The sequence below is a fragment of the Dreissena polymorpha genome, chromosome 1 (genome assembly GCF_020536995.1).
Source record: "Dreissena polymorpha isolate Duluth1 chromosome 1, UMN_Dpol_1.0, whole genome shotgun sequence".
In the NCBI taxonomy this organism is placed as follows: Eukaryota; Metazoa; Mollusca; class Bivalvia; order Myida; family Dreissenidae; genus Dreissena; species Dreissena polymorpha.
This window is the reverse complement of record NC_068355.1, coordinates 54,725,105-54,797,193: the sequence shown is the minus strand read 5'-3', so window position 1 is coordinate 54,797,193 and position 72,089 is coordinate 54,725,105. Positions and strand designations below refer to the sequence as shown.

The 72,089-nt window shown below is 35.8% G+C and overlaps 3 long non-coding RNA genes across 3 annotated transcripts; all 3 read left to right on the top strand.

Moving 5' to 3' along the window:
* Positions 1 to 25,325: 25,325 nt before the first annotated feature.
* LOC127867952 (uncharacterized) lies at positions 25,326 to 27,593 on the top strand. Its single transcript, XR_008043817.1, has 3 exons — positions 25,326 to 25,353; positions 26,124 to 26,191; positions 27,383 to 27,593. It is a non-coding gene; the product is annotated as an uncharacterized LOC127867952 (long non-coding RNA).
* Positions 27,594 to 56,712: 29,119 nt separating this feature from the next.
* LOC127835888 (uncharacterized) lies at positions 56,713 to 58,353 on the top strand. Its single transcript, XR_008028567.1, has 3 exons — positions 56,713 to 57,433; positions 57,903 to 58,015; positions 58,302 to 58,353. It is a non-coding gene; the product is annotated as an uncharacterized LOC127835888 (long non-coding RNA).
* Positions 58,354 to 58,489: 136 nt separating this feature from the next.
* On the top strand, positions 58,490 to 61,454 carry LOC127835816 (uncharacterized). Its single transcript, XR_008028562.1, has 3 exons — positions 58,490 to 59,046; positions 59,466 to 59,575; positions 61,311 to 61,454. It is a non-coding gene; the product is annotated as an uncharacterized LOC127835816 (long non-coding RNA).
* The last annotated feature ends 10,635 nt before the right edge of the window (positions 61,455 to 72,089 follow it).

The following is a 72,089-nucleotide window of genomic DNA, read 5'->3' as shown; positions in this document are numbered from 1 at the left end:
GCATTCTTGAATTACTTTAATTTAAATTTAAAACTTACAGAACTTTTAAAATCAATGTTGTTAAGTTCCTATATGTGTTTAAGTTTCGCTTGATTTGTCATTGTCAGCTCGGGTACTACTTACATGTACTTACGGGTATTCTTAATAATACTTTAATGTACCCCGCGTACCGAAGATATTCTAACACGTATCCGGTCAATTGCGACTGTACCCGAGATGCATTCCCGCCTAAAATCCAATGTTGTCAAAATGCTTTTTGAGCAGGAGTTTCGATAATATAAAGGTCATTTTACAGAATATTGACATAAATATGAATATAATTAATTTGAAAAAAATCTGACAAAGACAGATTTAGCGTTAATTTACGTTTCAGTAAAGTTATCGTACCTGGGGTACATTTAAGTACATGGTATACTAAGGAGTATCCGGGGTAAATTTTAGTAGTACCCGAGCCGAAAATGACCAATGCAGCTTAAGTTTCCCTTCGAATAATTGGTTTGTATATATTAATGCTGTGCACATGCCCATCATGGGTTGGTCTGTAGGTCGGTATGTACACTATTTTTGTTCTGCTTATATCTGGTGAATGCATTGGTGTACAATCTTGCAAATTGTGAAAACCTGAATGCACTTGTTAATGTTAGGTCAACATGTCAAAGGTCAGTGTCACAAGGTTTAGTGATTTATTTGGTGGAAAGTTATAAACATATAAAGTTCAAGGGCAAGGTCACATGATCTGGTATCATAATATTAGTTTGCACACAAAATCTTGAGAACCTGTTAATATTAGAAAATATTGAACAATATTTGTGATGTAATCAGAGAAAGTGTTCATGTTAGAAAATATTGAATAATATTTTTGATGTTGGCCTTCACTAACTACATGCCTTATACATTGTTCTGTCCATTTATCAATATGCATTCAAACTCCCTGCATTTAGTCTGGCCTATCTATCTGTTAAACATGCTCTAATTTTCAATGCGGTATCTTCTTTGCCACAATTGGAAATGTAATATATCCAATACCCACGTGACCCAATAGTCCCTTTACAATTTACATAGTAACACTGTTTACTGCTTACAATTGATTGTCATTTGACAGTTTATTTGGTTTCTGTTCAGTTCAAAATACTTGATGGCTTAACCATTTTAGGTTTAACTGGATTTTTGTTCAGTTCATATTTTGTGATTGCTTGACTTTTAAATAAAAGATTTAAATTCTTTTCTGAACTAGTTATTTGTATTAAGAAGAATTTTCCTGAACGTTTTGTTTGCTTAAAATGTCAATTATCAAAATGGCGGACTTGTCTACGTCTTCTCATGCCAAAGGCTCTGATGAGGTTAAGGATTTTATTTGTTCGTCATGTAAAGAGCAAGCAAATGCAGATTTTTACTGCAAAACATGTTTGAAACTTTATTGTGGGAAATGTATTCAGTTGCATGATAAGTGGTTTAAAAAACATTCAGCGAATGGAAGAAATGACATGAAAGAATGGCCAGTTTCGAAACAGGTGGAGGAATTTCTATTGAAGTGTCAAGCGCACAAGGACGACACAATTGAAATGTTATGTGATGACCACAGTCAGTTGTGCTGCACAAAGTGTGCCTTCAATGATCACAGGTATTTCTGAAATTCTTTGGCACATAAACGTGTTAAGAAATCAATGAACTATATAATGTCACAATGTTAATGAGAATTAAGTATTGTCAAGTTTGCAATTTTGATTTATCGTATTTTAACAAATACATTTTTTCCTGATTTTTTTGTGAAAGTATCAAATACAATGAAATTTTGCAACTACACTTTCTTTCAAATTTTTGGAAATAACTTATGAAATTAATTTGAAATTGTGTCTTTTCTGGACTTGTTATTTGTTTTCATAGAAGTACTGTATAAATAAGAAATTTACTGAACTTCTTATTCATGGGAGTTTAATATTTCCTGTGATGGCATTTATAACCTGTGTCCTTAATAACCATGCATCAGAAAAACAAGAAATTGGAAGGTGGGTTTCAATTCAAACAGTACAGAACTTAATTTAAGTATATATTAAATGCTCAGGTATGGGAGGTCTTTTAGCTTGGAGTTATTATAGAATAGATTTACATTATACACTGGATTCTTTGTCCAAAGTAGAGCTCATGTTTGATTTATGATTGTATTGTTTTAACTTGAAAAGCAAAGTGCATTCAACACAAATTATGAGCTCTATAATCACTGTCAGACCAGTCACACTGCATGAGCAATTCTCACAAGCCTTTTAGACAAGACTACCTTTATGTGTACTAGAATTCTTGTCTAGTGTTTTGTTGCCAATATTGAAAAAATCTCTATTCAGCTGCAATAAGAAATTAAAGCTGTCAAGAAACTACTTATGATTACCTAGATTACTTCGATTACCTAGAAAAAGTGATTGCCTGGTTTAAGAGCTCTATATATTGTTATGCCCCCCTTCGAAGAAGAGGGGGTATATTGTTTTGCACATGTCGGTCCGTATGTCCGTCCTTATGTCGGTCCACCAGATGGTTTTCGGATGATAACTCAAGAACGCTTAGGCCTAGGATCATGAAACTTCATAAGTACATTGATCATGACTGGCCAATGACCCCTATTGATTTTAAGGTCACTAGGTCAAAGGTCAAGGTCATGATGACCCAAAATAGTAAAATGGTTTCCGGATGATAACTCAAGAACGCTTATGCCTAGGATCATGAAACTTCATAGGTACATTGATCATGACTCGCAGATGACCCCTGTTGATTTTCAGGTCACTAGGTCAAATGTCAAGGTCACGGTGACCCGAAATAGTAAAATGGTTTCCGGATGATAACTCATGAACGCTTATGCCTAGGATCATGAAACTTCATAGGTACATTGATCATGACTTGCAGTTGACCCCTATTGATTTTCAGGTCACTAGGTCAAAGGTCAAGGCCATGACCTTGTCATTAGTGCATATGATTTACTGTACACCCAGTGAGCATATATGTCATAGCCTTGTCATAGTAGTGGGTAATATCAAAACATAAATTCATTCAACATCTTTTAAAAACCCAGCTTTTACCTTAAATGACCTTTACATAACGCCAACAAACCCGAATGAATACACTCCATTCATTCCATTGGCTGATTTGAACAGTATCCCCCAGAACATTGGCAACATTACCATGTCTGTAGTATCGGATGAAACACTAATCAGAGTAAGGAAATGCTGACTTCTCTTTTCATATTCATTTTGGCCCACTTACAGTTAGGCATTATAGATAAATTTGGTCTCCAATAAGTTAAGGGTCAATGCTTGGTCAGTAAATTGTCAGGGGAAGATAAACTGTACTATTAATAAATACCTCATGTTGATAATTCAATATTGCTTTTTAAGATATCAAATAACGATCCCATGAATTTTATGGAAATAAATTATTGAAAACCTAAAATATATTGGTAAATGTTGTTTGTCTTGCATTTGTCTTTCAATTACCAAAATAATATAGTTTGCATGCTAGATCTGAAATCATTGAATTGTCTAGCCACACATACCTGACGTACATGTACGCACTCAGTCTGTTTGAAAATCTTTCCTGTAATCCAGAATAGGCAACTGACATTAATTTTGCCATTTTGCTATAAATAACACAGTGTGACTTCAATTTTCTATTAGAAAGTATTGTGGTTTGATGTTCCATTTACAAGATGCAGAGATTTGTAAATAACAGTGTCATGTACAAATGGGTCTTATGCAATATGCTGCCAGTGTAGCTCCAGTCCAGCAGTCTTCAATATGCTGCCAGTGTAGCTCCAGTCCAGCAGTCTTTTCAGGATATGCATTATGTAGAGGATACTCAGGAGATATCGCGAAATCTTGAGCTATGCTGGCCAAATATGCTATAAGACCAATTTTGCATGACAGGGATGTAATAGTGTTATTTGAATGTGTTAAAGAAAAATGTGTCTTAATCAAACATTAAGTTTTGTCACTGCAGTCCATTCCTGATCTCCAATTCAAGACGTTTATAATAAAAGTGGGTGCACTCTTCCCATTCATAGTAAAAACAACTATTTTTCTCTAAACGATTATTCGTGTCCTCTGTTCCATCGCCGTTGTAATATGTATGTCAATGTGTAAAAGCCAGATCAGCAAAATCAGTGGGGATTCGTACATTTTAAATATAAAAAATGGATTGTTTTGCATTTTTTTAGGAAAATATGGTATGATAAACAGAAAAACAGGTTACTGTCCCATCGTTTTGTAATATATTAGACTCGGCACGAATAAAATAACGGCTCAGCAAGTCTGTCCGTTATATAAATCTAAGCATCGCTTGATATATTACAAAACGATGGGACAGTAACCTGTTATTCTCTATTTATCATACCACCGCATTGATATCTGCCTGCATGATATAACGTTGCCTGATATATTTTTGTATTATGCCACTACTGCACATTTACGTTGAAGACGCTGACATGATCTTTTAAAGTGTTATTGATACCCCGTTCAATAACACTTTTAAGCTCTGCCCATTAATATAATTTTTTTAACTCCGCCCACATTTGGGTTCACCATTATTTTGAGCAGCGTTCAATGTTTGCTTAGTCCCGCCCATACTGAGAACTATTTTTTAGGAGGCGTGGAATATTGCTTACGTTGTTAAAATATAAACAAATTGAACCATTCATATTGTATTCAGAAAATCCATAACTAGTTAGTAATAATTAAAACTTTAAGTTTATAAAAAATGGAAAGCATGAAAGAAATGAGCATTCATCTATGGGAAAAATAAAACAAATACAAATTTGGGCTTCACTTAAAAAGAACATAAATTATACAGCATAATAAGAAACATTTAACTTAACAAAAATAATAGGTTTTAATAAAAAAATATAGTGTTTTTCCCAGGCGGGCAAATGGGCATGGCGCATAACTTTCAAAAAGGGCATTTTAGCGCGCAGTTTAGGCAAAAAAGGGCAAAAACGTTCCCTGAATACCTGAATTACGGGGAAACATGTAATCGCATCAGAAGCAGTTGTGGAAAAAATAACATATAAACAAGCACATGTAATGTTCATAGATGTATTTAACTTACAATGATTTATATTAATATATTTACCTTGCAATGTACATTTAAGTTCCATGCTGTTTCAATAAACTGTACAGCACGACAAACATAATAAAGCAATATATGCATATGAATCTGATTATACACAGATCCACTAACATATAAATGAAACCATGTTTGTCTTATCCCATTTTCTAACAATAATCTCGACATATGTTTAAAATAGCATTGCGAGTAAATTGATAGCTAACAATATGCAAACACTCGTTTCGGTGACATACATCCACCGAGTAGTTTACAAATAAATAAATAATGTTTTTATGCATCGTTGATTATCACAGACATTTCATTAATTCCTTCTTCATAATGTATAATCTCCATCGTTAATTCGATCGTTTACGACGCTATTTGCCATTTTTGCAGAGTCACAATTTAATTCTGTATAGTCCGCCATGTTGATAAAATGTCAAATGATGTAAGCGACAGGTGCGCATTGCAACGTTAAATCGTATACGCGATTGGCATTTTGTTAAATTAGTATATGTCTCAGTGATTATTTCAATAATTAGATCTAATTATCTTAAAGACGAAAACGATAAAGAATAAATTTGTTTGTGATTTTAAATGTAATTATGCGGAAAAATATATGTTTTGATATACCTAAATAATGCATGCAATGCACAATTGCCACGAGAATAACATCGAGTTTTTCATCAAAAGTCGCCGAAGTAATACATTGCCGAGCGAAAAGTGCGCTTGGTATAACATAGCCTCCGGCATTATTGATACTGACACGGGGTTATTCACGCATGACTAATTCACAGCTTTGGAGCAGTCAGTAAGACCTACCTATAAATCGAGCACTAATATAGATTAAATCTGCTCAATTAATATAGTCCATTAGACGTTGACGTCTCTCGAGTAAATCAAGCACAGTCGGAGCGTCACACAATCAAGGAAGCTGATTTTGCGGACCAAGTAAGATCGGAAGGCAATAAAGATGTTATCGATAAGGGCGCGTGGCGAAATTTGCCTTTGAAAAAAAGGGCGCGTGGCGAAATTTGCCTTTGAAAAGGGCAGCGTGGCGATCCTGGAGGGCGGCGTGGCTTTTCGCCACGCTAAAATGGCCTGGGAAAAACACTAAAATAAACATGACAGATTTGATCAAAAGAAGAATTCAGGACAACTTATACTTTAAAGATGCAAATGTGTTCCAGACCTTTTTTGTGCCACTCTTGAAATAGCAAGGCAAAACAGTGAATATCATACACAAAAAATTAAAGTCAACAAAGAAAAATTATAAATAACAAAGATGCTTTCTTAGTCAATACCTGCCATTATAATACATAAACAATTCAATTTTTAAGCAAAATTCTAAATAATAAAGGTTCTTTCTTAGTCAATACCTGCCATATGATATCTAATAATACATGAACTATTCAGTTTTTAAGTTTCTGAAATCATAATTTTACTTAAAACTGGTTCTGTCTCCACATCTTTAACAAAACAGAAAATGTTTGTGTACATTGGTAGTCTAGTACTCTAGTTAACCTGGAAATGAAACAAAGAAACCTTTATAAAAACATAATTAAGCATTCATTGCACAACTACTTTAAAAATAAAAATTTAAATCTAAAAATTATAAAATATTATTAGACTATTTATTTGAATTAAGATCTATAACATTCAAAGATAAAACAATAACATAAAAACACTTTCCTCAATAATAAATTTGTTGAAAAAAGTTTCACCTTTCCAAAAAAGTAATTACACTGGTTGATTTGAAGCTGTGCCGGAATGCAGACGGGGGGGGGGGGGGGGGGGGGGGGGGGGGTATATCTTGATTTCTTTGAGTGGCAGAGAAAGAAAGACTGAGACCAGTTAAACTGATAAGGCTAGAACTGTTTTTGCCAAGAACTTGGGAGAATGATCATGACCCATCAAAAGATGTGGTTGCAACTTTCTGCAAATAAAATGTAAAAAAAACTATATTGTATAATTAAATCTAACAAACCCAATATTGAGACAAAATGTCAAAATAGAGATTATTAAAATAACATTTTTATAGCACAACTTGAACAAATTACAATTTAGACAGGCACACAATATCATTATAAAAAAAATGATAATATAGGCATATGAAATGGCAGATAAAAAATAATTAAGAATTTCTTTAAACTGAAAACCTTTTTATAATAGACTAGGGGCTTTTTCTTCATTAGCAAATGGCTTTTTTTGCACAAATTGGATGAATTTGCGATGCAAATGTTCAATATTTAAAAAGTAAGCGACTATTTTTTTTCACATTTTTTACAGTTTATAGCAACTAATTTTTTTTCACAATTTTGAACAGTTTGAGACACATATTTTTACAAATTTGAACAATGTGCAACTTATTTTTTTCTCAATTTTGAACAGTAACAACTAATTTGTTCACAATTTTGAACAGTGTGCAGCTTATTTTTCCACAACTTTCAAGATTGCACGACTCATTTTTCACAATACTCAACATTGCGCGACTCATTTTTTCACAATTTTCAATAGTTTGCGACTGATATTTTATGACTTTTAAACAATGCGCGACTCATGTTTTCACAATGTTGAATAGTCACCACCCATTTTTCACAACTGTGAACAGTGCGCGACTCATTTTTTCACAATATGATCTGTGTGCGACAATTTTTTTCACAAAATGAGGGGGCAAAGGTAGCTGCTCAAAGATGAGAAAAGCCCACTGCCAGAAATTTTATCCAAAAAATAGCCCCATTGCTTTTCGGAGCTAAACAACCCATTCTTTTTTCAACAAGCACACAGACCAATGACAGTAGGACTACTGGCACTGACTGTTGGTTCATCAGAATGAAAATGGGTGTCAAAAATAGCAAAAATAATGAAACATGTGTAATGTGTATGTATAGCGATGAAACTTATCAACCACTTGACCAGGAAACATATGGTTGCAAAGACTATGTGGGATTCAGGATGCTCTCCCACTGATATCATGCATATCAAGGTCACAATAACATACACATCATTAATTTCAGCAATATATATCTCCAACTACAAACACACAGCTTGCAAAATTGCTGAATATTGCACAAAAGCAGCTTCCTTAGAAAGTTCAAAATCCACAAGCTGAAGTCGCGTTCCCCACCCACTTTGACTTCGCAGCGAAACCGTTAACATCGCACTACTAAACGTATACTACGAAGATGGACAAGTTGAAAATAAATCACTCTTATCACTTCCAATTTGCGCACTACGTTAAAATCCCGTTCCATTTAGTTATTGTCTTTATTGTTTGAGATTTTCACTCTACACATTCGCTTTGAAAATAGTGGTTGGTGTGTACTGGGAAGTACATGTACATGTCGAATGTGTTATTATAAAGAATATTGGTAATGCGTTTTTAGTGTTGAAATTGTAATAATTGTAAGAATTGATTTTTCGCTTCAATTTTTTTATTTAGTTAAATTATGAGCGTTTAAATTTTATTGTTTGTTGCTAACTTGCGAACTTTTTCGCATAGACTCTAGCGGATGTAAATATTTGTTAATTTTGGTCATATTTTCTTATTTACTTAAATGTGGCATAATAAATAGAATATATGGTTGGTGACTTTTGATATCATCTGATATCAAAAGTAACCAACCATATATAATTTCTCTATTTATATCATGGTCAACATGAAGTTCTTATATCAGTCATGTGTGGAGGATGGTCATATTACTCGGAATCAGCTATAAAGTAATCATTTTTAGTAAAATGGAACCAGTTTCAACAAAACAAACAATTCAATACCAAGATGTCATATATTTTAAACATAAAGTGCAACACAAACAGTAAAAAAACACATTTTTTACAAAAATTAAGTGTGGGCGTGCTCATGACGTCTTTATTAACACGTCAAACTACAATAGTCATCTTCATTCCCGCTTAAACTGCAGCTTTTTAGCGATTTTGTCATTATTTCTTTAAAATCGGGGACGTAGAGGTATGATAAACAGAAAAACAGGTTTAATTCTTTATATCTACTAACACTATTATGTGATTTAAAATACATAAACTTTTTACAAACATTTCATGCGGTGGATATTATGTGACTTTTAAGGGAAAAAAAAACACAACAATACTTAAACCTTTGTTGTTATTGAATAATTTAGAAAAGTAAATGTGTGTATATTTGTTGAAAATGTGCAGTCCACTGTGTTCAATATTAAGTACACTTTTAATACTGTAAAAAAAATGTGTGTAATATAATCATAAACATGTTTTGTATCTTGGATTTCATTAACATTAGGAAATTAACATTTTGAATGTGAAAATAGCTGATGAACAGCGATTGGCTCTTGCTTTGCTGCCATTTAACCATTTTTTTGCAAATAATGCGAATACAATTAAAGTATATTTTCCACAAATTTTTAAAAAGTTGTAATTTTTGTTATGTTGTGTAGTATAAAGTAAATTGCAAAATTATTATTCATATTTCCCAATTAAAAAAAAAAATAATTGCCACTTGGCTTGCTACTGTATGGTATTTCAATATCACATAAACAAACAATAGACCAATCTCTCAGATCCTCCTTTAAAACAATTTACAATGGCGTCTTTTCCTTTCCGCAAATAGATCATGTGACAACAACAAAAGCAAAGTAATCACAAGAGGTAAAATAACAACACAACATATTGGGACATAGTAGACCATGAGGTTGCATGTCATAAGCCACTCATCACAGGCTAGATTGTTCATGCTGAGACTTTATTTAGAAATAGAGGACCCTCTTTTAACCCTTTACCACTTAGATACATATTTTGATGCATCTGTAGTCTCTTAGAACGTTAAGTTTAAATACAGACTTATCTTACTACATTCAAGTTTTAAACGCTTCAATTCCAACCCTTGGATACTGATTAGCAGCAAACAGCATAAAGCCTGAACAGCCTGCGAGTTACTTTCACGCTGTTCTGGTTTTATGCTGTTTGCACATAGCCATTTTCACTTTGCTTTGAGTGGGAAAGGGTTAAGAAGCAGGGTTATTTTGTTTTGCATCTGTCCTTTGTGTCCGTTTGTTGGTTGGTCTGTTGACAAATTGTTTCCACATGATATCTAGGGAATACTTTGACTTACAGCCATGCAACATATTTTATGTTTACATGGAGGAAGATTAAGAGGTAAATCCATGTTTAGGTCAATAGGTTAAGGATCACAAAAGCTTATAACATGATATTACATGTATAAAGGTGTCATAGTCAGTTTTAGTACCTGTTATACCAATCATAAAAATATTTTAAACAGATTTTCAATTATGATAAAACACTGTTCATGTAGGACAATTGGACATTCTTCATATATATTACAGTACTGTCCTTATTAAATCCTTTCATTCATTGACTTTTAATCCACTTAAGACAGGTGGTTGTGAACAATATATTGACTTTCATCGATGGCTTATTTAAAAATGTTTGGGAATATACATAAATTATAAGTCGACCATGCCTCTTTTATTGCATTTGTTATTATTGATAATGTGGTCTAGGTAAACAATATTAAAATTGAAAACAGTATAAACAACTAGAAAATTGTTCTGAGTACATGGATACCTCTACAATCCAATTTGTCCCACAACTGCACAAATGTCTTAAAATTATGAACAAACATGGAGTTGCACAAGTTAACCTGACAATTAATATGTTACTGTAGAAGTATCCCTCTATTTGATTAACAATTCTCACAATTCAAACAATTTATCGTTTGGTTAAAGGGACTGTCACACTTTTCTTATGTAAAAAAACTGAAAAAAAATCTATCAAGGTGCATAATTTCATATGGTGGGTAATACTTTAAGAATAGTTAATTCCTTTATCAGCTGTACTCTTTGAGTTACTCACAACACAATTTATAAAGTGATTTATTTGCTAAACAGGGGCCATAACTCTGGGTATGTTGAAAAAAGACATACCAATCTATGCATGTGGGTAAAATTACACAATGATAAATATTTATGTAAAGTGTTAGTCCTCTAGTAGCAATACTATTATGCCCCCCTTCAAAGAAGAGGGGGTATATTGTTTTGCACATGTCGGTCCGTCCGTCTGTCCACCAGATGGTTTCCGGATGATAACTCAAGAACGCTTATGCCTAGGATCATGAAACTTCATAGGTACATTGATCATGACTCGCAGATGACCCCTATTGATTTTCAGGTCACTAGGTCAAAGGTCAAGGTCACAGTGACCCGAAATCGTAAAATGGTTTCCGGATGATAACTCAAGAACGCTTTTGCCTAGGATCATGCAACTTCATAGGTACATTGATCATGACTCGCAGATGACCCCTATAGATTTTCAGGTCACTAGGTCAAAGGTCAAGGTCATGGTGACCCGAAATAGTAAAATGATTTCTGGATGATAACTCAAGAACGCTTATGCCTAAGATCATGAAACTTCATAGGTTCATTGATCATGACTCGCAGATGATCCCTATTGATTTTCAGGTCACTAGGTTAAAGGTCAAGGTCATGGTGACTCAACTTAGAAAATGGTTTCCGGTTGATAACTCAAGAACACTTATGCCTAGGATCATGAAACTTCATAGGTACATTGATCATGACTCGCAGATGACCCATATTGATTTTTAGGTCACTAGGTCAAAGGTCAAGGTCACGGTGACAAAAAACGTATTCACTCAATGTCTGCCACTACAACTGACAGCCCATATGGGGGGCATGCATGTTTTACAAACAGCTCTTGTTTACCTGTTGAGTTTTAATATGACAAAAAAAGTCACGCAGATGGATGGAACTGTGCAAATCTATATACCCCCATATTAAGCCCAAGAAGCGTTTATTTATTGTCCATGTATGTTTTTATTTAACACTTTATACTTGTTTGAAGCATTACATAATATCACTGACTATTCCTTAGTACGTACATTTATTAATTGTTTATTTCAGCCAGTGCAGTAAAGTGACCCAGATTTCGGAGCTGACCAACTCGCAGCCCACTGGCCTGTCAGTGGAGCTGGAAACTGTCCTGGGGGAAATTAAAACCCTGCAAATCAGTCAGGAGGCCAGCATTCAGTCATTGCAGAGAACATACAATGAACATAGTGCAGTTATGATAGAGCAAATGCGTGGCAATTTAAATACTTATATAGATGAATGTGATAATAATTCTGTGGGTACATCAGGCGGAAATGAGCAATATTTAAAAGAAGAGATGTGTAGGAGTGTTCTCTCTATCATGAATGAATTCGATAATATTACTGCGAACGAACTTAATGAGATGAAAGATGAAGTTATAAGCTTAAAACGGTCAGTTAAAAGTTTGATTCATAAATGCACCAGTCTTCACAATGACTTGTCACAATTCCTTGAAATTGTTCAGAAAATTGGAGATAATAAGGAGCTCTGCCTTATAGCCAGCATAAAATGTAAGCATACAATACAGCAGGCATTGACTCTGCTGGGAAAGTCAGGCAAGGTGTTTAATGCCCAGAGTAAAACTGAGCACACTGTGAGAATACCGAGTGATATACATTTATGTTATATCACAGGCATATGTGTTCTGACTGATGGGCAGGTACTGGTCGCAGACTTGCACAATCAGAATGTCAAGCTGCTGAACCAGCAGTACCAGGTGGTGAGTCACTGTGGTGTGACTCGTCCATGGCACATGTGTCAGATCACACCAAGTGAGGTTGCAGTGGCTGTGAATATTGACAATATTAGCGAGCTAAATTGGGTCCAGTTTATTACAGTCACCCAGCGCCAGCTCACTCCAGGCAGGAAGCTTAAGTTTCGACATGAATGTACAGGTATTGCACACCACCAGGGTGAACTGTTTATCTGCTCTCGTACTAAACTGTACAAATACACACTGAATGGCAAACAGGTGTGCATCATCTATGAAGATAGATCATCTGCTTATACAGGTAAGAATTATGGTGGATTCATCCTCATAACATTAGTATTATGTATGCCATTTTGGGATAATGATGTCTGATCATATTGGAATTTTTTAAATCAATAAAATTGCAAATTTTTTATCGAATAAATTGACCGAATACATGACCGAATACATTTATCAAAACATATTGACACATCAGGACTTTACCGTGCCATTTTGGAAACAAAATCATATCAATTATTGTTATACACTTTGTTAAATAATTATTAAATATTTAGGATATAATAATCATTAGACGCTTCTTTCTTAAAATACAAAACAATTTATTTTGTCTTCAAATTGGGATTTTGTTATACAATATTGGTTTTGGATCAGGTCCGTTTTAAGGCCATTTTTACATAGCAGTAAACCTCCGTGATGTATTATAAAGTAACTGTTCAATAATGTACATGTGCCCTTTGATTGCTACAGTGGCCAAAATAAGACTCAGAAATATTGATTTATAAACATGAGTAATGAAGTACTTTGACTGTCACTACATGGCATGTCTATAAATAGAAACTGAGTTCCTGGGAGAGAGACACTTTCTGACCTGGTCTTTATTTTTGTGGCTGTCAACTTACTGTACATGTACAATATGTTTTATTAATTGAAAAATTGCATCATATCTTATAAAAAATGTACTAATTAAATTGTTGTTTGATTTTAAGAAGTGTTCAAAGGTATGTAGTTATCATAATAAGTCATTTAAACATTTTGCTGTTGGAAGTGGTATGGTAAGAAACTAGATAGAAAAGCATCACTATTCGTTGTTTGAAATAAACACAAATAAAGTCAATACACTGCACATGTATGAAATATGTTTGCTTGTGTCTATTACACTCATGTCAGTACATTGCTATCACATTTGTACATGTATGGAAAGCTATAATTGTTTTATATAGTAGCATACCTAATATACACGTGTTGATTGAACTGTGTAATTGTTTCTGTATGTGTTATTGTTTCCATCTGTGTTATTGTTACACTTCATTTCTAACTCACCAGTCGCATTTCAACTTGTCAATCTTATACACAATAACACTGCTACTGAAGTTTAATGTCACACTTAACTTTTAATTATTAAAATGTATGCATATATTTTAGATGTGTAAAGGCCTATTTATAGCAACATATGCGTAATACAATATCACTGCAGTATGTTTAATAAGATTATTTAACATTGCCAGTAATTCAATTTCTTGATGTTACTCTGTTTTGCAGTAGACAAGTGTGCTGTGAGTCCCACAGGAGACAAGCTGTACATAACCAGCCACTTGCAGCACAAGCTTCTCACCCTGGCCAGGGATGGAACACTCCTGGCTACATTGACAGACCCAGCACTAGAGCGCCCATCTGATCTACATGTGACCCCTGCAGGCCAGGTGCTGGTCTGTGGATTGCTGTCCTACACTGTACTACAGGTGGGCTGGGAGGGAGAGAGTAAGCTGGCTACTCTGGCTACACAGGAGAGGGATGGAGTGTGGTGGCCATGGTCAGTCTGCTACAGCAGCACCACATCATCCATCATTGTGGGACAGGGGAGGGACAACATCCTGGTGTTCAGAGTGGAATAGTGTGTACATGTATGTATTAGTTGTTGTTATTAGTGAGTAGTATTTAAATGACAATGTGTTGTTTAGCATACCAACATTGTAGTGTAAGTGTGTAGTTAAAGATACAAATAATTTATGTACACATATTGTTATCTGATTACACAATGTGAGGGTTTTTGTTTGAACATTAGATCTAATGCATATTATGTTATGTTGTCATAACGTTTGTGTCATTATGGTCCTAAAATATAGTTCTTGTAAACTAAAGTTCTTGCATTGAAAAACAAAGCATTTGAGCTGAACATGTAATATTTGTACATAGATGCACATGTACATAGCAACTGAGGCTTTTTTTAGACTTTCATTTCTATAAACACCATGATGCAATGTAAGAAATGTATATGGATGAATACTTTTTTTATAAAATATGAAATTGTTTAAGTAATCTTTGGAGGAGTATATATTGATATTGTACGCAATGTTTACAGAAAGGTAACACTTGATGTAATATTAATTAATTTGCCATCTTTTATGCTGTTGAACATTTGTTATTGATTTTCATTACATTTATATAAACTTGTGTGTGTTAATTACATTTTTTATAAATTTGTTTGAGTCCTAAATATACATACATGAAATACATTAAGCTATTCTGCTGCTACAGTCGCTGCTGAGTCAGGACAACGATGCTGAGGATGTGGTGGACAAGGATGATGTGACTACGCAGAAGGTAACATAGATCCTTTGTCAGACCTTTTCCTTGTCATTTTGGGAAAAAATGCCTTTGTGGGTTTGGAATATTTTCCTGTGAAAAGTCAATTGATTTGGGAAAAACTAATTTTATATCATTCTTTCTAATATATCAAATTATATGAATAAAATCATTTTATGATAGTTATATACTTTTATAGATCTAAGTGAAATTTGATTGAGATATAATAATTATAATGCATAAAAACAGGAACATCATGTCAGGCAATTTACGCGTGTTGAATAGTGGAAAAAAACGCCCCGATTGGACGTTTTTTATCACATCTTTACACAGTAACATATATGCCAAAATTTGACAACAAATGGTGAATGTTTGTGTTTATTGGAAATTTTGAGCACTTTTATCGTAAATATTTATCAGAATGTCCTTTTAATAATGGAATATACAGGGTATCGGGTAATGAGTAGCAACGGTAAAAGTAGTAAGTTTGCAGTAATAGATAAACAGTATGGTTTCATACGGATGTATTAAAATCGATCGAGACACGATTATGGGTATCTATGCGGAAAAGGGTTAAAACAATTTGTGTTAAATCTCGTTATGAATGACTTTATTGCTGTTTTTTCTTGAAGAGTCATAACGCACCGTCATAACGTCATTTCACTCTGAAAAAAACTAACCCAAATATGTAGGGTGCAGCCGTCCACCCCCCCCCCCCCCACCATGGCCCCGGGGCATCAGTTAGCCTGTGTGGACTGCACAGGCTAATGTGGTACCATACATATTTAGCCCAGTTGTCCGGAATATGGCTCAAGTTTAGTCTGCTTCCAGTCTGTTGGCATTTATAAATTCTGATTAGAACAAATATGGTATAAAAACCACTATGATTAAAAACTGGTCATTGAGACATCGGTGTACATATAAATGCAAATTTAACATACATATTGAGCAATTCTAATAGTAGCTCACAATTTCCCAATTTAACATAGTTTGCCATTTTTAAAGAGTTGGCTACTCATTTTTTCACAAAATTGAAAATTTCGAGCCGTATTTTGTTCACAAAATATCATATCAAACACGGTTAATGTTTAAAATAACTTGGACAAAATATTGTTTTGTTATTGGTGACTGTGAAAATATAGATTTATGAACGTCATCAAAGTACAGGCAAACTAGTATTGTAATATAATAGTTATTAAGGGCAAATGGCCTGTAACATAATTTTCACTCCAAGGTGTATGTGAAAAAAAGTATTTTCTTTCCATCTTTATAAAGTACACGTAATAGGCACTTCCTTATATGCAAGTGGACTAATAAAATGAGCACTGAAACTGAACATTTCAACAAAAACGCATGTCAAAGAATATATTTTGATTGGATTTGTGCAATTATGTTCCATGCAATTAAAAAGACCTATAATTTCCAAATTAAAAGATAGAATTTTCCCGATGTTTGATATTATTACGCTAATTTTCCTCATTGGTGTGGTACAGATACTTTTTTCAATTTGGCAAAAAAATTGCTGGTGTATTACTAATTTACTAGTTCAAAAGACTTTATATTGGTTTTCTCAATGTTACAGCAACTGCTAAGCACAGAAGACAAAGGAGTAGTGAAAGGCTCAGCCAAATCAAAGTCCAGCGATGTGAGGGTGACAAAGCCTTTACATGTCCTCGTATTGCAACATGAAGGACATTTTAGCTGAAACTAACAAGGGAGAAAACTGTAGATCTGCACCAGCAGTGAGTTGTTGCCTTAAGTTGTTTAATGTTTTATTTATTTTTATTATGTCTTACAATTTACATGTTGATTGACTTTAAAACTGTTTTCTAGTGTGAATTTAAACAGATTTTAACCATCAAAGATCTGTAAAGGCATGCTAAAATAATATGTGTGTGTGTTTTTTTGCAACATTGGTGAGACATTAATATTATTATTAAATATTAATATTGTTGCCTTCCATTTATTGAAACATATATTAACAATAAAACATATCTAATGGCATTTTAAAAGTAATGTGATTAATAGAATAAGTACAATTAAAAAATATTAAATTTTTAACCAGATGGTTTTCCTTCTTTTTGTTATGCAGCAAAAAATTGGCTAATAGATAAATAAGATATGATGTGGAAAATTGGGACCTAGTGCATGTCATTAAATTGTTGTCACAGATAAGCCTGTGCAGTCCACACAGGCTAATCAAGGACAACACTTTCCTCTTAAAGGTATTTTTTGTTGAACAAATAATCCTCTTTATGAAAATCCAGTCTAGTCAGAAAGTACCCTCCCTTATTAGCTTATGTGAATTTCACATGCTAATCTGGGACGACACTTTCTAACATTAGTGATCAGCATATTGGCTTATGAAAATACATCTCTGAAAATGGAGTAAAGATAATAGATATAAATGTATAGATAAGTATAGCATTAGCCAACACTTTTCTTGTTTTAATACAAAATGACTTAATTGTATTTATTTTCATGCTATTAAGGACAAGGAAGCAATAAAATGCCAGATTAGAAATTCATGTTGTTGAAAGCCTTCACAACCTGTCAAGAGGCATAGTTTGTTATAGATTATAAAATAATTTGTTACAAGTTCCTATCACCCACTGTGTTGTTGTTGTTTTCAGCGGAGCACCAGCATTGATCTCGAGTTGGCCCAGCAACCGCACAAGTCCTGCCTGCAGGAGCCTCAGTCCAGAACGACCCTTCCCATCCCCGAACTTCTAACTCCTCCCCCTTTACCTCCTGACTCAAAATGTCAGCATCGTTGAAAAACTCCGTTCTGCAGAAAATTCTGAGCATGATTCTGTTCTGAACAAATGCAATGCCCACATCAAGTTGTCCACACATAAGCCTGGGTAGTTTTGTTAAGCTAGAGTTCCGCGTTGGCCTGAGATGGACGAGTTTTTCAGACACGAAAAGTTATAGCAGTAGTTATGGTAACGCTAACAGTCAGTTGTTGCTGTTGGACATCACACTAAATATCATGAAGAATAAAAAGTTCAATAACTTGTTCCAATCTTTATGGGACAAACAGAAATTGAACGGCGGAAAATCAAGGAACAATAAAAGCGTTAGCTTTCCTAGTGGGATACTTCTGCTGTTGATAGTTAGGATGACAGTAGGGTTACGGACTGCCCCAGATTGTCCTCTCAGCAGCCAAAATATCATTATAGAACAGACTTTTGGCAATGTTACTGACAAAGAAAGGCAATGATGACTTGGTTGTGAATACCCAGAGCACGATACATCCATGCTGACAAAGAAAGGCAGTTATGACTTGGTTGTGAACACCCAGAGCACACTACATCCATGCTGACACAGAAAGGCAGTAATGACTTGGTTGTTAACACCCAGAGCACAATACATCCATGCTGACACAGAAAGGCAGTAATGACTTGGTTGTGAACACCCAGAGCGCGATACATCCATGCTGACACAGAAAAGCAGTAATGACTTGGTTGTGAACACCCAGAGCACACTACATCCATGCTGACACAGAAAGGAAGTGATGACTTGGTTGTTAACACCCAGAGCATGATACATCCATGCTGACACAGAAAGGCGGTAATGACTTGGTTGTGAATACCCAGAGCACAATACATCCATGCTGACACAGAAAGGAAGTGATGACTTGGTTGTTAACACCCAGAGCATGATACATCCATGCTGACACAGAAAGGCAGTAATGACTTGGTTGTAAATACCCAGAGCACAATACATCCATGCTGAAAAAGAAAGGAAGTAATGACTTGGTTGTGAACACAGAGCACGATACATCCATGCTGACACAGAAAGGAAGTAATGACTTGGTTGTGAACACCCAGAGCAAGATATATCCATGCTAACACAGAAAGAAAGTAATGACTTGGTTGTGAAAACAGAACATGATACACCCATGCTGACACAGAAAGGCAGTAATAACTATTCTGTGAACACCAAGAGCATAATACATCCATGCTGACACAGAAAGGCAGTAATGACTTGGTTGTGAACACCCAGAGCCCGATACATCCATGCTGACACAGAAAGGAAGTAATTACTTGGTTGTGGACACCCAGAGCACAATACATCCATGCTGACACAGAAAGGCAGTAATAACGATGCTGTGAATACCTAGAGCAAGAAATATCCATGCTGACACAGAAAGGCAGTAATGACTATGCAGTGAACACCCAGAGAAAGATATATCCATGCTGACACAGAAAGGCAGTAATGACTATGATGTGAACACCCACAGCACAATATATCCATGCTAACACAGAAAGGCAGTAATGACTATGCTGTTAACACAGAGCACCATACATACATGCTGACACAGAAAGGCAGTAATGACTTGGCTGTGAACACAGAACACAATACACCCATGCTGACACAGAAAGGCAGTAATGACTTGGCTGTGAACACAGAACACAATACACCCATGCTGACACAGAAAGGCAGTAATGACTTGGCTGTGAACACAGAGCTTAATACATCCATGCTGACACAGAAAGGCAGTAATGACTTGGTTGTGAACACATAGCACAATACATCCATGCTGACACAGAAAGGCAGTTATGACTTGGTTGTGAACACAGAGAACAATACATCCTTGTTGACACAGAAAGGCAGTAATGGCTTTGCTGTGAACTCAGAGCATGATACATCCATGCTGAAACAGAAAGGCAGTAATGACTTTGCTGTGAACTCAGAGCACGATACATCCATGTTGACACAGAAAGGCAGTATTGACTTGGATGTAAACACAGAGCAGGATACATCCATGCTGACACAGAAAGGCAGTAATGACTTTGCTGTGAACTCAGAGCACGATACATCCTTGTTGACACAGAAAGGCAGTAATGACTTTGCTGTGAACTCTAAGCACGATACATCCATGCTGACACAGAAAGGCAGTAATGACTTGGATGTAAACACCCAGAGCACAATACATCCATGCTGACACAGAAAGGCAGTTATGACTTGGTTGTGAACACAGAGCACAATACATCCATGCTGACACAGAAAGGCAGTAATGACTTTGTTGTTAACACCCAGAGCACAATACATCCATGCTGACACACCCAAAGGCAGTAAAGACTTGGTTGTAAACACCCAGAGCACAATACATCCATGCTGACACAGAAAGGCAGTAAAGACTTGGTTGTAAACACCCAGAGCACAATACATCCATGCTGACACAGAAAGGCAGTAAAGACTTGGTTGTAAACACACAGAGCACAATACGTCCATGCTGACACAGAAAGGCAGTAAAGACTTTGTTGTAAACACTAAAAGATCCATACATCCATGGGGTGTGCCACAGACGCAAATTACGATCACTATTGTGAACAAGGTTCTTAAAGTGAACACGTCTGGTTTTGTTATGAGCCCTTAGCACTCTGAGCTCAAAAGGCCTCGCATTGAATTGATGCAAGAGAAGGCTTTGAAAAATAACAGCAGTTTTGTTGTGTGGTCCAGTACGCCCTTCGACTCTCAACCTGAAGAAAGCAGAACTCAAACTCGGCTCTTAGCAATATCAGCAAGGCCAGCATGTCATCTCAGCTTCTTGAGCTTCAGGTGAGACCTTACAGTGTTAATTATTTTGTTGAAATTGAAGCCGAAATTCAGCCCCATTCTTATCTAATAAAGTCTCTATCCATGATTACTGGCTTAAGTTCTCAATTCATGGTTTCCCGTAAGAAAAAGAATGTTTTGATAGGTTGCAACATTGAGTTAATCAGAACTCAAATTCAGCCTTTGGCAATATCAGCGATGCCAGCATATCAGCTCAGCTTCTTGAGCTTTTGGTGAGATCTTACAGTGTTATTCATTTTGTCGAAATTGGGGCCAAAATTGAGTCCCATTCCTAATCTTAAATAGATTATTTTTTTCCATAATTACTGGCTAAAGTTCTCAATTCAAGGTTTGACCCCAAACAATGTTTTAATAGGTTACAAATTGAGTTTGTTTCCTTATGCGGCTCTATAAGTTGAACCTTAGTGCAATTTATCTTGATAGCACTTATTCTTAATTTTTAAATTATGTTTAGCAAAATCTACAACCATTTTCCCAATTAAATTCAAAACACTGTGATTCTTTACGAATTGTCCCAATCCGAAAAATGGTTAAAATAAACTCTGCACAGAGCTAGCCACTTGTTATAGCACATTTAAAAGTTTTTTATCAGATTAACTGGCTTAATTATACCCCCACAAACGAAGTTTAGGGGGGTATATAGGAGTGAACTTATCTGTGGGTCAGTCGGTTTGTCGGTCCGTATTTAGTGTCCGCTCTCTAATTCAAGTAGTTTTCATCCGATCTTCACCAAACTTGGTAAGAAGTTGTATCTACATTATGTCTAGGCCAGGTTGAATATGGGCCATGCCGGGTCAACAACTAGGTCACGGGATCACTTAGTGTGTTTTAAACATTCAGCATGTTGTCCGCTCTCTAATTCAAGTAGTTTTCATCCGATCTTCACCAAACTTGGTCAGAAGTTGTATCTAGATGATCTTAAGGCCAAGTTTGAACATGGGCCTTGCAGGGTCAAAAACTAGGTAACGGGGTCACTTTGTGCGTTTTTTAACATTCCGCATGGTGTCCTCTCTCTTATTCAAGTAGTTTTCATCCTATCTTCAACAAACTTGGTCAGAAGTTTTATCTAGATGATACGAAGGCCAAGTTCGAACATGGGTCATGCCAGATCAAAAACTAGGTCACAGGGTCACTTAGTACGTTTTACACATTGAGCATTTTGTCCGCTCTCTATTTCAAGTAGTTTAAATCCATTCTTCACCACACTTGGTCAGAAGTTGTAACTAGATGATGTGTAGGTCAAGTTCAAACATGAGCCATGCCGGGTCAAAAACTAGGTTACCGGGTCACTTAGTGTGTTTTAAACCTCACCATGTTGTTTGCTCTCTAATTCAAGTAGTTTTTATCCAATCTTCACCAAAATTGGTCAGAATTTGTATCTTGATAATGTCTAGGTCAAGTTTGAATATGGGTCATGCCGGGTCAAAAACAAGGTCACGGGGTCACTTACATGTAGTGCGTTTTAAATATCACAATGTTGTCTGCTCTCTAATTCAAGTAGTTTTAATCCAATCTTCACCAAACTTGGTCAGAAGTTGTATCTAGATGATGTCTATAGGCCAAGTTTGAATATGGATCATGCCGGGTCAAAAACTAGGTCACGGGGTATCTTAGTGCGTTTTAAACCTCACCATGTTGTCCACTCTCTAATTCAAGTAGTTTTTTTCTCCAATCCTCACCAAACTTGGTCACTAGTTTTATCTTAATGATCTCTAGGACAAGTTTGAACATGGGCCATTCAGGGCCTAAAACTAGGTCACCAGGTCACTTTGTGCATTTTTTAACATTCAGCATGGTGTCCGCTCTCTAATTCAAGTAGTTTACATCCAATCTTCACCAAACTTGGTCAGAAGTTTTATGGAGATGATCTTAAGGCCAAGTTAGAACATGGGCCTTTCTGGGTCAAAAACTAGGTCAAGGGGTCACTTAGTGCGTTTTGAAAAATTGAACATGGTGTCTACTGTATTTTTGTGAAGACGACATGCAAAATATTATGTGTCAATGCGGCATGGGGGGTATTCGTTATATCTGTGACAAAGCTCTAGTTAGCTTATTTCACTACGTTTAATTACTATTTTGAACTCACATCTATTGTTTCTTATTAAATGCCATACAGTTGTATTGTCTCACATTTAAAGTTGTTAAGTCTCAGGTATAAGTCATAAACTGTCACATTAAAAGGTGTGCAGACTCACACTTAAATATGTAGATTGTAACATTTAAAGCTGTGTTGATTCACATTTTAAGTTGCTTAGTATCACATTTAAAATGATGTTGTCACACATTTAAAGTTCTTTAGTCACACAATTAAAGGTGTACAGTCTCACATTCTAAATTGCTGAAGTAATGCCTGTTTTTGATTTACAAAAAATAAATGTTACACCTTGCTACAAACCCAAAAATTCCAATTTCGAGTTGGTGCGCGTAAAACATTGATACTACGTTATTCTGAGTTCTAATTGGTGAAAAATTAATTGCAATATTCTAAATATCAATTATAGGCACAATGTTTGGCATTTAAAAATCAGGTCTGTAAAGTAAGGTGTTGCAAGGCTTATTCATGTGTCACTAAACAATCCGGTTTTAGTTTACTTTCCATTTCCTTTTCAGTGAACTTAACTAGCAAACATGACAAACGTCATTGAAGTGAAAGTCGATGACAACCCCCTTCTTGCACAAATACTACAACTCGCTTAAGAAATTCAGCACGAAAACGTCTTGCGTCAGACTACCAAGCCTCCTATCAATATATCCTCCCATGTTGGCTACATCAACACTTCCAACAGCAGAGCCTTGGTGAGTTCGACTTCCGTCTTAGCATCGATGTCACTTAGCAACAGTTGGATGATGGGCGTCGACAAATTATGCCGGACAAGTCGCTCGAACTGATACGATCTGATCCAACAGGTAGAGCAGGCGTTCTGTGACACGTCCATTAATGTGACTACTCGATATGTTGTTCTCGAATAATGTGAACCTTAGGCCTTGACAGCAGTATGCGATTGACGCCATTCAACACCAGTTGTCGGAAATTCTTGGGTTTGAGGTGGCGACTTCGGCGTCGGGACTCGCTCCAACTCTGTCTATGGCACAGTCGCAGCAGCAGCAGCAGCAACAAGAACAATAAGTAGTATCTTAGTGGTGTTCTGGGATATGCGGCTTCATGTATGTGCTTAAATTGTCATTCAAGATTAGCCTGTGCAGACTGCACCTACATTAAGTCCTATTAAATTGTCATCCCAGATTAGCTTATGCAGACTGCACATACATTAAGTCCTATTAAATTATCATCCCAGATTAGCCTGTGCAGACTGCACATACATTAAGTCCTAATAAATTGTCATCTCAGATTAGCCTGTGCAGACTGCACATACATTAAGTTCTATTAAATTGTCATCCCAGATTAGCCTGTGCAGACTGCACATACATTAAGTCCTATTAAAGTGTCATCTCAGATTAGCCTATGTAAACTTCACATACATTAAGTCATATTAAAGCGTCATCTCAGATTAGCCTGTGTAAACTGCACATACATAAAGTCCTATTAAAGTGTCATCCATGATTAGCCTGTGCAGACTGCACATACATAAATTCCTATTAAAGTGTCATCCCAGATTAGCCTGTGCAGACTGCACATACATTAAGTCCTATTAAAGTGTCATCCCAGATTAGCCTGTGCAGACTGCACATACATTAAGTCCTATTAAAGTGTCATCTCAGATTAGCCTGTGCAAACTGCACATACATTAAGCCCTATTAAAGTGTCATCCCAGATTAGCCTGTGCAGACTGCACATACATTAAGTCCTATTAAAGTGTCATCCCAGATTAGCCTGTGCAAACTGCACATACATTAAGTCCTATTAAAGTGTCATCCCAGATTAGCCTGTGCAGACTGCACATACATTAAGTCCTATTAAAGTGTCATCCCAGATTAGGCTTCTTCACTTAACATCAGTATTTTATGTGCCTGAAAAGTTCCTAGCATCGAATGGGAATTATGTGCTTTTAAATTGATCACACTTAGTTAATAAAATGCAAATATCACTTTATCTGATATCAATTTTAATCATAGAAGGTCAGGGAATTAAGTTTTGTATATTTTCGACCGAAATTCAGCCCCTGAACCAAAAGTTTATCCTTGCATAAAAATCTGCTTTAATAGAATTGTTAAATTATATTAAATTTTAGTAAAATAATTATGTAAAAGCCTTCAGCTCATTTTAAAATTATTTTCTTCATGTATTTTCAATATTTATTTAAATTCTTGGATTTTGTTTTAAGAGCCTGTTCCCACAGGAACCCATGCAATCATAGATCGGTACCTAGCTGAACAACAGGCTGTCTGGTCAGCTGGGCCCAGACGCCCAAAGACACTTCCTGGCCCAGGACCTTGGGGCAAATGCTCAACTAGTCCTACCTGCAGGGTGGAGCCACACTGAACTTGGGGATTCATACTTTTTTGGCCAGGGGCCAAGATTACCTTGTCAATAAGGTAGGTTGGTAATGTAATTAATCATTTATAATGTGCAGTGTTTCACTCCAAATTTTAATTTAAACAGTTTGTGTTAAATATTGATAAAACTCTGTCCTGGTTGCAAACTTAAACAAATCATTTATGTAAGTGTTAAATATTTATAATAGCCGCCATTTGTATTCCCTTGAAAGGGCTCAGTGGGGGGGGGGGGGGCGTACACATGTGTCCTTGTCTGTAATTCTCCTTGTCCTTACTTTCCTTCTTATGTCCGTCCCACCTTTTTAGTTTTAAATGTTTGTATCAAGTGTACAATATATAGAAGGCTATGTTTGTATCAAGTGTTTAGTTTATATCCCATTTGTATCAAGATCCTTCAAACATAATTTATTTCTTAAATATTGTTTTCACTCAAACAACATTGATTTACTTCTTAAATTATGAATATTGCTGGGCCAAGTGTGAGGTTGAGCGCTCTATAACCAGGTTTAAACCCCCAATGCTTTGCATTGACCGTTCCAAGGCGGTGACCCCAGCTTTATTCATATTTTGTGTTTATGTTGGTTTGTATTGTGCTGTATTGTGCTGTTTTGTACTGTTTGGGCAATCGGTCACTTGCCTTAAATAAAGGACCAACTAATTGTTTTTAATGAAAATTCAATACTGCTCCAGCAGCTGGAGTTTCACTTCTTTATATTATATAACTGATGCCATTTCAGAATGCAATTAAATTATTTTGTTTACAAGGACACATTTCTGGGATGCGCTTTGATCTTTTTTTCTTTTCACAGAGGCCTTATACTCACAAGTTCAAGCCCAGTGAGTGATGTTCACCAAATCAAACTCTACATCTCAATAGGTAAGTCACCTTGTCATTGCAAAAGGGGCCACTGTGCAAAGCATTCAGGAAACCCAGTCTTAATAGCCTTAACCTTTTGATGCAATAAAGCTTTCACAAATACCCAAAAGGTAAAACCCACTACAAATTGGGGTTTCTGCTCTTCAATAAATTGACCAGTTTATCTAATCTAAGTGTAAGGGTTCAGCCACAAACTACTTTATCATATAAAGAAATGTGCAGAAAATGCAAAAGTTTAAAGCTAAATCCTCAAATTTGCATTTTAAATTTAACATCTAGAGTTATAACAAACTCAAAACCACAACAACAACAACAGCAAACAATTTCTCAGCAGGTACCAACATATCTGACTTTTTCACTCTTCACAAAATCAGGTTCCATATCAACTGTAAATATGGTTCTTAAACTAACATTGAATTACAAAGAGGGATCAGTGATGTTCGTACCTTTTAGTTTAGGGGGGCTATACAGGAGTGAACTTGTCGGTCTGTTTGTTGGTCGGTCCGTATTAAGTGTCCGCTAATACAAGTTGTTGTCATCCAATCTTCACCAAACTTGGCCAGAAGTTGTTTCTAGATGATCTCTAGGCCAAGTGTGAACATGGGCCATGCGGGCCAAAAACAAGGTCACAGTGTCACTTAGTGCGTTTTACATAATCAGTTGGTGCCCGCTCTCTATTTCAAGTACTTATCATCCGCTCTTCACCAACCTTGGTCAGAAGTTTTTTATAGATGATCTCTAGGCCATTATCAAACATGGGTCATGCCGGGCAAAAAACTAGGTCATGGGGTCATTAAATGCGTTTTACACATTCAGTTTGGTCTCCGCTCTCCATTTCAAGCACTTATCATCCGCTCTTCAAAAAACTTGGGCAGAAGTTTTATTCAGATGATCTCTAGGCCATGTTCGAACATGGGCCATGCCGTGCGAAAAACTAGGTCACGGAGTCATGGGTGCGTTTTCACATTCAGCATGTTGTTCCCTATTTCAAGTTATTTTCATCCGCTCTTCAGGTGGGGGTGTTCGTCACGTCTGTGGCAAAGCTCTAGTTTTTTAAAGTTAATATCTTTTTGAGAGAGTATTGTGTTGCCAGGGTTGAACCCGCATTTTGATACTTGATAATGTTTATGAAATGCTAGTAAATTCTTAAAAATAGTTGTTTTAATTGACACATGACATACTTAATTGCAGAATCCCGGATATCAAAGCGTTGAGCTTGTTCTTGAAGCATTTGCACCAGCAACAGTCATCATCTCGACAGATACTTGCATCTTTATGGTGTGCAACCCTCCGTCTATGAACATCATAACAGCACATGAACCAGTGGCAGTCATCATCTCAAGATTCTGGTATATCCATGGTGCAGGACCCTCGGACTGTAAAGATCATGCAGAGCGAACCTCAGGTGAGTGTTCAAGTCGTGTGCATGTTTTTAGCATGCCCCCCAAGTTCACAGATGTATAGGTGCATGTAGATTTACCTTTGTCCGTCCATACGTGCATCCAGTTGTTGAATTTGTATGTCAAATCTAAACTCGAAAAGAATTGCTTCTAGTGTGATTAAAACAAAGATATTTGCCAAACAGTGAACTTGCCTACTTTTGTATTTTGGTTCGTTTTCTTTTACATAAGTGGAATTTTGAGACTAAAGTAAAATGTGGGTGCATGGTGGCAAAGCCTTTTTACTACTTCTCAAAAGATTTTTGAGTCCAATGGCAAAATGTATCTTCATCAAATCCTAATCCAAATTGTTTGGTAATAAAATGGTCATACTTCAATATAAATATGTATTATCAATTATTATTTTATAAATAGTCTCAGGACCTTCATTTCCTCTATGGATTCAAATCACATTAGTTGTAAAACCTTGAAATACCAAGTCATAAGCTTGTTCTTGTTTTTTTCATCGGTATCAAAAATAAAATGAAATACTGGCATTTACAGTAACAAGTATTTCTTTTTTTAGATGCCATTTGACGAAATCAAACCATCCAATAAGAAACACAGCCTGTGCAGCAGTTGTTACCATATTGACCCCAGTCAAACCTAAGAAGTCCATAGATACATACTTTTTAGATGTGCTAGTCTCTACGTACCTCCTGGATTGTTCAGCACTTACTCTGACTCTTTGAATTTTATGACGTGTGAAAATGAATGACCTTGTTCAGTTCGAAATGGCAAAATGACACATCACAACAATTCAAGTGGAAAGCCAGAAAGTTATGTCAACAGCCACATTTTGTACGTGTAACAGCCAAGTTGTTTTCAAGAAAAACAATAGTTAACGTTTTATTTTTTATGTGACCAACCAAGAAAAACAATAAAATTAATGTTTCATGGGAATTATGATGCTGTCAGTCTCTTTATGTTGAAAGTTTTGGTTAAACATAGCATGTTAAGTTTTTTTAAAGCACACATATTGCATTTATATCCAATGTCTTTGTCTGTATAATGAATTTTTCACTCTAAGATTGTCAAGTCTGTTTAAATGATGCTGGTAACTTTGACAAAATTGAAAAAAGAGAGTATGTTCATGTTATAAGATATGGTTTAGTTTTCTGTTTTTACCCGTAATATAGATAAGCTAATTTAATGAATTGTTCACAAAAGTTTATAACTTTTACGCTTCAGCTTTTTCTGTCAATTAATCCTTCCGAAAACAATACTAGTCAATTTGCTCATTCGGGTCGGTATTCGATCATGAATCTTGTTTAGTAGTATACTATTTCATTGGAATAATAATACATTCTGGGAAGAATTATTTAATCTACCTAAAATTATTGATTCTTAAAATACCACTTTGTTGATTTCAATGGATATTGTTTGTAAAATTAATATAGTATGACTATTGCGTGTTTTGGAAAGCTTTTAATGAAACTGAGAATTAAAAAAATAAAAAACAAATAAGAGTATTATGAAAATCGGCAAAATTATTATTGTTAATTTATGTTGTTAGATCATAGACGTGTATGCTCACAATTGTTAAACTTTGTTTTTGGACACAATAGTTTATTATGCTTTATGTTTGTTTATGCACATGAAGACGACCAGAGTGTATCCTCTTTAATAAGTGAGTAATTTAATCAAGATTTATTGATCACTGTATATATTGTGCCGATATATTTTGCCATTTATACATAAAGCAACTGTAGAACAATTGTATTTTACATGTAAATTTTGCTTGTATTGTTGCCATTTGTATAAGATAAACTAACTGTTTACCTTAGTTTGTAAAAATCTTTGTAAAAAAACATTTCCTGTGTGAATGCTCATATATATATTAAACTGTTAAAATAATGCACAGTACCAGAACAAATAGTCAATTACACAGTAAGGGAAAGTGTTGTCATATGCTAACAATTGTAAAAAAATGCAATTGTCTCTAATTGTAATAATAGAGAGCAACATTATTTGCTTAAAAAATAAAAACAAAGATGTCTGCTTTGTAAATTAATAATTGTGTTTACATCTCAACATAACACGTACATACATTAAAGTCTGAAGAGATTTTTTGGAATAAACACTTAAATAAATATATGTGCGTATATATGCTGATAATAAAATTTTACATTACATTTAGTTTTGTAACAGTGGGCTTGACCTTTCACGTTGACCATCCCACACTTGCTGTCAGTGCAGTGCCTTCATTAGGGTCATTTTTATGCCCCCGGTAGGGTGGCATAAAGCAGTTGAACTGTCCGTCAGTATGTCAGTCTGTCCGTTTGTCCGAAAAAGAACTTTAACATTGGCCATAACTTTTTCAATATTGAAGATAGCAACTTGATATTTGGCATGCATGTGCATCTCATAGAACTGCACTTTTTGAGTGATGAAAGGTGAAGGTCAAGGTCATCCTTGAAGGTCAAATGTCAAATATATGGCGTCTGTCCGTCCGTCTGAAAACTTTAACATTGGCCATAACTTTTTCAATATTGAAGATAGCAACTTGATATTTGGCATCCATCTGTATCTCATGGAGCTGAATATCTTGAGTGGTAAAAAGTGAAGGTCAAGGTCATCCTTCAAGGTCAAAGGTAATTTTTTTTTATAAAAAATCAAAGCGTCGTTCCCATGAAGCTGCACATTGTGAGTGGTAGAAGTTCAAGGTCATCGGTCAAGGTCATTCTTCAAGGTCAAAGGTAAAAAAAAATCAAAGCGGCATTCTCATGAAGCTGCACATTGTGAGTGGTGGAAGGTCAAGGTCATCCATCAAGGTCAAGGTCATCCTTCAAGGTCAAAAAAATAATAAATTCAAAGTGGCGTTCCCATGAAGCTGCACATTTTGAGTGGTGGAAGTTCAAGGTCAAGGTCATCCTTCAATGTCAAAGGTCATAACAAAAATTCAAAGCGGCACAATAGGGGCATACTGTGTTTCTGACGAACACATCTTTTGTTTGTAAATATCCCACTGTTTAAGTTCAGCAAATGTTTTAAGACCAGATTTCCTTAAACTTGGGGTTGTTATTATTTTACTTTTATTGAATGCATGAAACATGTGTGTTATGTTGTTGAATAGCTAAACATAGCTTGATGTTTGTAAATTGTGTGACAAATGTTGATCAAATTGATACATAGAAAAAAACTCAATCTTAGTTAACTTGTATGTGTTAATTACCAAACACAAATATAAGTATTTGGTAACAATATAACTATTGTGCTTAATTCGAAATACAGTATGAAATGCAATTTTAAAATCATGCCTTTTTATGTTCATCTTTTCCAAATAAGCATTTTTGAATAAGCAAATATAATATCTCTATGGGAAGTATCCGTAGGCCCCATGCAATCGCTTGTATAAGATCGTCGTGGCGTAGTGGATATGGTGTCCGCCTAGCGATCGGGAGGTCACGGGTTCGATCCCCACTGTGGGAGCGTTCTTTAGATCTCCCCCATAGACACCAAGGAAAACGGACTCGAGAACGTTTCATATAAGCTTAGGCTTGTTACGCAATCGAGCTTAAATAAATAGGTTTAAAAAAAATCGCTTGTGTACCTCATATTGATCAGGGTCTTTCTAAATTATTTCATGATTGTTTATCCCTGTCAGAATTGTGTTAATAGCTTCAAAATCGTGAGATAACTGTTAAGAGGATTTCAATATTAAAAGTTAAAATAGTATCTTAACTGTAACCGTACATCTGATGCATTTATTTAACATGTTTGTATGTTCTGGCTCACTGAGTTTTATATTGTCTATAATCTTGCGTACTTAAATTGTGTTTTTTAAGACAAACATCATTATACTGATTATGCTGTTTTTGTCCAACATTTCTATATATACAAGTTGTATGTAAATAATTAAATATGTTTATGTTGATGATATGTATTTCCCGATATAAGTTTGATGTTGAACTCTCAATAAACGACATGTTTTGCCAATTGAATTCCGAATGATCGTCTTGTCACTTATATATAACTTTCCTGTATTGAACCTGGGGAGCTCATTTTGTTTTATTTCCGTTAGTCCTCCAGCACACTTGTATCTCATGCATAATTTACCATATTAATCATTGACAACAATACAAAATATAAAATCTCCATAGGAATAATGAAACTCCGGAGGCGGTATCCGAAAAAAAACAGTACTTTCATTCGCTTATCTATTACCTAAGACAAGCGACTATTGCCTACACAAAACAGGGCAATACCAACGACATACCATGAACCATTAACATAATTAAAACTAAAACACGGTCTTGGAAATGTCTATATCAATCATGTGGGATTTCCATAGTTTTTAAATTTATTAATGTAACTACATGTAAAATATAACAGTAAACAAATGGAGAATGTATGGGAAAACACTGTCATGCCAAGATGTAAGCTTTCAGTATATAAATACCTTAATGCTGCTTAATTTATGCTTTTTATTGTACTATTGGTGAAATAACTCGCTTAATAATGGTTAATAAACGAATATGTTAAATCAGTAGGAACGTACTTAAAACTATACTCATACAATTCTATTAAAATTTGTTTTAATACTGTCTATAGTGCACTTGCTATGCAGGTAAAACTAAATAAGTTAACTACGTTGAAAATAAAGAGGGCATCTACCACAACTTATGAATATTTAAAAAAAAATCTAATTACAAGGATTATTATTGTTCAACAAATAGGTCTATTTAGGCTGTATTATACATTTTCTAACACGTTTTTATGCTATTTGTATATGACCCGGAACCTACCCGCAAATACATAACATCAATGTAAACTGCCTTATTCATTTTCAAGTGTAAGCACACACACTAAATATATTCTAAATTTAATACATTTTGATAAGCCACTTAAAATGAACATGGCCTGTGTTTCAGACTGCACCAATTTGTATTTTTCATTGACAAAACACACATGCACAATCTTCTAATCTCACTTAGAGCCGTCAGATATAACTTTGAGGAGACTTAAGATAGCAAAACATTGACACCAGAAAAATAAGCATAATATGTCGAACTGACTTCTTACAACACAGCATCTGTATTGACTTTGGCAGTTTGTATAGGACCATATGATCACTTCCAAGTGAAATAATGGGCTTAATAATGTTGAATACTAAGGCTCATCGAACTTCATGTATAGCGATTTTGTATTTAAAGGGACTTTTACAACTTCGTGGTATATGTTGAAACATATTTAAAAGAACACTGTAAATCAGATAGCGAAATAAAACAATAGACACATGATCATAATGAACAAACATATGCGTGTATGATAAATATTAATAATACAATGTTTGATTTTTTTGTAAAAAATCGGATGAACAAGCTCTTACAGTGACAGTCTGTTTTAATCCAAAGGTAAGGGGTTCAAGCCCAGGTAGGGATAACGACTGTGTCTGTGTTTTTTTTTAATTTTAAATTTGTTGTTTTTTAAGCTCAACTGGCAAAAGCCCAGAGGGGCTTTTGTCATGGTCCTGTGTCCGTCATGCGTGCATCCGTGCGTTAACTTTTCCTTTAAACATCTTCTCCAAAACTACTGGTCCAATTCTGATGAAATTTCTCAGGAATGTTCCTGGGGTGAACCTCTTTCAAATTTGTTCAAATAATGCCCCTGAGGTGAAATTTGACCCTGTCCTGGGGGCCACAAAATTGATAATTTGCTTATATAAGGCCTATTTTGTGAAAACTTTCAAATCTTTCGTCCATAACCATTGGGCTTAGGGCTCTCAAATTTGGTATGTAGAGAGATCTAATAGTCCTCTGCCAAATTTGTTCAAATTATGCCCATGGGATCAAATTTGACCCTGCCCCGGGGGTCTCAAAATTAAACATATGCTTATATTGGGTCTATTTTGTGAAAACTTTACAAATCTTATTTCCATAACCATTGGGCCTTGGGCTATCAAATTTGGTATGTAGTGACATCATATAGTCCTCTACCAAGTTTGTTAAAATTATGCCCCCGGGGTCAAGTTTGATCCTGCCCCGAGAATCTTCTTGTTCATAGCCGTATGGCATAGGGCTACCAAATTTGGTATGTAGTGACATGTAATAGTTATCTCCTTAGTTTGTTCAAATTATGCCCCTGGGGTTAAAATTTTAAACTGCCCCGGGGGTCACAAAATTGAATATATGCTTATATTTAGGGTTTATTTTGTGAAAACTTTAAAATTCTTGTCCATAACCATTGGGCCTAGGGCTACCAAATTTGGTATGTAGTGAAATCTTATAGTTTTCTACCAAGTTTGTTCAAATTATGCCCTTGGGGTCAAATATGACCCTGCTCTGGGGGTCACAAAATTGAACATACGCTTATATGGAGCCTATTTTGTGAACATTCTGTCCATATCCATTGGACCTAGCTAGGGCTATCAAGTTAGGAATGTAGTGACATCTAATAGTCCTCTACCAAATTTGTTCAAATTTTATACATGTGGTCAAATTTGACCCTGCCTGGGGGGGGGGGGGGGGTCAAAAAATTGACCATATGCTTATATAAGGCCTATTTTGTAAAAACTTCTTGTCCATAACCATCCGGCCTAATGCTATAAAATTTGGTATGTAGTGACATCTTATAGTCCTCTATCAAATTTGTTCAAATTGTATCCCTGCGGTCAAATTTGACCCTGCCCCGGGGGTCACAAAATTGAACATATGCTTATATAAGGTCTATTTTGTGAAAACTTAAAAAACAAATATTGTCCATAACCATTAGGTCTAGGGCGACACAATTTGGTTAGTAGTGGCATTGTATAGTCCTCTACTTAGTTTGTTTAAATATACCCCAGGGGTCAAATTTGACCCTGCCCTGGGGGCCACAAAATCGATTATATGCTTATATAGTGCCTATTTTGTGAAACTTCAACATCTTCTGTCCTTAACCATAAGGCATAGGGCTACCAAATTTGGTATGTAGTGACATCTAATAGTTTTGTACCAAGTTCGTTCACATTATGACCCTTGGGTCAAACTTGACCCTGCCCGGGGTCACCAAATTGAAAATTTGCTTATATAAAGCCTATTTTGTGAAAACTTTAAAAACTTCTTGTCCATAACCATTGGGCATAGGGCTACCAAATTTAGTATGTAGTGACATCTAAAAGTTTTGTACCAAGTTCGTTCACAATATGCTCTTGGGTCAAATTTGACCCTGCCCGGGGTCACCAAATTGAAAATTTGCTTATATAAGGCCTATTTTGTGAAAACTTAAAAAACTTCTTGTCCATAACCATTGGGCCTAGGGCTACCAAATTTAGTATGTAGTGACATCTAATAAACCTCTACCAAATTTGTTCAAATGCCTCTGGGGTCAACTTTGATCCTGCCCCGGGGAGTCACACAATTGAGTAAACGCTTATAAAGCGCCTATTTTGTGAAATCTTTAAAGCTCTTATTGTCGAAAACCAATCGGACAACGGCTACCAAATTTGGTATGCAGTAACATCTTATAGTTCTCTACCAAGTTTGTTCAAATTATTCCCTTTGGGTCAAATTTGACCCTGACCCGCGGGTCACAAAATTGAACATTATAGTACTTAGGGCTACCACATGTTGTATGTAGTGAGGTATAGTAGTCATTTACAAAGTTTGCTCAAATAATGCCCCTGGGGTTAAATTTGACCCAGCCCAGGGGGTCACAAAAGTGTACATGTGCTTAAATAGGGCCTATATTTAAGTAGTTGCACATGCCGAGAATATTTGTTTCAGCCTTTTTTCAGCAGTGGAGCTATACAGGGCCATTATGGCCATAATGGCCCTCTTGTTTATCATTGTAAAGCTTTAAAAGCAATTCACGTCGAATGTAAAAAATGCAAAATCTGTAAACACGCCCGTTTATATTCAAACAGTACAGTTGTCTGCAATATCGTTTTAAAAATTGCATGTTTATCTCGTTCTTCATAGAAATGTGCATTTGTCAATATCTTTAAAATCGCAACATTCCTCTTAGGTTAATTTTAAGTATGTATATTTTGCTATATATATTAATCGTTATCATATACGTGTCAGTTTTTCCAACATGTTTTTGCTGTAAATGTAATTAAATTGAATATTTTCTATAGTTTTTCGTACAAAAACTGCCATATTTTGTTAGGCCAGCGCACATTATACTAATTATAGGGTAGGGTCAACGACTACTGTCATCATTGATTGTTTGTAGAGCGATATAATAATACTGTGTCTATATATATGCACACATGTTGAACCAAGTGTTTTATTCCATTCTCGTAAATGAACACAGCTATCCCTGAAGTTAAAATATTGTTGTACGTTGACTATTTGTTACCAGCACAATACAAAAAATATGTTTCATGTTCTTACTTCTATATAATAGTTGTTGACTAAAAATCCCCCCCCCCCCAATAAATTCCGAGATGCATACATTTTGTTCGTATGTCAGACATTTCGCTATCATACTTTAATTCAGTTTAAAATCATGAGAATCATTAGTTACAGAGCTTTCATATAGCATATGGTGGTGTGTCTGTATGGGTAAAAGACCATGGTTGTTTTGTGCTCAGTTAGTCAATGTCACAAGAGTACTATTTTTAGACTTAAATGAAGCTTATATACGAACTTTTAAGATGGTATTAACGCATCAAGGTGACACGTTGATATGACTTCATATGATTGTTCAGCACCATCAGGCAATGTCTTGCGTGAAATATTCCAAGGCTTAGTCAGTGAGAGAGTCATTGTATGCTTTCTTTCAGAAGAGTTTGAATCTGTATGAATGTTTTCACACTTATGGTGACTTCAGTTCTTCCCATGCAAGTTTTAGGAGGACGAATGGGCATGTTGATGTGTATATTAGTCCGTCCGAGCGTCAGATTATTGTGTTGCAGGTAACTTTAAACGTATATTTGCTTAAGTGATGAAATAGAACATACATATTTATCAGCATTTCAGCATTTTAATGCTTTTGGGACATACAATTAATAAAGGCCATCAGTCAACAAAAAAACATCAACATTTTTGGTCATTTTGTTTTTTATAATTGCTGCTTAAGTGAAATAACTTTATAAACATGTTGACCAGCATGTGAACTTATTGCGTTCCAATGTATTGTGTTCGGTATTATCGGAGTGAAAACCCAATTAAGCAAAGAGCGCTTTGAACTTTACTCGGAAAGTATAACTTCTTGCGTGAATAAACACAATATTCGTTCTAAAGACTTATTATTAAACAGTGAAACAAAAGAAGGAGGTTATGTTCGTGTTCGTTTACTAATATGAGCAAGCATAAAGTGTTCTCGCATTTTTTGGCAGTTAACCCTGCCGTCTATGCCACTGAACCGATCTGATCTACCCCTGCAGGACGCAGTATTCGCTCCGTTTAAGTATACCAAATGTTGATTCAATATTAACAGATGCGTTGTTAGTTATCCCATTTATGAGTTTTCAAACGAAACACTCAAAAGTTCGCGATCAAGCAAGTACACACAAATTGTATATTATTTCATACAACTATGTTTTGTGTATAACGTTTGCATTGCGTTCATGACTAATATATCGGGAAGTTTATTGCATCAAGCGCTCGTAAGTATTGTCTTGGTACGTAGTTTTGATTGTAATCATTGTTGATAAATACGCATTTAGCAGTCCATGTCTTGCTGAAATGTACACAAATTCTTACCATCTGAAATTGTAAACAATATAATTACATAAAAGGTATACACATAAGTATTGTTTCATGTGGTGTTTCTTTAAATAAATTAATACTTCGATCGATCGGCGCATGAGCAAATGTTATTAAATGCATAATATAGTGTATTTTCATTTGTTTACATTTTATATGACCGTTTCTTAATCTACTGTCGAGGAGGGGGCTTGATAAAGGTAAAGCTTTCATACAACTTGAATCGTCAATTTAACGTTAGCGCTATTTTGAAGGCAATCATCATCACAATCATTAAGTGAAAATTCTCATGAAAATCAGTGTACCACCAAATATATTGTCATTATATTTATCGTGTGAATAGAGTAAGCATTATTGTGAGCAACATTTGTAGCATATGTGGCTCTAGAAAGTTATACTATACATTCATATTCGTGGTCCCTTTTGGAGGATCACTAAAATTGAATGATGTACATTGAGTGCATATAGTGCGTTGTATTAAACGAATCGATTAAACTTTACCACCCAAACATATTTTTTAACCAAGGGAATACATTTCTTGGGCGAATGAACTGCAATAATAATGGTTTGTAAAAATATGCGTAAATCCAGTGTGTCAACAGATGTAGCTCTCAAAATCGACCTGTACGCGTAACCGGATTGTATGATTGGTAATACTGCAATACTAGTTTTATTTTGCGCCAGCAAGTGGATTTTGAGGCGTTTTAACTACACATTCACAAAACTGACCTAACTGTGCACTTGTTCGACGTCATTAAATTTATAGACTCACACTGTCATACCCGTAGCCAGGGGGGTTAGCGTTGGGTGCGTTCGCACCCAATCTTTTTTGACGAGTAAAAACATGTTCTTTAAGTTGCTAACAACTTTATTTGACGCCGAAACGTTTTTTTTTTCCCAGAAACCCATTCAATATGCAACCGACAGGTCACCATATAATTAATTTCTCGATTAACGGTAAGTCATTCCCAAGATAGCGCGTGATTTTTATTTACAATTTATTACCGCAGAATCGTTGAAATCAACAGAGGTTTTGACAGCAAAATTTGAGAAGATCTAGGAAGCCGGTCCCCGCTTAATGGAATTGGAATCTTTGTTATAAATGGATATTTGTTTTCTGTATAATGTATAATTATTAACCTGTCACTCTTATCCGTATAAAATCGATACTTATTTATAGATATTTGATACTTAATGATTGTTTTGTAACTTTTGTTATCGTTATTAATGTCTGTTAAAGCCATAACTTTATAGATATCATTACAAAATGATGAAGCCACGATTTATAACCATTACACATTTTGCACATCATTTTCGACAGACTGCGTTGTCTTTTTGTTATATCCCCGTACAACCATTTGCGGATCCCCTAAATGATTTTCCAGCAACAAAAATATAAGCTATGCTCAAGACAGGCTCATGTTGTTGTTGAATGACAAGAAAACAAATCATTTCTGTAAAGCAATGTAGCTTTTTTTATAGTTTACCACCCCCTAATGGCATCTGTTCTGATCTATATACGTAACTTTCCACGATGTTTTAATTATGTCAAACTTGACACTAAGAATGCTCAACACTCAAACAGTTGTTATAATGAATTTTAAATGTTATAACAAATGATCAGGTGGTCGTTTACGTTAAATGTTCATCAACTTTGACGAATCTTGAGCATATAATGGGCAAATAATTACATCTTTTTTTCGAAGTGCTGGTATACATTGTTAAGGACTTTGAGACCATAGGGCCAGTAGTAGTTTGTGGTTATATGGTCTTAATGAAGCCTTAAGTGCTATATTTTTCTGAAATTCGTTTAGAAAAAAGATTACTTATTTGTGGAAAATATTTAAAAAAAAAACAAATAAAGTAACCAGTCATACAATTTTGATTTATTTTTAGTATTGATGCAGATTAGAGAAGACCCAATTTTGTTGATCAGTGTTTGTCGTACAATACACTATTAGCACGTTTAGAGCAATGCTAATCCTCTGATACTATCCATAGTAGCAGACAAACAAATGTTTCGAATAAAAAAGTCAAATACTTCCATTTAATTTGCTCGATTTGTGAATGGTAGAATGTTGAAATGGTGAAACACACCAATTTTATCAAGATTCAAAGAAATAATGATTTTTTATACCGTTCTTATTGTTTGATTTAACATTCTATAAATTTGTTGTTGCATATGTAAACAAAGTGTGTGCGCGCATACTAGTGTCGGATTAAACACCGTATAAATGATGTATATCCGTTACTGATCAAACAAGGTGATATTTGAAAAACCTGGTGAGGTATACATGTGTGTAATATCATATTCATGTCGAACAGTCACTGAGTCTGGTCAATGAAAGTTAAATTTCATATAAAAAATGCTCTGTAACTTCACTCTCTAAATACAGTTAAAAAGTTACCAGAATGCAGTAGTTTACGTTTCATTTTCAAAATTTTCTAGGGGCAGGACCTCCAAAGCTCCCAATTGCAGGAGGGGGCATCCCCTCCCGCGCATAACCCCTTCGCCACTTCGTTGCTCAATAACAATCGTCGATGGCAAAAAATCGCACCCCCCTTTTCGAAACCCTGGCTACGGGCCTGACTGTACATCATTATTGTTTACAATGTATCTACATAATTTCATTAAAAGCGATAACATACGTTTTCATTCATATTGTATATGCTTGTATACGCTTTCGGAATTGAAAGTATTATGTGCATGACAACGCAAATAAACGCATTTTATTCCACAAAAATTGATCGAAGCAATATATATGTTCTTTCAATGACACATTTGAACGTGAAATCATTAATTGTTATAGAAAATCAAAACATCGAGAAAGTATATTTGTTAATGAATATTTTTCCCGGCGAATGGGAGTTTAGGTGGTTGTGATAATTCCGGACACGTGGATTTGATCCGGGTATTCCGGTTTCCCCCACTGTGCTCTGTAAAGGTGTGGATATTAAATGAGAATATATTGCTTGTAATATGTATTCCACAAATTCTCGACTTATATTTTCTATAGATTTTCGCAACGTACCAAACGATTTTGTTTGCGACTTGGAGTACTCGTTGTAAAAGAGGACGCAACAGGGACAATTTGAACGACGATTTTCTTACAATTGCGATGTGAAAATATGTTGTTTTAACAAAACATATTGTTTTAATTATGTACACATGCATGCACGCAAGTGGATCCTGCAGCGTGTCGTTAACGATGTTGCAAAGAACTTGAATCTAGTAAAGACACCGTAATTTACGCTTTAGCTCAATGCATGGTGAAAACAAAGTGTATTGTATATGTCTGTGATGAAAATAACATCGGATATGCCTTTTAGTTGTGTATTTGTATTTGCTGGTTACCATTTCAGTTCATAGCGAATATAAAATGTGTGCTCGGGTTTATATAATTTCAAAAATAAAGGAATATTTAGAAAAAAGCTTAAAAAAAACGCAAATTTAATGACTGTCCTGTTGTGGATTTATATTGCAACTTTAATCAGAACGGACAAACACGTTTCAGTAGGAATGCCGCCGCTATTTGCTGTTGTTTTTCAGTTCATTTTTGACGATCATTCAATCGATTGAACTTAATTGACCGCAAATCAATCCGGATGACCCTGATAATTTATGTGTAGTTCGTCGATGAGAACATTGACTGATCGTTCGCCTTTATTTATTTCCAGTTATTTCAATCGGTCAATTCCAAAGTTACGACAGTTAAGGTGTCCGTACGCAACATCTTCTGTCTTTGGATTAACGCATTAATTATGCTGCCTGGCCTTTGAATTTTATTAAATACACATGTAAATTTGAGTATGTAGCTAATTATTGCATCAAATATCGAACTTAATATCAGCACCTTGCTTTTTTTCTACCATAATGCGACAATGTTTTTAAATAACCCGTTTATTGTTAGAAAACATATAATTTAATTGAGGGGAAAAATGCTTATATTATTTGTGTAGTCGTTTGTAAGAAGACGGAAGGATTCAATATGGCGCCGCTTAAATATGCCTCAAATATTCAGACATCATTCCGTCGTATGACATACTCTAGAACTTAATATTTTTCTTCTAAGACAAAGAAACAAACTCTGAAAAAAAGATCTGTACGGTACTTCGTTATCTTCTGGAAACACTGGATTGTGTGGCTGCTCCGTAATTGTAAGGGCGCTTGGCATCAAGATCTGGCAATTCCGTAATTGTAAGGGCGCTTGGCATCAAGATCTGGCAATTCCGTAATTGTAAGGGCGCTTGGCATCAAGATCTGGCAATTCCGTAATTGTAAGGGCGCTTGGCATCAAGATCTGGCAATTCCGTAATTGTAAGGGCGCTTGGCATCAAGATCTGGCAATTTGTTCTGTTGTCACCTTGGTATCAAGATCTGGCAATTTGTTCTGTTGTCACATCGATACAACACGACCTGTTCATTTCATTCATGTTGTTTGGATTTCACCCCTCGACCATCGCGTACACGACTTCTGGGAACCTTCTTATTATCTCACAACAAATTTTAAGATACGACTGATATTTTGCTTACAAAAAGATACAATTTAATCACAAAAAGAGCAAAAAGAAGATGGAAATTAAAGCGATTAAGCGAGAGTGTTTGTGACGTTTGCATTATCGCTCCTTGAGAGTCGAGTGCGTCAACCCGTGCAGATCCGCCCCGATTCTCACACGTAAGAGAAATTATACTTTAAAAATATGTGTAATAAATTTCATATTTATGTTTAGTATGTTTCATATATATGTTATAAACTTTTATATGTTTTCAATTATATCACTTTAATGTGGTAAAATTATGGTCTTTGTGTTGTATAATCTTAAACAATGTGTGTGTTCTTGTTTAAAACGCCATACCACAAGTACAAAGAAATATTCGAAAACCAAGTTTTGGCAAGTGCCCACATAGAACATTAAGTCTTCTAATAAATGGTGTCGATTTCTAAAGAGGATATATGTCGTGCATTACATGAAATATTTGGTACATACTGTGACCTGAAAAAAACACTTCTAAATTGTAGTACAGTTACATGTATAAACAAAACAATTGTGTTGATGCATATTCATACATGTGTATCTATTAATGCTTTGTCAGTTTATAAAGGTTTTTATTTGTATTAGTCCCAAAAATGTTTTGATAGAACTAGTTAAATTTACCTTAAATTTACCTACGATTAATACGAACACGTATATGTTTGTAGGAGCCAGTCTGTGTATAAGTGCCGTCTCAATAGTTCCCCCACCACTTGGAAGAGAATTTATTTGGTTAATGCACATAGATCATTTACATTAAATTCATAAATGCTATGCATCATTTATTGTTATAATTGTTATAATGTATTGTGGATTAGACTTACATAAACTGATAAACTGTTTAACAGTTTACATGAAAACACAATCGAAGTTTGCATGATGTTGAGGTAAAGCGATACGAGTTATTTGTTGATAGAAAACCAACGGTAAATTGAACGCGAAGTGGCTCTGAATTCATTATAGTTGTTTTTCTTTATACTTGCAGCAATGTTACCAACACTTAAGAGAAGCACACGAATCGTTGAAATGATTCAACGTGTACAATTGACTGCTTGCACGGACCACATATTTGTATTCACTTGTGCCGCGTTCTGTGAAACGGGGCTAAGGCATGTCCGAACAGCCTAATAATTCGGGACGACCCATTCCGCTCTTATGGAATATTTAGTTTGAGGAAAGTCTCCTTTAAATAAGAATCCAACTTAGGCGGAAAGTGTCGTTTCTGTTTACCTATGCGGACTGCTTACGCTAATCTGGAACGACACTTTACGTCACGTATAAAACCTTATGTTTACCATAAGCGAACTGCTAACGCTAATCTGGGACGACACTTTACGTACATGTATAAAACCTTCTGTTTACCATATGCGAACTGCTAACGCTAATCTGGGACGACACTTTACGTACACGTGTAAACCCTTATGTTTACCATATGCGAACTGTTAACGCTTATCTGGCACGACACTTTACGTACGCGTATAAAACCTTATGTTTATCATATGCGTACTGCTTCTGTTTACCCTATGCGGACTGCTTAAGGTTCGTGGGAGGGATAAAATTCATTAAAACTTTGCTTTGGTTTTTCTTCATTCAATGTGGTACAATATGGTCACACTATTTATCATTTTAAAGGTAAAGACGGATAGAATAACATAAACACATTTTTGACATCCAAAATTGTTTTGCTTAATTCATATTTTTGTTTTAAACCAATACATTTTTACACTAATTTACAAAATCTAAATCTAAAGTTAGGAAGGATATGCACGACCGTAAGTTGAATAAATACAAACCTATATACATAAACAAGGTCAAGTTAGCAACATTTCACAGAAAAGAATTGTCGGAAAACAACAAATGAGTTATTATTCAACTGCATTTTTTGGATAATTTTCCTAAACAAAGTTCTAAAAATAACTAAATTGAACTACTTTTTAAAAATCCAGGTATGGTGGATAATAAGAGTCACCATTCTATTTCAAGGGCTTAATAATTTTGCTTTTACCATATGGAAAATTTTAAACCATCTCAAATTGAAAGAAATTGCAGACAACATATAAAATTGTAAATAAATATAAAGAAAAAGGTCTGGCTGGGTAGAAAGCATTGTGATAAAAGGAGATATTACTCAACAATAACAAGAGTTTTTTGCAGACGACTCTAGAAAACATAGTTTTACATAGAAATACACAGCTAGGTATCATGTTTTTTTTCTTCCTTCCTGAATAACTACTGTCCTTGTACCGTTTTGAATAATGTGTTTCTTTTGGCAAACCGACTCTTTTTATGCATTTGTATATCGATTCCTTCTAGCCATTTTGAAAGCGTGGCACTCGCTGTGCTCCGTAGAAAAACGTGCATTACAAATCGGTCGAAATCATGTGAAGTAGTAAGAAAACGTGGTATGTGTATATGTGTATACACATACCTGAGAAAACACATCCTTTTTTGACAGTTGGGTCGCGACAAGTAAAACAACTGTTAACATTAATCAGGAAGAGATCGCGCTTAAAAACAGAAATGATCACACAAAGATATAATCCCATTTCAAATATTTTCCAGCTGAAAATTTTTCCCCATACGTCTTTTTTTAGTGTAATTTGTATTGTTTTGCTGGAGCCGAAGTGCATCTCACAGAATATCTATCCATCCGACTTCCGTTGTTTTCACTTTCGTTATTAAAAACTCCGTTTAAAAGAATTATTTTTACATTTAGGTTGTTGAAGCGAATTATTATTATATATTATCAATAAAAAAAGTATACCGTGATGAATTGAACGGAGTTTTGTATCGATCTTTCTGTCAGTCTGTAAGCGTACTATTTTGAGCGCAATAATACAAGTGCATGTGATTCGACAACAATTGTAAACATTGGTGAAATGCTTCTTACAAAGTTATTTTTGAAGTGTTTATGAGGTCTGATCATGCAGTTTGCACACATCAACGGAAAGATTACAATTCATTGCATTTGTCTTCGTCAACCGTTTGGAATGTCAATTAGGTGATGAGTGAATTTTTAGCATGTTTCTTTCGATTTTATCAATCTAAAAATGGCTGCCCCCATCGTCATGAAATGACATGTGTTCGAGTTTTGATATTTCTAGATATGTAAACTTTTTTTACTATTTAAGCGTAACTTGCCCTCACCAATGTCATTATTAACTAGTTATATAATTTTCCGCCGAAATACGTTGAATAAACATCATTCAGATTTTTGAAAATAATGTCTATTTTTGTGTTAAAATGGCTTTGTATTTTGATTGATTATGTCGATGGTAGGAGACGTTGCTGCACAAAATTGGTAGCAGTTTGAAAGAAAACCATCCTTTAACGCAAATATATATACATTTTCAATGTGGCACTCTTCGTTTAGTCAAATTTGAGTACAATGCTAGGGGTCCCACATTTTTTCAAACTGAAGCCTCTACATGAACCTTAAGCTTATCTAAGACGACACTTTATGACATGCTTAAAATCTTCTGTTTACCCTTTGCGGGCTCTTTGCGTACATGAATAAAACCCTTTGTTTACCTATGCGAACTGCTTACGCTAATCTGGTCATAACGTACATGTGTAATACCTTCTATTTACACAATGCGGACTGCTAACGCTAATCTGGTACGACACTTAACGTACATGTATACAGCCTTCTGTTTACCCAATGCGGACTGCTAACGCTAATCTGGTACGACACTTAACGTACATGTATACAACCTTCTGTTTACCCAATGCGGACTGCTAACGCTAATCTGGTACGACACTTAACGTTCATGTGTAACACCTTCTGTTTACCCAATGCGGACTGCTAACGCTAATCTGGTACGACACTTAACGTACATGTATACAGCCTTCTGTTTACCCTTTGCGGGCTGCTAACGCTAATCTGGTAAGACACTTAACGTACATGTGTAACACCTTCTGTAAACCCAATGCGGACTGCTAACGCTATTCTGGGACGACACTTAACGTACATGTATAACACCTTCTGTTAACCCAGTGCGGGCTGCTAACGCTAATCTGGGACGACACTTTACGTACAAGTATACAATCCAGTTTTCCCAGAACGAGGCTCAATCGGATCCTAAACGTCTACACCGCCATTGATACGGGAAGCGACTCTGCAAATAATAAACGATCACAGCGTAGTGGTCAGCAGCTAAATTTCGCGCAAATATAATCAGTTGGAAATGACAAATGAATCCCTGTGGAATCCATTTGGACAATAGGAATCGGATCCCCGGGAATATCGCTGAAGTCTCTGTTCCGTTTAGACCCTGACGAATACCGCTACGTCCTGATAGTCAACATCTCCGTCGCTCTCTAGGCTAATGTTTCAGGCTTTAACTTTAAAACCGAAAATATCTCTGATAAGATTATGGATTGTCAAAATTATTTATACGCCACGTAAAAATCATATCATTTATAGCGTATTTTATGTCATAATTTACCCCGCTGTTTTTTGTCAATAGCGCACGAGTTATGCTGTTGCTGCATTGTTTTTATTGAGCTCTGTGAAAACTGTAATTCATGAATGTTCATAAAATGCCATCCCATTTAAGCGTGGCTAATTAGGGACGATACTTTCCGTCTAAACTGGATTATCGCTAAGAAGAGACTTCATTTAAACAAAAATTACAATAAAAGCGGAAAGTGTCTTCTCTGATAAGCGTGTGCGGATTTCACATGCTAATATTGGAGGACAATGTATGCACATACATTAAGCCCCATTTCCCAAGAGCGCGGCTGCTTGTTGTTAGTTATGAGCGTTAGCTCACACTAATGTAGAGAGGCAGTTTTGCAAGCAAGTTTGATTTTAACTACGCTAGGAACGATAACTGCAAGTCAGTCTGTTGTTTGCTAAGCTATGAACGATAACCTCTGCCTGTCTTCACTACTTGCAGTAAAATTATGCAGACGACGAATGCTAGAAGCGTCTGCTCTACTACTGCAGTGTGCATTTAATCAATAGTGTATGGCAAGCGAAATGCACATTAATTCCCTAAACCACGGTTTAACAGTTAACTATATAGTTAAGAGACTTAGAACCCGGGTTTAAAGTGCCGTTTGCACATTAAATCCTTAAACCCGAGTTCAAGAGTTTGAACCGCAGTTCAAAGTGTGTCTAAAAATAGATACAAATCTGTTATCTGAGACGACCAATTAGTGGAGCTTAAACCACAATTAGCTATATACAGAAGGTAAATGCCGCGATTTCATTGGTCCTCTCTTTACTATAGGGTTAAGAGACTTTAAACTGCGGTTCAAAGTCTTAAACTGCGGTTAAGAGGCGCGGAATGCACATTAATTATTTAACAGTTAATTATATAGTTAAGAAATTTTGAACCCGAGTTCAAAGTGCCGTTTGCACATGAATTTCTTTAACCCGAGTTCAAGTGTGTAAACTGCGGTTCTATGTCTTAAACCGGGGTTAACAAGCGCGGAATGTACATTTATTATCTAACTGTTGAATATATACAGTAAAAATACTAAAAATGAAAGTTTTGACACACAATGCGAATGTCCTATCAAGTAAAGGTGACGATTAACAAAAATGAAGTGTAATATAACTTATTTCAATGGGTTTTATGCGGTGCGAGTGTTCACAAAACACCGGTTGACCTTGAAAATGACATGGGACGATGATGGGTAAAAAACAATCTCGTCGAATAACATTTCTCAATTATCAACGAGTTTAAGCCGTTGACACTGCATTGCATGGTAAGAAAAGGTGATATTAGGTATGTTGTTAATTCATGTTGTCGTTTTATTACCAAATTTATGGATGTAATCGCTAAATTATCTCAATTTCTTAACCCGGAAGTGGATAGTTCCGATTTATTTACGGAACCACATACATTGATAAATATTCACTGTAGCAAATCTTCATGTAATCAATCTTTGTACAGAGAATAAGAAAAAAAACACTAGTTTAATAATATAAATCCTTTATTAATCAAAATCATATGTTCAACCTCTCCTATACCACTATACCATTGTAGCGATTTGGAAAACAGACTGGACTAAAACATCCGTATTAATAAAAATAATAACAACAAATACAAGCTTTATTTACAAAACGTTACACAAAAAAAGAAAAATGGAAAAATGACATGACAGCATTTTATTATGACAATTTAACTTAACTAATACAAGAATAATGGTTATGCATTAATTATAGATAATTTAACAAAGCGGGATGCTAAGAGTTCTTTATCGACGCACTCCCACTCAATGAGGTCTATTAATGTATAACGTTTCAAACTGATGCTATTAATACTTTTTAACGAGACAGACGACGGACAAGTGATCCCTATAAGAAAACATTTGGTAGAAAACAATATTAATGCATAGTATTCGATACAAAAGCATTTGTTCGTTAACAGAAAATACTATAATTGTAACATAATTATACTATGTACAACAACCTCAAGGTAGACATAATGTAATACAAATTTGTAGTAAATTAAATAAACAAAATATAAAATGAATCATAAACATAATTGTCTCGCTTTCTGAGAAAACTGGACATAATGTTAATGCGTAAATTGTCATCCCAGATTAGCCTGTTCAGTCCGCACAGGCTAATCAGCGACGACAATTTCCGATTTTATGGAATGTTTCCTTTAAATGATGTAAAGGGTAAAATTAATTTTGTATGATAACAGGTTAGGCCAGACGGCATATGCAGTTTTTTGTCAAAAATAGCCAATTAAAGTTCACCTTTTCGGAAAATTATTTAAAATCATTCAACTTACAGAATTAGTATTTCAAAACATTATCATGGCATTTGTTTTCAATCAGCAATTTTTGTATTTGAAAATAATAAAGCCTTCTATTTCCATATGCGCATTTCAAAACATAACTCATTCAATCAGTTCTGGTTAACTTTTTGCTGCATTTATCCCCCCTGTAAGCATAATACAAAAGCTTTCTTACTAAAACTTTGTTACTTTATTCCTTTACCTAATGTATACCTTAGACACTTATCATTTTGTTTTTATTGTGGCATTATGGAAAATTATATACAAATTAATCGGAACTGCTGATTTTCCAGAGCTGATTGACAAACTGTACACCAATCCGAATCGACTGTATTTCGGTTTGGGGTATTTCTATCAGATCTATACCATAAAAGGATCACAAAGAAAATATATAAATATATCCTTATTTGCTGCAATAACCTCTCACTTTTTACGAAGTCTGCGTTGTCTGCAAAACCACTTTGAAGTTTTCTTTCTATATCTTGGAATGCTGTTTCAAACGTACGTAATAATTCACTTACTTCATCCGCCGCCATCTTGATAGAAATGCGCCAGGAACAAATCACATGACGAAACGACGGGCGTTAATTGGTTAATAATTAATGTGCAGAGACAACCAAACACCTAAAAGTCTTAACCTATTTTTCAAAGTCTTAAACTGCGGTTCAAAGTCTTAAACTGGGGTTAAGACGCCCGGAATGCACATTAATTATTTAACAGTTAACTATAGAGTTAAGAGACTTTGAACCTGAGTTCAAAGTGCCGTTTGCACATTTAATCCTTAAACCAGAGTTCAAGAGTTTGAAGCTATATATAGAAGGTAAATGCAGCGATTTGATTGGTCCTCTCTTAACTATAGAGTTGAACTCAGGTTTAAGGATTTAATGTGCAAACGGCACTTTGAACCCGTGTTCAAAGTCTCTTAACTATATAGTTAACTGTTAAACCGTGGTTTAAGGAATTAATGTGCATTTGCTTGCCATATAAAACGTCATTTTAAGCATTTAAATAGCAAATTAAATCGTGCCTCGTAAAAACGCGTATATATCAGGTAATAGATAGGGTAGTAGAAATGCGTAGATAACAGGGAATCGATACAGGCGTAGATACGCGTATTTGACAGGGAATCGATAGGGTCGTAGAAACGCGTACCTGTCAAGGAAAGGGTTAAGTAAGATGTTTCAACATACATTGTCAAGGCATTTTTGTTTGTCACTAAAAACACTATTTTTAGTTTACTTTCCATTTCCTTTGCAGAAAACATTATAAGCAAACAAGACAAACATCATGAATGTTTAGGCAATCCCAATCCACTTATACCACAACTCGCTCAGGAAATTCAGCACGCCACCTTTTAACATCTTCTCACAAGGCGCTCAATCAACACTTCCAACAGCTGAGCCTTGGTGAGTTCAACTTTCATCCCGACGAGTCACTTGAGGTGAAACAATCTGATCCACAGATAGAGCAGGCGCTGAGTGACTCGTCTGTTAACGTGACTGAACTCCATATGTTGCTCTCCAAAAATGTGAACCTGACGCCTGAGGTGCAGTGTTTTCCTACATTCCCGGTTCAGGGCGGTGAAAATGTCCTATTACCAGTCAGCAGTTTTGTGTTTCTTGACAGGTTTGATTGAGTAAATAAATACACATAAGAGTTGATTTAATATCAGTTTTAATCATAAAGGGTCAGGGCATATATTCATACATTTTTGTGCCAAAATTCAGCCTCTTAACCAAAAGGTTTTTGTTTTGTTTTTCACATGTACAGTATATTAACAAAATTCCCCTTGCATAAATTAAAGAAAATACCTATTAAATGCTGGTTAATTTAAATGAAACAATTATTGAAATGCAGTCAACATTCTATGAAATAATTATCTGCATTTATTTTTAGCTCACCTGAGCGATAGCTCGGGGTGAGCTATTGTGATCACTCACCGTCCGGCGTCCGACCGTCCGTCTGTCTGTCTGTCTGTAAACAATTTGTAAACATCTTCTTCTACTAAACCATTGAGCCAATTTCAACTAAATTTCATGTGGAGCATCCCTAGGTCATGGGACAAAAGAATTGTTTAAAAAAAATTGATAACATAACCAAGATGGCCGCCATGACCATATATGGTAAAAACCTTAAAAAATCTTATTGTCAGAAACCGCTCATCAGATTTTCAAAAAATTTCACAGGGATGACCTTTGAAGGCTCCCCTGAAAAAGTTGTTCAAAGAAATTTGATTCGTCAAAAAACATGGCCGCAGGAGCTCGTTGAACTTTGCATGTTTATTCGTTTTTGCCTATTTTGTGAAAACTTTCATAAATCTTCCACAATTTTTGTCCGATCTTCTTCTACTAAACCATTGAGCCAATTTCAACTAAATATCATGTTGAGCATCCCTAGGTCATGGGACAAAAGAATTGTTAAAAAAAATTTGATCACATAACCAAAATGGCCGCCATGACCATATATGGTAAAAACCTTACAAAATCTTATTGTCAGAAACCGCTCATCAGATTTTCAAAAAATTTCACAGGGATGACCTTTGAAGGCTCCCCTGAAAAAGTTGTTCAAAGAAATTTGATTCGTCAAAAAACATGGCCGCAGGAGCTCGTTGAACTTTGCATGTTTATTCGTTTTTGCCTATTTTGTGAAAACTTTCAAAAATCTTCCACATTTTTTGTCCGATCCTTTCCAAATTTGCACAGTGTCTTTATATCAATGAGGACACGAATCCTACAAAAAATGAGCATTATTGGTCCATGAAGTACAGAATTACCTCCCCTTGAATTGAGAAAATGGTGTTTATGCAATAAAGTCCAAATTTTTCATCCAATTCTTTCCAAACTTGCACAGTGTCTTCATATCAATGAAAACTCGAGCCCTGTCGAAAATGAGCAACATCGGACCATTAAGTCCAGAATTATCTCCTTGAGATGGCAGATTTAGAAATAATTATAGTGTACTCTTTTTTCCAATTAATAGTGCTATTAGAGTAAAGGATTTGCTGGCTACAGGCCAGGTTTCTCTGACACGATTCTCTTCTGATGGCTTTGCTGCAGACCACATAAACCCTTAACCCAGAACAGTTAATTCTTTCTTCAAATGTTTGTGACTGTGGAAATCATTGAAATAAAAGCAGAAATTGCTGAAATTAGCATTTCCTCCTTTCATCACAATGCTTCCTACCCTATTAAATCAGTTTCTTCTTATTCCATTATAATTTAATTTGTCGTCTGCAACCTCTTTCAATTTGGAAAAGGGTTAACTACCAGAAATCAATTAATGCTGTAGTTTTGTTGAAGAGAAATTATTTTTCCTTTAAAATGGGAGGTGATTATTGCTTAGGAAATTGCTCTGGTAGGGTTGAATCATCGTGGGAAATTGAGAAATTGTTCAGTCCAAAATATGTTGATTGGTAAAAGGATTTATTCTTATGCAAACATGGGTTGCCTGTTTAGTCGAAGATATCTTGTCAATTTTGAGAAAAAGGAGGAATCTCTTCAAAACAAGCAAAAATTCCTTTTATCTCAATGTTTAAGTTTTTAGCGTACCTGAGCAGATCATATTCTCCTAAACCATTGAGCCAATTTCAATCAAATTTCATGTGGAGCATTCCTACGTCACGAAAAAAAAATATTGTTAAAAAAAAATTTGGTCACATAACCAAGCTGGCCGCCATGCCCATATATGGTCAATACCTTAAAAAATCTTCTTGTCAGAAAGGGCTTGTCGGATTTTCAATTTTTTTACAAGGATGATCCTTAAAGGCTCCCCTAAAAATTTGTTCAAGAAAATTTGTTTCTTGTCAATTACCATTGGGCCTAAGGCTATTAAATTTGTTCAGGTGAGCGATTCAGGGCCAATGTGGCCCTTGTTAAATAAGGATATCTATAAATTAAAATTAACCACCTGTCCAAGTTTTAAGTATACAAATATGCCGCTGGAGTAAGAATATGCCCTGAAGATATTTATTCATTATACCCCTGTGATGATTGGGGTATATAGGAATCAACTTGGATGGATGTCTGTCGGTCTTTGTAAATGTCTGTGGCCTGTGGGTGTTCACTTTCAAATTCAACGTTTAGCATTCAAACTTTCAGGTATTTTCATTCTCATATGAAGTTGTGCATCTAAATTTTGTATCATATTTTACTGAAAATTACAAGACTTAGACAATCTATAACATCATGCGACATATTATGACTTGCAGAATTGATGATAGTTTACGTCACAATGGTTACAACTTTTTGTTTGACTAGAGAGCAATGATACCTTTTTAGCTGATATTATTTTTATACAGATTAGAAGAAGTAGTTTCTTCTAACAATTAAAAAAACATCATATTTTGCTTTGGGATATGGTCAGCCACATAACTTGTTAATTGAATGGTTATGAAATAATTGTTATGTCCATTCTCTCAATGATTATGGTATGGCAGTTGTCAGTTACTGGCATAAGTATATGCACTTAGTTGATCCAGGAAAAGGTTAATTTAATGAGCACACTGCTACGACTAAAATGCATTTTTATTTGTGTAGAGGTCTTTTAAAATCTGATAAAATTCCTGGATTTTTTAGATTTTCCAGTTCCTGCAGGACCCCATACAATCACACATCTTTACACAGCTGAACAACAACTGGCCCTCTGGTCAGTTGGGCTCCTACATCCAAGGACAATGCCTTGGTAAAGGCGTCAAGCTCTTGGGTCAGGAATTTTGGGCAAAGCTCCTACCCCCAGGGTACAGCCAGTCTAACCATGGGACTCCAAACTTCCCTGCTTAGAGGCAAGACCACCTAATCTACAAGGTAGGTTGTTATGCAAACAGTATCGCAGTCATTCAAATAATTTTTGGAAGAATATGGATATTAATGTCCCCACTATATGAGGTAAGGGGGGTATGAAGATTTGCCCTCATCCGTGATTTTGTCTGTCCTTCCATCCTTCCTTCCATCTCTTACACTTTTGAAGCAGCCATAGCTCAAAAAGTATTGTGCTAGAGGGATTGAAACTTTGCATTTATATCAAAAAGCATGTAAACTTGTGAACTTCCATATTTTGATTTGATATCTCTGACATAATTGGAGTGATAGCCCCTTTTTCTGAATTTTTTTGTCATTTAGTCATATTTTTTGCTACTAGAGGCCTGAAACTTTGGATGCATTTTGGATACCATGGTATCTGTTGTTCATCCTTTTGCGATATTTTTGTGTTTGTCTGTCAACTTTTTGTCAAGGGACATTTGCTCCTGAAGCACTTGACAGAGTTAAATGAAATCTCACAGGAATGTTCCTTGGGTGTTCAATTTTTTCTTCTTTTTTGAAACCGATAGCCAAGAGGTTTAATGTTTGGTGTGAAACAGTGTGAGTCCTGTAAGAATGTTACCAAATTATTTCTCTGGGGTCAACACTAGCTGGCTTAGCCCTAGGATATTCCAGTTTTACATAAACATATTTAGGGACAACAAATCAACTTTAAAGCCCAAGTGTTATATATTCGGTATGGAACATAATCTAGAGGTTCTCTACAGAGTTTGTTTGATTAATACACCTGGCCCTAGTGGTCATTGACTGATACAGGTAAAACCTTCGAAAAACATTTGGTTGAACCACAACGCCCCTTGGGTTCATATTTGGTCCCTGTACTGGATGCCATTTCTGATTGCATTGAATACATGTCTGAGATTTTTAAAGATCTTTCTATCTGTTCTAAGGGGCCTTTCCCTCACAAGTTCAGGCCCAGAGAACCATGTTACCCAACTCCAGCTCAGACACTACATCTCAACAGGTAAGTCCCAGTAATAGTTAGTTACACCACTTTAGGAATGGGGACTGGGGCTCTTTGGATTTGGAAAAACTGTGTTGTTTTAAGTAAAATGGTGACATTGGTGTTGTGGTTGTTTTTGCTAACAATTGCTTTAACATTGAGGATAAAATGTGTTCAATATTATATTTACTATGGTTCAACTTGTAGAGCTGAATAGGAAAATGAACTTAATATTGCATTTTTGTAAATTTGTTTTGGAATCCTTCAATTGTTAATTGTATTAAGTCATTTTGGAAAAATGTATACTTTGTTACATTTAAATTGGGGCCGAATAACAGCCTCAAACAAATTTTTGATGTACAAAAACTGAGGTAGTGCCTTGCCATTGGAAAACGGATCACTGTGGCACAGCTGTGACCATGACCATCCATGAGGCCCATTCATAGTAAGACTCATTCTGGGAAAGCTAGTCTTAATGCATGCGCTGCTTAAAGTCTCGCCCTAGATTAGCCTGTGCAGTCTATACAGGCTAATAATGCTAATAATGGACAGCACTTTTCACTTATAGGGAATTTTTGTTTAAGGTTTCTCTACTACATGAAAAGGTTTTGTCCCTGATTTGCAATCAAGTTTTAACAAATTTTTAATACCCAAAAGCAAACTCATTTTTCTGCACTTCACTTAATTGACCAGTATATCTTATTTCAATTTTAGGGTTAAGCGTGAAACAATTGCATCTTGAACAATACAAATGTGAAGGATATACAACAGTTACATACTAAACCCTCAAATTGAGGGTTAAATTGACCATCAAGAGCTCTTTTAAAACAACAACAACATCATACAAATTATCTATAGGCCTAAATCAAACTGACTTTGTATCTGTTTACAAATCATGTTCCCTATGAAAGGTAATTATTGTAATAAACCTGCCATTTATATATGAAGGGGTCACTTGTGTTTGTGCCTTTGCATTAGATGGGTTGTATTTTTGTGGAGATCTCGATTGCAACTTTAATAACCAATAATGTGATTGTAATTGTATGCAATAATAGTAGTAGTATAAAAAGCTTTGTGTTGACAACATCAGGAATTTATTTTATTGCTACAGCCCCAAGAAGACTTGTAAGTGATATGTGATACACATTAACACATTTAAAGATCTTTTTTAAGCTTACTTGAGCATAAAGTGCTCTGTAAAGCAATTGTGATAACCCTATGTAAAGCATTGTGCTGTGTGTATGCATGGTCAACTTTTGGCTCGTTACCACTCTAGATGCCTTATTTGTTAATCCAAACTTGATGAAACTTGGCAAGAATGATTATCTGGTCACTTGCATCCAAAAGCTCGGTAACCATGTAACCAAATATAATTTTGCAAAACCCTTGATGCCACTACAGGGGCAACATTTATGGCATAATCTTGATAAAACTTAGTGAGTATGCTTATATTGACAATGTCTATGAAAATTTGGAGTTCAGTAGATGTGCTAGGTCAAATGTTAGAAAAACCTTCTAACCACTCCAGAGGCAACATTTATGACTCAATTTGATGAAACTTGGTCACAATATGTTTATTTTTTAATCAGGGCTATAGATAACAAGCGTATGTGCGTTATTATGTTATTAAAATAACCAAAAACGTAATTAAATTCAAAATCAAGCGTACAAAAACGCAAATATAAATTAAATAACGTAATTCCGGTAAAAAACCTTGCGTCACGAAACGCAATTCTTACAAACACAGGTCGATTTTTTAAGACTGGTTATTTCCCATAAAAAATGTACCGAATAGTTTATATGCTGTCCTAAATCGATATTCCATCGAATCCAACAAATATCCTCTATACATTTAACCCCATTTTCACGGAGTGAGGCTCAATTTTGTGAATATTCATATACATGTGGCATTATGATTCTGTCCATGTGACCTTTTCATAGCTCGATGAACCAAATGCATCTACAAATTATAAACTCATTTATTTGTATTACCATTTTATTGTTCCATTCCCTTGTTACGAAATTACATCATTATTTTGTGCCAACCTTTACACAGTAAATATGACGTTACCGTTGGCATTTACCGGAACCCGAGCAGCGTAGGTTATGTTTGGGAGGCGGGTGGTTGACTTTTTAACTTCCACAATGACTGTTTCTTTTCATTTGCCTATGGCAAAATGACGCATTAAATAATGCCATTAAACAAAAATGAAACCAGATACAATAGCGAGTTAGACAATTTTGATATTTCAGCCTTTGTTAACTAAAAGTCTTTGTGTTGTTATTATAAGGGTTTAATAGTAATTAAAAATTATTTACTATGGGTAAAAATGTGGCGTCCTTTAGTGGTTTGTCTTTAACATTCTATCTGCTCTATATTTCAAAACATTGGATCATCATAATAATTGGTGATAATATTTTTTATCATAATCTCTCGTCCAAGTTTTGTTAGCAGCCAGATCGACTTTAGCTCTTTCAACATATGTTTTTGTTTAATGAACACAATTTGACCAAATTAAACTTGTCTGCCATTGCACTCACAATCACTGTAACACAGTTTTCTAAACAGGCGTATGTTGTTGGCATTCTCGTTGTTCATTTATTTGGATTATGAACTGAGTGAAAAAATGAGCCCTGTCTAAGCATAAATACCATAATAATTTATGCACTTGGCGTAATTTTCTTGACAATTTACATATCTTTCGGTGTACTGCTCACATTGCAAAACTTTGCAATGCTTTGTAGAGTTTATGCCCTGTGTCTAACTTCATGTCAAATGGTGACTTGCCTACTTAAAATGACCTTGTTGAGATGAATAGGATAATCTCGTGCTGATGCAACTGTTTCACGTTGTTTCTATTTTATTTTACAGGAAAAACTGTCAATTTACAAAGCACCCTTCCCTGAAAATCTGGCCAAGCTAATACACAATGTGAATGCATCAACGTGACCCTTCAGAGAAACAGGATTCCAGGCCGAATGTCAAACCGTCTGGGCTCCAGCAGCAGCCTCAGCCGTGGGGGTCAGGTTCATGATGCACCTATGCTCTCAATGCTCTATGAGCATCTTAATCTCACAGCAACAGTGGATAACATGACCTTCAAGTTGGGGATGGTAATGCATGATAATTTTATTTAAACCCACAAACCAAGTCTTAGAGAGGATGTATTTAAGTCAATTTTCTGTTAGTTGGTTAGTCAGATGGGCGTTTTGTCTGCATATTATGTAAAACAATTTTATCAAACCACATCTACATTTCTCAAGGGAAATGATACTTCAGTTGTGTGAACCCCATGAAGTCTGGGTTTGATTGGTAGATGGTCATCTTGTGACAAAGCCCTTACTTATCATTGGCAAAGTAACTTTTGCACAAGATCAAATTAATATCTTTGTATCTTTCCACACATGGGAATTCAGAGGCTGTGTAACTTATATTCTTTTCAAGGTTATTAACTGGCATTGTGCCCACAGTTGTGTGAATATTTTTGTTAATAAAAAAAGAAAGCATAAAGCATTTTCATCACTTGTAATCAATAATGTTTGATGAAGGAACAATCATTTTGCAATATGACAAATATTCCAGAATATATTTGTCTTTTGACGGATCTTGGTCAGTGTCTAGCAGTATCCTATCAACTAAGCCACGTCCGCAAAGCAGCGATTTGTCTTCCACGTTTGAGCTACCTTTTTGCCACGGTGTGTTGTCCACTCAACATGGATTGTTTTAATAAAACAAATGGAGATGTAGAAGATATTTGCTGATTCCTGTGTATGATCATAATTGTATATGACACAATACATCAACAACACTCACGCATATGAATGGTAGCTTATACAAGTATTCATGCACAAATTAAAGGATGATTTTCTTTATAATGTTCATTCATGATCAAAAATTTGTTTCCAAACATATTTTAACATATTGATATATTGACTATGCTTTGATTAATTGTTTGATTTTTCCTCTCTTTTTACTTACCAGGTTGAGGGTCTCCCAAAACCACCCAGTGCCTTGCGATGAAAACCTCCAACGGCAACCCGAACCTTGCCCTTGGACTCACCTAATGGTCAGGTTCAAGGTCACATGTGCTTAGATAGTCACTGCAGTAAAAAAGTGTATGGTTTTAAAGGTACTTGTTCACAGATTTCATGAGTAGTTTGATTGACCAGACTGACATAACTTAAGCACATTTAAAGTGGAAACATATACATATATATAAAAAAAACATACAAACATATAACTACAAAGAATACTAATATTTGCAGTATGGTATTGCGAATCGCTTTTACTGCTTTTAATACAAAATAATATTAATAATCTCAGTTAAAAACCCAAAAGAAGGCAGTTTTTATAATTTTCTTTCTTAATTTTGTATATTAATTACTTTAGGTTATTCCATAAACTGTGTTGTTGTGGTTTTAATAATGTTTGAAAAATGATATTGAAAACTCGATGACCAAGTTATATTATATTGTTCCATCTGTTTTTGTAAACAAAATGACTGCAGAACAGGGCATCACTACATTAACGTATTAACATTTACCTTTAAATTTGTATTTTTTTACAATTTTGTATTTGTATACGGGTGGTGCGGTGGTCTAGTGGTAACTCACTGGTCTACCAATCCAGAGGTCCCCGGTTCAATTCCTGGCCGGGGCACTGGGAAATTTCAGAAGTGCTTCAAGTGTTTCCCACCCATCTAGAGATGTACTGGTATGAAACCCAGGTAATTCTTGCGTGTATCGGTTCTATACACTGAGCACGTAAAAGAACCAAGGGATCTATTCGCAAAGAGCTAGGGTATCGCACCCGGATTCCTTGTATCTCAATACTGTCTCTTCTGCTTGCTGTCTATTCAGCAAAAACCAAGGACCATATTGGAAATAAGTGTTTGCACTTTCATGGGTTATCCTTGACTGCAAGGTAAAAAAAAATACACATACACATTTGTCAAAATGACTAAAAAAGGGCATCAACAGAATCATGTTCATTTAAATATTGCTCAATCACTGACAGTAAACGGAAATTCTACAGAAAGAAAAATACTTTAAAATATTGCTCCATTGTTTTACTGTAAACGAATTGACTACAGAACAGGAATATATCTTTAAACATTTCCCTCAAAATATTTTATATATTTTTCAGTAAAGAAGATGACTTCACAACATGACATCCGAGACTGCAGGGACGAAATGACTCACGCCAGCAGAGGAAGCCAAGACACAATACAAGAATTTCCAGCGGCTTACCTGCTTGTATGGGTTTATTTCAAACCTAATTATTATATGATTTAGTTAGGTAATTATATATATTTATATAGTTTAAATATAGATTTGATATTATTCACTGAAGTAAAAATATGAAAACAATTATTACAATATTTTTGTTCAACATCAGCAAGCCAGTAAATTGTTTGTTTCTAAAAAATGCAAATGTGTGTCGAATATCAATAGGACATTACGTTTGTCATAAATCAATTTAAAATATTAAATTAATCTACAACAGTGCACACAATCTGACACTTTTTTTCCACCATGCTTTTTGTCAGTTTTTAAGGATGCAATTAAAAAGAGTGTGTATCCGACTTTGCATCAGACCCCTATTAGAAGTAGAGCCCTGCCTATAAAGAGACTAATCCAGTACCGACCTGTGCACATGTCTATTGCAATAAACAAGCTGTCATAATTGCACTTGTCTTTGGCTTATTCTCAGATGAGTCGCTTTATCAATGTATTTAATGTTATGTTTTACCTTAAAAAATAACAGTGTGTAAATGTAAACCCTGTAAATTCAAGTGATTTCAAAATAAAACACATGCAAATGACTTATAAACTGTCCTCACGTTAGTTTCTGTTTTTGTACTGAACATAAAAAAGTGTTGCATTTGGTAAATCTTCATATATGAATAACACTTTTTCTAGAACAAGTATATTTAAACCCTTTCTTGTTAACCCGCCTCGTGTATTTTATGCCCCACTTCAAAGAAAAGGGGGTATATTATTTTGCAGGATGTTTGCCAGTCTGTTGTTGGGTGTGTTGGTAGACCAGTTGATTTCCTATAACTAACTCATCAACAAATTGATCTATTGGCTTGATACTTCACGTGTGCATTGGTCTTGGACAGTAGATGACCTCTATTGAAATTGGGGTCACTACTTCAAAGGTAAAGGTCACTGTCACAATAATTATGAAAATCATGTCAGATCAATAACTTGTCAACAAATTGACCAATTGGCTTGTTACTTCATATATGCATTTGCCTTGGAAGTAGATGGCCTCTATTGAAAATGGGTCGCTAGGTCAAAGGTCACAGTCACAATAGGTGTGAAAATCCTTTCTGATCAATAACTCGTCAACAAATTGACCTATTGGCTTGATACTTCACATGTGCATTGGCCATGGATGGTAGATGACCCCTATTGAAATTAGGGTCAGTAGGTTAATGGTCAAGGTCACTGTCGCAATTATAAGTGCGAAAATCGTGTCCGATTAATAACTTGATACTGAACATGTGCATCGGTCTTGGACAGTAGAGGATGTCTATTGAAATTTGGGTCACTAGTTTAAAGGTCAAGGTCACTGTGACATTAGGTGTTAAATTGGTATTCATTCGATATGTCATAAAAGGATTGAGTGATGGGAGTCAAAGCTCTGTTTTGGGAGGCATCTGTCTCAAACTGCGGAGCTTTTGTTTTTATTTAAACATTCTTTAAAAAAAAGTTTGGTGATAAATCAAAATGAACTTATGTTTCCTCTCTAATTATTTTAGCTTCATTGCATTGAATGCGTTCACATTTTCAAGTCGCTTTACAACTCTAGAACATCGTGGGCACAATGTAGGCTCTAGTTAAATCTTTTGACATTGCATTGTCGATATGAAAGGTCGAAACACTGACAAGTGTTTTGTCGGATTTAAATTAGTTTTGTTTGTCCTTGAAAACGCTAGTATTGTCTTTAATGTGTTTGACGCACGATTTACTTTTATTCCAGAAAACCTGGGTAGCAGAGCAATGAGTATATCCCAGGAGCATTTGCAGTCACAGCAAGTGAACCAGCGGCAGTCATCGTCTTTAGATTCCGAGATCCCCATGCTTCACAACCCTCAGTCTATGAACATCATGCAGAGCAAACCTTTGGTGAGTTTTCGTGTCATGTGCATGCTTTTTCGTGGCCTCACTTTCAGAGATTGGTGGGTGCATGTAGATTTACCCTTTTGTGTCCATACATCTTTCAATCCAGCTGTGTTTTTTTTGTCATGTGTGACCTAGAAAAGTATTGCTTCTTGTGTGATAAAATCAGACATATTTACAATCATGTGAACTTTCCTTCTTGTTTATTATACCCTACAAACGAAGTTAAGGGGTGTATATAGGAGTGAGCTTGTCAGTCGGTCGGTTTGTATTAAGTGTCCACTCTCTAATTCAAATTGTTTTCATCCGATTTTCACCAAACTTGGTCAGATGTTGTATCTAGATGATGTCTAGATCAAGTATGAATATGGATCATGTCGGGTCAAAAACTAGGTCACTGGATCACTAAGTGCGTTTTAAACATTAAGTATGGTGTCCGCTCTCTTATTCAAGTAGTTTTCATCAGAGCTTCACCAAACTTGGTTAGAATTTGTATCTAGATGATGTGTAGGTAAAGTTTGAACATGTGCCTTGCCGGGTCAAAAACTAGATCACGGTGTCACTTAGTGCGTTTTAAACATTAAGGATGGTGTCCGCTGTTTTTTTGTGAAGGCAACATGCAAAATATTCAGTGTCAATGCAGCAGGTAGAGTATTAGTCACGTCTGTGACGAAGTTCTAGTTTTGGTTAATTTTTAGCTCGGCTGGTTTTGGAGAAAACCCGAGCTATTTTCATAGACAGCTCGTCGTCCGGCGTAAGCGTCGTGCTAAAACCTTAACATTGGCCTTAACTTTTTAAATATTGAAGATAGAAACTTGATATTTGGCATGCATGTGTATCTCATGAAGCGGCACATTTGAGTGGTAAAATTTCAAGGTGAACATCATCCTTCAAGGTCTAGGGTCCAAACAAATCCAAGGGAAGTAATAAGCTTTATATGGACATAGTTATCTGACCTGCCAACGTATATATTTTTGTTAAATAAATCAAAGTGGCGAAGTAGGCGGCATTGTGTTTCTGACAAACACATTGTGGTAAAAGGTCAAGGTCATCCTTTACGGTCTACGGTAAAAAATACAAATCCAAGGGAAGTAATAAGCTTTAAAGGGCGATACCTAATCAATATTGAACATAGCAACTTGATATATTTGGCATGCATGTGTATCTCATGGAGCTGCACATTTTGAGTGGTGAATCTACAGTCAAGGTAGTGGCTTTTAATTATTTGCTACTAAAAATAGAGATTTGTTAGAGACAATTATTTTCAAGGGAAGTAATTTATTTACTTATAAATGTCATATTATATATTTCCTTACCAAGAATTGAAGTTCTTTTCACAGTTACTGTACATATTTATTATTTTGATTATTATGCCCCCCTTCGAAGAAGAGGGGGTATATTGCTTTGCTCATGTCGGTCGGTCGGTCGGTCCGTCCACCAGGTGGTTTCCGGATGATAACTCAAGAACGCATACGCCTAGGATCATGAAACTTCATAGGTAGATTGATCATGACTCGCAGATGACCCCTATTGATTTTGAGGTAACTAGGTCAAAGGTCAACGTCATGGTGACCCGAAATAGTAAAATGGTTTCCGGATGATAACTCAAGAACGCATAGGCCTAGGATCATGAAACTTCATGGGTAGATTGATCATGACTTGCAGATGACCCCTATTGTTTTTGAGGTCACTAGGTCAAAGGTCAAGGTCATGGTGACCCGAAATAGTAAAATGGTTTCCGGATGATAACTCAAGAATGCATACGCCTAGGATCATGAAACTTCATGGGTAGATTGATCATGACTCGCAGATGACCCCTATTGATTTTAATAGCTTAATTACGTTACCTGATATCATATGCTATTTACTCCGATAGGATCGTAATTTATCCGGAATTTTTCGCATGAGGAATCCCACACTTTTGAGAAACCCGTCAGGTAGGTCAGAGCGGTCATATTAGTGCCGCGTAGCCGCATAACCAAAACGGGACAATACCCATAATTCACTCTTATTCCGGATGCGATATACAAAGGCCGACATTTTGTTATTAACTTAATAGTTGCTTCTGTTTCGCTGGATTCTTCTGTTTAACAGAATAGAGAAGTTTTTGTATTGCGTTAAAACATTCTCCGTATATATATCCGTGTATTTCTGTATCGTTTTGTGTATTTGTTTGTTTGTTCAAGGCAAAGTATGCCTCAAACACGTGGCTCATGTGGACACACAAAGGCAGCATGGGACAACCATGGTAGCTGCCTGTCGTGTGCAGGATGTACCCAGGATAACTTCTGCCCTTCCTGTGAGCATTGGTCTGCAGATACCTGGGCCATTAAGCGTCGACCCTTCAAGAGTCGTGGACGCAACAAGAATAGTTCAGATCAAAGTAGGGAAAGTTCCGTGTGTCGGGACTTTTCACCACACGATCTTGACCATACTACACCAGTAGCTGCCAGGCATCGGTCCCTACCCGTGACGTTCGTATTAATTGTTTAATTTGTATACAATATTCTAATATTTTAAAGGAGTATGTAAATAATTTGGGTTCTTGATAAGTAGTTGAACAGAAAACTTTATAACACCATCTAACAACGCTATTATATATGAATTAAAAAAATACAGCGCGTTGTCATCCGCAGGTAAGAGATACAACGAAGAGCTGATGGAAGGCGCGACACCGGGCGCACGGGCTACGATGTCGGATTCCGGATGGTCAACGACAGACGTTTTTAAGGACTACCTTGAAAACCATTTCCTTAAGTACGCAGCCAGAACAGACGAAAACCAGCCAATCTTACTTCTTTTAGACGGCCACACTACCCATACGACACCAGAACTGACCAGATGGGCGAGGTCTAAAAACTTGCACCTGTTTTGCCTACCCGCGCACTCATCCCACTTGCTGCAACCTCTTGATGTCGCTGTCTTTGGTCCATTTAAGAGGTATTATTACAGCGAGTGTGCAAACTTCATGAAAGAAAATATAGGAAAAGCTGTCACAAGGTATGACATGGCCCGCATTGCATGTAAGGCCTACTTGAAGGCAATGAGCCCATGGAACATTGTTTCGGCCTTCAAGAAAACTGGCGTCGTTCCGTTGAACAAGCAGGCCATCTCCGATGTTCAACTCATGATATGCGAGGCCTGTCGAGATGAGACACCTGTCTTGAAGTGCAGGGCCATCCAGAGCGGAAAACATGCGGTGGATGCATATCTAGAAAGGAAGCTTACCGTCAAAGCAACTTGTTCCTGCCCCTGCAACTGCCAGAAGAAAAAGTCGCCTCCCTCCATTTAGATGCCTAACCCCTCTGGCAAAGAAATCACCAGTGACCAATTCCTGGAAGATATGGAGGTTTATGCTTCGCAGAAGGAAAACCTGCCACCGAGCTCCATCATGTCTACGGCAGGCACGAAAAAGCAAAATTCGACACCCGTGGCCTCTCACATAAGCACCAAACCAAGCACCAGTGGCCTTCAGCAAGAAATGATGGACTTGTCCGAGTCTGACGAATGGTCTGATGTTGAAGACACAGAAGTTTGTTGCGTCTGTGAAAGGTTTTCGCCAGAAGGATTGAATGATCGCCCAAACTTGAAAATTGTAAGTTGGGGGCAGTGCGATAAATGCGGTCACTGGGTACACCTTTCTTTCTGTCATGAGAAGGCTGTGTTACGAAGGGGAGACACTTTCATCTGCCCCCACTGTTAAAAATGTTTTCTTCAAAATGTTTGTATTTTTTTCAAGTTGACCAAGTTATTTACTGGGTGTGTGGTGTGAAAACTACTACCCGAATTGTTTTGTTATTATTGTTAAACTTAGACTATATCCATGAGAAGATTGTTACAATACTGAAAGTGTGAAATCTGCTAGCTTCTGCTGGTCATGTTTATTACGCATTATCGTTAGATTATTAAAATTGATTACAACTTTTTTACAAAAATCAAATAGCATTCCGTTCTTCTTCATCACAACTTATTTCCCCGTCGAGAACCCCACCACAATGCGCAAATAAAGGAGCCAATGAAAAGCAACGAATGTATAGGAAACTCCAGCTGTCCAGCCGTTAACTCACAGTCGGTCAAAAACCGAGCAATATTTCGAGTCCGTTTGTCAACCCGAATAAATCTTCTACAGACTTTCAAACAATATTTTTGAGTTTTTGCCCCTTAATCGATAGCTCGCGTCCTATTCCTTTGAAACAACGAAGCGTGTCAAATAATGCATGCATATGCAACCACTTACCCCTAAAAACTAATTTCAAAATGTTATATTTTCTTTGCAACAACTGTTTTAACTCTAAATTTGATTTACTTGAAAACGAAAGTAGCCATCGCTCTTGAACCCGGCTTAGCAGTGAATTACACTGACAGAGCCAGGCACATAAATATCCAATCAACAACAACAACAATGTTTTAATAAATGTGAATAAATGGAAATTACTTATCATTCTGATTGTATTGGAATAAGTTTTTAGGGGTAAGTGGTTGCATATGCATGCATTATTTGACACGCTTCGTTGTCTCAAAGGAATAGGACGGGAGCTATCGATTAAGGGGCAAAAACTAACGTGTCATATAGCGTTTGTCGAAGTGCCTATGTGCTCCAGCGCTCTATGATTTTCCGTCGCGAAAATAGGTGACGGCAGAAATTATTTGACTTGTATCCCTATAAGGTAATGTCTCTTTGTATTTCAGAAAAGTGATACAAATAAGCGGTCAACGCCCGCGAAAGCGGGCTTTTGCCCGTATGACTAAAAAACGAAAAAGGCTCATATCCGCGGAAAGAGCTTTTATTGATCGTATGGGTTTTATAACAATCTGAACACTTCGGACAGTGTGCTACACATCGCCGGTATGGCGGAATTGTCCGAGGATTCCCGATTGGGTTTTGTAATAAACTATTACAAAAATGTAACGAATATTGAAATAGAAAAAGAATCATATTAAATTATGTTCATACTGAACATTTTCACCAACTTCATGATTCATTGATGAACGTGCGAAGGTTTTTCTGGATAAACAATAAAAAGATACAGAAAGGGTCGAACACAACGGAAATGTAATTCTGTAATTTTCCTTAAAAAGTATAATGTCCCTTTGTGTTAATTAAGGGCCACATGTCAAATTGCAAGTATACTGTATCGGACAATAATCGATAATGAGGATAAATATACATATAATTTAATAAAGATAAAGTCAGTATAGGTACAGTATACGTGTTTGTACATTGGAGTCTATTTTTGTATCGCATGTTATAAATTAGTAATTATTTCATAATTTTCTTCACATGTTTCAAAGTCATTTCGTCACACTTTTGACGTCATTTTGTGTTTTGAAATGTATTGATGCATGCCACGGGAGAAAGGGTAACTTCAGCGAAAGGGAAACAGCTGTTGATTATTTTCTTGTAAAGGGGGCATAAAAGAAACATTCACTCGTGATCATAGAACAATTATATTATCACTTATAGCTGCGCCATTCTTGAAAATATATTGTATATATGATCTCTCGTGAAATAACAAACGATCTTACACTGACATGAACAAATATCCTCTATTTAATCTTTTTGCATAACACGTCGTTTCCTTTCGTTTATTTTCCTTTTTTAAAAACAACACAAGCATTGGTGTATCGCTTAATAAATATATTCGTTTTTGGGAACAATGAGGTAATAATATACATTTCAACAGATAATTATATTACATATACATGTAAGTTAAATGTTGATTTCATATAAATAATTCAAATTAAAATTAAACCACCAAAAGCCCCAGTATTTTTCAATTGTTCAGAAGAGTGATGACATATAGAAAAATCACAAATGCAAGAAGGGACGGGTCTTACAAAGGGTTATGGGTTACATAACCCAACTGTTCGAAATAAATATGGTAACACTGTACAACTATTAGAAGTATACATGGTAAAACTGTTTAATAACAGTATATTAACGACTTTTGAATTCTTACATGCGAGTTTATAAATCATCATGGGGATGCTGAACAGTGAATAAAACTTGGCTGGCCTGGTTATGCAATTCACTACAATCCAAACACTTGTTCTGAATCAAACCCGTTTTGCTTCAGGGTCAGTTAAATCCTGATAATCACAAAAACAAGATATTAACAACAGTAAGTAAATTTTCAAAACAGAGCCAGTAAAACGAATCAATGTGTGATTAATATTTATGTATACATTTACAAAAACATAGTTGCGTGTATTTCATAATTCTAAAATTAGCGCATTTGCAGGATGAGGCGGGTTAACAGGATGTTGGGTTCGAGTGGTTGCGATGAGTTCAAAATATAAAGAAAATAAAGAGACCACCAACAATTTGCTGTCAAGTGTCTAATGGTCAAGATATATTTCGGATTAAACACAAACACACAAGTGTTGGTCTTTTTTAGAAGTAATCGCCCAAATCAGCCCAAACGCGACAAAACTCTCGGGAAGATATCAAATTCAGGCGACATACTTTGTCCCACTTTTGCCGAGCGCTCCGGTCCCACGCACTTGTCGTTGTAACCTGAACAATGACCACTATGCACATGCAGGTTGTTTCGAAGTGTATTAATATGAACAATGTCAAATTTCACAAGAAAGATGTGATTTAAATTTTAAAAATAATATCATAACCTTCGATTGGCAGATAATAAATAGCTCAGCTTGTAAAACCACGGGGTCATGTAGTTTCAGAGAAAATTAGGTGACTCATTTTTATATTGAAGTATGTATAATCACTGTAACCCCACGCAGGGGTAAGGCGCCTTACTTTCGTTCTACGGTGATTTAAAAAGAGATTTTGTGATAAAAATAAGGACCTAAATAAGCTACCTAGGCAAATATCAGCCTTTGACTTACAATTTGTTATTCACTTAATTTACATATACAAAGAATAAATGGCGTGTTGTATTTCAATACATACGGTATTTTCGAACAACTATTACCTTCTATTCCTTAAAATGAATCTCTGAATTGTAAAGTATGCGTCAGTTGTAAGTAGTAGTAGTAGTAGTAGTAGTAGTAGTAGTAGTAGTAGTAGTAGTAGTAGTAGTAGAAGAAAAAGTAGTAGTAGTAGTAGTAGTAGTAGTAGTAGTAGTAGTAGTAGTAGTAGTAGTAGTAGTAGTAGTAGTAGTAGTAGTAGTAGTAGTCGTAGTAGTAGTAGTAGTAGTAGTAGTAATAGTAGTAGTAGAAGTAGTAGTAGAAGAAGAAGTACCGGTAGTAGTAATAGTAGTAGTCACTGATTATACGTTTCAGAAATCATGCATTATACAAATTACATTTTTCAGAAATTATACTTTTTACACATAACACTTTTGACAATTATTTTTTTTTTTTAATTACTTTTTCATTGATTCGTATTTTTGAACTGTGTTGAATCAATTTTTTATTACTTTTTTCGTTGATTCGTATTTTTGAACTGTGTTGAATCAATTTTGTATGTGAAAATTTTTATAACAATTAAACGGAAAATGTGCCAGTATAACAATAAAAAAAATATGAAAATATTTAACAACAACTGAAACGACAAAATCTCGCATTGTGAAGGAGATCAAGTTGATGTTTGTGGATCAATGTCCCAATGTTCATTTATGAGTAAATTTGCATTTCAAAATGTGTATGAGGTCCTTACGCGTCCGTGACTGCATTTACTTTCTACAAACAAGGACGTTTGGTCGAATACTGAATTAAAGCAGCAATTTACAGCAATTAAGTTATTGTCACTGTATATGTAATTTTGGTGTGCTGTTGGGCGGAGATCTGGAAAAACCAGAGGACATCCCTCTATCCGAAGAGCAAACCGGACATGCGTATATTAGTTCCCCGGTGATGCCTCTCCCAGCTGCAAAGCGTGGCTCGATGACGTCACAGTTTGACAACCTATGGCGAATTTCGTTTCCGGCCAGCAATAACAACAGGAACGGACGCCAATATTTACCTCTCACTCCCCTGGGTCCGCCCTTCATCCCACCGCCACTTCTGGCTCCTCCACTGCCGCCTTTTCTGGCGCCCATACAGAACGGGCCCGTGCAGCCGCCATTACCGCTTCCACTAACTACCGGAAACATCGGGTTGATGCCGCCTGTAATGAAGAAATGCAGTGCTCGTTTATATACGCTCCATGTGGCATCTTAAAACAAAGTTTGTTGTAAAATATGGAACAAAAAACATCTTCATTATCCTGGCGACATTAAAAAAATCGGATTTATCCTTTAAGAGTAATTCTTCCTGCAACTCCATCCTGCTCCTTCTTTCATAGCATGAAGTATGATTTGGACTCCTATATCACGTTTCGATTTATTCTCCGCCCAAGAAGCGGGACGGACGAACGATACAAGCGAAATGTATGATCCGAACTCACTTCGTAGGCATCGCACGCTGGAAAATGACCTCAATTCATCAATTTCCCCACATAAGGCCACTGCATAAACACAGTTTAAGTCATTATAATAGTGAAATACATGTTCAATTAAACATACATAGGTCATGCAATATAGAAGTTTAAGAGATTAACTCAAGGTTTTATAACGTCGATTTGCGAATGCGTAATATTTTCTTAAAATAGTGCATATATAATGTACGTATTCATTAAATGTGCGTGTTTTGTGATTCTTAAAGCGGGACTGCACGATTTTGTCAAATCTTTGTGAATTTATATAAAATGTGTAAAAAAACCCATATAAGACATATATTTCAATATAAATTAAGATAAAAGTTAAGAAGAACATGTGTCGAAAAATGCGAAATAAGCCAGATATTTTATTCTGAAATCGAAAATGTCTGTATTATAGTCAAATTCGACAGCATGCTTATCATGCATGAACGATGTGAATCTAAATTTATTTTTACGGATCATTTTAATATCCGGCAACGATATCTATTTATACGACAAACAAACACTAACTCCGATCCTCATAAAAAAGACGAATGGAACATATGTAGGAAATATCTTCGTCACAATCGGCTCGGGGAGGTAATCTGTCTTTGCTGCATTTTATGAAATTGGTCTTCAATGTATACTTTTTTTCTTGCTTATTTTGTGTTCTTGTAACATATTTTGTATCAATTTATTACCATTTAACACATATAAAATTCGTGCAGTCCCGCTTTAATATACATATTACACAAAACTAATAGAGAGTAGTCTTCAAAAAGTCGTCGCACACATAAGTCATTTCTTTACATTCATTTACACATTAATGTTATTCAATCGTTTAACCACGGGTGGTCGGACGGAAGGACATGTGCAATTTATCATGTTTCCCATTACGTGTGGGCATGTAAATAAACAGGTCAAAACTTATAATGAAATAGAGACAATGGCGTTGCCTATGTGTTATACCATAACATGAAGTACAAAATGTCATCCACGCATATTGAGAATTTTGATAAGAATACCATCGACGGGGTCATCTGTTATTTGTCTTTTTATTTAAACACCGTATGAGTGTATTTTAAAATTTGCCGCATTAAGACACTATTGAATTAGTTGAATGCTAAACCCATTTCTTTATGAAAGCGGTGATACAACTCGGAACCCCTCGACCAAACGATGGACAATATATTAGCCGCGTTTTTGGAATATTGGGTTTAATTCATATGCTTTATAAACGTCTCAAATTAGTATGTGCAGTCCGCATAGGCTTATCAGGGACGACACTTCCTGCCAAGACTGGTAATTTTGTCTAGAAGACACTTCTTTTAAACAGTAAATTCCTTAAAAGCGGACACTGTCGTCCCTGATTAGCATGCGCGAACTCCTTTTATGTATTAAACTCCGTTTTACAAGAACGAGCCTCATATTTTGTTGATGAGGTTAAATCAAAAAACGAAATAACAGTACTTTCGCTTCCCGGACACATTGGCCCGAAACAACTAAAAGACGCCCCGCATACGACGTTAATAGCTCCTCATGCGTCCATCCCGCAAACTGAAGCGCTCCCGTCACTGTCTCCAACCGACGCTGCATTTCAGTTATCACCACTCCCGCCACTTCCTCCGGTTCCTGAACCAGATCCCCAAGAGTCTATTCCAGCACTTGCGCCGTGACCGCTCCCGGATAATGAGAGCCCGTTTCCGCTTGAAGAGCTCATACCGGATGCTGAAGTGGTTGGTTCTGTTGTGGTTTGTTCCAAATTTTGCTGTGACGCGGAATGTTGCGAAGATCCTAGAATGGTATTCGTGGAGAGTCCATACTTTTGCTCTAAAGTGAAAATGCTTAAACATGTAATGCATCACCATCAATATCATCATCATCATCATCATCATCATCATCATCATCATCATCATCATCATCATCATCATCATCATCATCATCATCATCATCATCATCATAATAATAACCATCATCATCATCATTATCAGAACCGACATCATGATCATAATCATCAAATACAATAGCAACCCCGTCGCTACCATCATCAACCGACACATCATCATCATCATCATCATGGATATCTTCATAATCATCATCAACATCATGAGCAACATGGTTATAATCAACCTTATCATCATCATTAGAAGCAGCCTCAGAAGCAGTAGCACCACCACCTACATCATAATCAATCGGCACCATCATACAAATCATTACTATTCTCATCCTTCTACAATTCTTCGTCAGCATCATCACTTCCACAAACATTACCCG